The sequence below is a fragment of the Caretta caretta genome, chromosome 16 (assembly GCF_965140235.1).
Source record: "Caretta caretta isolate rCarCar2 chromosome 16, rCarCar1.hap1, whole genome shotgun sequence".
Taxonomy (NCBI): Eukaryota; Metazoa; Chordata; order Testudines; family Cheloniidae; genus Caretta; species Caretta caretta.
The window spans coordinates 23,119,800-23,191,888 of NC_134221.1; the positions used below are offsets into that span (position 1 = coordinate 23,119,800).

General features: G+C 40.5%; 1 protein-coding gene and 1 long non-coding RNA gene across 12 annotated transcripts; one reads left to right on the plus strand and one right to left on the minus strand.

Moving 5' to 3' along the window:
• The first annotated feature begins 19,865 nt into the window (after nt 1-19,865).
• On the plus strand, nt 19,866-57,841 carry LHX2 (LIM homeobox 2). Of its 7 annotated transcripts, none has more exons than XM_048823127.2 (6): nt 19,866-20,406; nt 20,517-20,690; nt 35,588-35,793; nt 37,024-37,406; nt 46,840-47,045; nt 54,629-57,841. In XM_048823127.2, the coding sequence occupies exons 3-6, from the start codon at nt 35,594-35,596 to the stop codon at nt 54,914-54,916; spliced, it is 1,077 nt and encodes a 358-aa protein (XP_048679084.1). In that variant the 5' UTR covers nt 19,866-20,406; nt 20,517-20,690; nt 35,588-35,593; the 3' UTR covers nt 54,917-57,841. The 7 variants fall into 7 exon arrangements, with proteins under 7 accessions (XP_048679084.1, XP_048679085.1, XP_048679083.1 ...); XM_048823128.2 differs by having other exon boundaries at nt 35,591-35,793; XM_048823130.2 differs by lacking the exons at nt 19,866-20,406; nt 20,517-20,690 and adding exons at nt 31,775-32,716; nt 35,397-35,501.
• LOC125623557 (uncharacterized) lies at nt 22,083-31,856 on the minus strand. Of its 5 annotated transcripts, none has more exons than XR_012665226.1 (3): nt 31,777-31,856; nt 28,952-31,436; nt 22,083-28,432 (listed from the first exon to the last, which is right to left on the minus strand). It is a non-coding gene; the product is annotated as an uncharacterized LOC125623557 (long non-coding RNA). The 5 variants fall into 5 exon arrangements; XR_007353045.2 differs by lacking the exon at nt 31,777-31,856 and having other exon boundaries at nt 28,952-29,277; nt 31,274-31,527; XR_007353047.2 differs by lacking the exon at nt 31,777-31,856 and having other exon boundaries at nt 28,952-29,277; nt 30,821-31,527.
• Nucleotides 57,842-72,089: the final 14,248 nt, after the last annotated feature.

Genomic DNA, 72,089 nt, shown 5'->3' on the forward strand with positions numbered 1-72,089 from the left:
GGATGGCTACCTTTAAATCTGCTATTGTGTGTCCAGCGAGGTTGAAGGTTTTTGTATATTGCCATTCCTATTATCTGATTTGTGTCCATTTATCCTTTTATGTAGGGATTGTTCAGTTTGGCCGATGTACATAGCAGAGGGGCATTGCTGGCACATGATGGCATATATTACGTTTGTGGACATGCAGGTGAATAAACCGGTGATGGTGTGGCTGATCTGGTTAGGTCCTGTGATGGTGTTGCTGGTGTAGATATGTGGGCAGAGTTGGCATCAAGGTTTGTTGCATGGATTGGTCTTGAGTTTGAGTTACTATGGTGAGGTGTGTAGTTGCTGGTGAGAATATGCTTCAGGTTGGCAGGTTGTCTGTGGGCGAGGACTGGCCTGCCTCCCAAGGCCAATCTTGCTGGACACACAATAGCAGATTTAAAGGTAGCCATCCTGCAGCAGAAAAACTTCAGGACCAAACTTCAAAGAGAAACTGCTGAGCTTCAGTTCATTTGCAAATTTGACATTATCAGCTCAGGATTAAACAAAGATTGTGAATGGCTTGCCAACTACAAAAGCAGTTTCTCCTCCTTTGGTGTTCACACCTCAACTGCTAGAAGAGTGCCTCATCCTCCCTGATTGAACTAACCTCGTAATCCATAGCCTGATTCTTGCTTGCATATTTATACCTGCCTCTGGATATTTTCACTACATGCATCCGACGAAGTGGGTATTCACCCATGAAAGCTCATGCTCCAGTACGTCTGTTAGTCTATAAGGTGCCACAGGACTCTTTGCCGCTCTTGAATAACTGTTGGTTCGGTAAATCCTTAGAAACCACCTAGTGAACAACTTTGGTGGCACAGTAATGAATGGCATGTTCTACTCTGAGATATTTCAGACATGAGGTTGATAGTATGTGATCTTGCCTATGACAAATCCTGAGCATATCAACCTTAAATTTGGCTAAAGAGTGAATTTATGTGGCCATTGGCTTATCAGGCAAGAAGTCCACCACAAAACTGTGGGTATACACTGTAGGACTGAGTAAAAGAAACAGTCCTGCACCTAACTAAGCAAGACCATTAGACTACAGAATATGCAAATGTGAAGTGTGGGATGCTGATGTGTGGGAATTGAAATGTCCTGGTCCAGTTACTGTTCATGGATTTTGTAATAAAGCTGAGAATATGAAATTGATTCCTCTTTGTTCCTCTGTGTGTGCATGCATGTCTCAAACAAGTTAAAATCAGACATTAAGGACCATCCTGTTTCAATTTCTGTACCTACTTAACTGATTTATATTTTGCAGGGTGCTATATTATTTTTATTCTATTGAATATTTCAGTATACAGCATCGTGCTCAGAGTGACTTAACAGTGGTATGTGGGAGGTAAGGAGAACTCTAATAAATAAAACTGCACTTATTAAATATTACTTTAAATGTATTATTCTAATTTTTTTAATACAAATAAATAAACCAGCATTACTGACTCCAGAACAAGCTGGTGGAACTTGCACGTGCACTCCTTCTGCAATTCCTTCCAGTTAGTCGCAACCCAGGGGCTTTGCTCTCAGTAGACAGGAGCACAAGCACATGCATGGCTTCTCAGATGGGTCGGAACCTATTCATGGCACGAATCATTGGGCCTGGGAGTAATCTGGAATCAACAGCACCACCATGTGGTGTAGGGCTAACAAGCAATGTCCTATACACCACAATATAGGAAAAACTCCACCTAAGAAGGCTGCCCCTTGAAGAGAAAATCCCGCCTGAGGTGGTCCAATCACACTAAGATATCTATTTATTAATTAGATTTTTAAAATACACATATCAAATATCTCTAAGTGCATAAAGTTAAAACACATTAATTCTATGTGAAATAACGAAGTGAGTCATGGTAAAACAGAAGAAGCAACGCAAAACCCAATTTTAAAGGCTTCAATCAAATCTCCCAAACAATATTCTCCTCCCATTCACTTCCCCAGATAAACACTTGGTGAGAATTTGCAGCATCTAAACTTCCAAGTGCTAAACCTATTACTAAATTTTACTAGTGCTGCTTTAAAAGTAAATTTTAATCTATTTCAGTATATTTTTATTAAGAACTTGTTAATATGTTTAAAATGTCTGAATGAAGAACCTAATTCACCACTCTACTACTTGAGTCTTACACCAGTGCAACTCCATTGAAATTGTGGTAACAAAGTGATGTACCAGGCCCTAAGAATTCAGCACCAAAATCTAATTTATGGACTTCAGATACTCAGTGTTCTTAGTTTATCAGCACAAATTGACAGCGTAGGATGTATATAATCCTGCCCTTAGGCTTCATGCTGCTCAGAGAGGAATGGTATCCATTTTCTTCAAATCATCAGTCTGACATATTAGAGTAAGAGAGACTGAGACTCCTTATCTCCTCTCTCCTTGAACAAACTCAGAAATCTCTCTGAACACATTTGGTAGCTTCTTTGGGAATGTCAGATTGCTGGGACCAGACAAACACGATGAGCAGAGTCTTCATGCCTGTACTCTAGATCACCTCAGGAGAGAGCTCATGACTGAGAAAGTGTTTTTCTCATTGTGAAGAGGGACGGAGGCATCTAGTAATATACTAGATGTATGTCAATAAAGTGTTAAGCTGTGTTGTATCCCTGCTTATTATTATTGCGTACCACCTAACCTGCACTGTGGTCAAAAGCCATGGTGGGGCTTGTCATGCCCATCAAATCCCACTCTAAGGAATGTTTTGTCTAGACCTTCAGAAATGCCAGACTCCTTTAGCTGCTCACTCTATCAACATCTCTTTCTTTCAATAGCTCAGGACTGTTCTTCCCTCTGGCACTGGAGCTCAACAACTTCTGAGCTCTCTAAAAGGAAAATCCTTGCAGCGGGTCAACTGCTATCAGGTTCCCTCTCTTTGCATATGATGCCTCTCTCATTTCAAACAACACCTCAGACACTTCCATTTTGCCCCCTAAACTAAAACACTGAAGTAGGTCCTACATCCCCTATCTTCATCTATTACGTGACCTCTGTAAGGAGTATATATTGCTTCTAATCAATATCCAAACCGAAGACTATATGTGGCCCTGCATCTTTTTCTTGTACAACGAAGGTGAATTAAATCAGCTTGGCCCGCTCTGCCTGCAATACAGACTCAACCACTGTTGGCAGGACTTTAACATGAGACTTCATACCTGTATGCAAGCTGAAAATGTCCCCTCCATATTTTCATCTCCAGATTTTCTCTTGAGCAATCTTAAAATTAATAGTGAGTTAAGAATCTATACAGCATAGTATAAGATCAACCTTCCTCTGCCACTGGCCTCTCTCTCATCAAACTCAATGTGGGTGTGCTTGCCACAGCTCCCCATAACTGGTCTGCCCGCATAGCCAAATTCTATGTGTTGCCTGCTCCCTGCGCTGAAGCCATTCTGGATTCAATTTCACCCACCAACACTAAAGTAATAGACCTGAGAAGCCGATGTCTACCCAGCTGGCACTGAAGGAGTTTAAGAGTGCTGGCTGTCTTGTACCATTAATGCTGTCCTACAAGTCAAACATCTGAAGCAAAATTGATGGTGCTGTGATTCCAACCGGACAACAAGAGGCTCAGTATGATGATGTGGGACCCCAGGAAATAGTTATTCACAGCTGTGATAGCCCTAGTAGTATGAAGAAAGAAATGAGACCATTGTTGTAGGTTCCGCTACTCCAAGAGACATAGAATAGGAGGAGGATCAAGACAGCTGCTGCAATCCCTGTAGGGTAATGGACTGACTGTACCATACTCTACATCTATCTCTAGCCCTTATTGCAGTACCCTATTCCAGCCTAATCTGATCCCCGTGGTCACTCTCAGATACCTTGATTAGATTAGATTAGATTAGATTAGATTAGATTAGATTAGATTAGATTAGATAGTTGGAAATAGGATTTCATAAAGTACACAGTATATATAGTTTGGTAATGAGTATAAAATAAATATATGATTTTATATTTTGTTGCTATTTATTTAATGCCAGAAATAAAAAGAATACAATCTTGGCATTAATTAATTGTTGGTCCTGTAATTTTTTAATTTTTTTCTATCTCATTGAGTTGGTGGAATCCCAATTCTGCTGCAAGTTTTTCCATCTTGAATTTTCAATAATAATTACTCCAACAACTTGTTTACACAACAACAAAACATTTTTGGAGCAAGACTTTAAATGTAATAGCAACAATCACTGTAACTCAAAAGACTATGAGCAATGAAAGTGTCTCTGTTCTTCTAAAGAGGCATTTATTTATCTTTTCTGCCATAGCACAAGGTGACATGATCATTATTGATAGTGCACTTCTTATTAAAATCAGACAAGATGTTGTCATACATTATTATTCGGAAATGGTTATTAGGAAGATGTCAGATATAGTTTTTGAGATGTAAACTGATTGTTATGGTAATGGGAAATATCAGATGCTTATAGCACAACTGGACTATATAATGGTTTAATTCAAGAGTTTATTTGATTAACTATTTTAGAAATTTTAAAGACTGGAAACATCAACTGAATAACGATATACAAATAGTTATGTGTCTGAAGCTGATCTCATTTATACTAATTTTACATCAATGTAACTCTACATAACTTCTGTGGTGTCACTTCTTATTCCCACTGGTATGACATAAGAATCCTTTATCTCATACTATTAGTTGATACGCTTAACCTGAAGAAGAGCTCTGTGTAAACTCCAAAGCTTGTCTTGCTCAGCAACAGAAGTTGGTCTAAAAAAAGATATTATGTCACCCGCCTTGTCACTCTTGACATTGTGTTTCTCAAATGTGGCCATCATAGCCCCATGCAGGGCTTTCCATGCAGCCACACCCTCCTGGGGGTGATGGGGGGGGGGCAAAGCAGTGTTCATAAACATAAAAATATCACTTTTCATAGAAACAGACTTACTAGCTAACGAGTCTAAAAAAAACCAACTAAAAAAGCAAAAGAAACAACAACAAAAAGATAAGAACGTGCAAAGCACATTAGTTGTTTCTATGCTGCTTAGGTCCAGTAAAGAATAGTGACAACTGTACATTATTTTTATTATTTAATCTGCGATAAAAATCTACCTAAATAAATTACAATGATTTGGACATGTATATGTGCATATTTATTTGTTTTTACTAAAGTTAATTAAGTATTAAGGAAAAATTGTCAGAGCAGCCACCAGCAAGAGTTCGTAGTTGCACTCTGAGGCCACTAAAAATTTTCTTGTGAGACCCCAATCTAGCACATATTACAGGCAACGACACCACTTTACCAGACTGATCTGGCATCTGTGCTGAGCATACACATATGAGTGGAAGTGATGGATCACAGAGTCCTCTTGCTGAGGCTTAGATGACATCAACAGAATTCCCCCCCAGATTTGCACTCGTGTAAATGAGTTCACAATCTATCCACATCTATTTACTCTTTGCCTTCACCTGAATGAAGATTTGTACAAGAGGTACCTCATATCCAAATACCTGGGTAGGAATGGAATTTATGGGGTCATTTAAACCATAGTGGTACTTGCTGGTCAATCTAGGGACTGTCTGCCTGCTGCCAGTTATTAGAGTTTGTTGTTTGTGTATGTTTGTAAAAAAAAAAATTAACTGCACTTAAGAGGTTATATGACGGATGGCTGTCTTAAAATGAAGTGACAGATAGGAGTACTATGCCACAGGGGCAACATCTTCCCAAAATTTTTGTACTGTTTAAGAAAAATACGGGTTCTGCTTTATATCTAGATGTTGCCTTGATGATTCCTGTGAAGTTACTGGTTCTATTCTATATTGGCAAAAAAGAAATCAAAGTGCAGTCGTCATATCATCGTCACTCATTTTATACTTCATAAAAAGTACATTTATTTATTTATTTATTTGCTGACTGACTGCAGCTGTACCACCTCAGGCTGTGATCAGGTAATATTTCATAAGCAAAGTTGGGGCTATTCAATATTTAAATGGGAGACTTCCAGCGGAAAACTAGGGTCTTGCAGGAGGCAGTATTTGCAACTCAGAGAGTAATGCCTTTTCATCTCAGTCAATGCTATACAGATGTCCCAGCATAGTACTGGCTACACTGACTGCCAAAAGTGATGTCTTTCAGATAAGATTTGAACCTGGGGTCCTGACTAAGCGCATGTTAAAGTTATTACATAACATTTATACTGCAGTAATTGTCAGGTACACTCTTACCATGGTAATGGCCATGTCAAGGTTCCTCCCCCACTTTGAACTCTAGGGTACAGATGTGGGGACCTGCATGAAAAACCTCCTAAGCTTATCTTTACCAGCTTAGGTCAAAACTTCCCCAAGGTACAAAATATTACACCCGTTATCCTTGGACTGGCCGCTACCACCACCAAACTAATACTCGTTACTGGGGAAGAGCTGTTTGGACGCGTCTTTCCCCCCAAAATACTTCCCAAAACCTTGCACCCCACTTCCTGGACAAGGTTTGGTAAAAAGCCTCACCAATTTGCCTAGGTGACTACAGACCCCGACCCTTGGATCTTAAGAACAATGAACAATCCTCCCAACACTTGCACCCCCCCTTTCCTGGGAAATGTTGGATAAAAAGCCTCACCAATTTGCATAGGTGACCACAGACCCAAACCCTTGGATCTGAGAACAATGAAAAAGCATTCAGTTTTTTACAAGAAGACTTTTAATAAAAAATAGAAGTAAATAGAAATAAAGAAATCCCCCCTGTAAAATCAGGATGGTAGATATCTTACAGGGTAATTAGATTCAAAAACATAGAGAACCCCTCTAGGCAAAACCTTAAGTTACAAAAAAGATACACAGACAGAAATAGTTATTCTATTCAGCACAATTCTTTTCTCAGCCATTTAAAGAAATCATAATCTAACACATACCTAGCTAGATTACTTACTAAAAGTTCTAAGACTCCATTCCTGTTCTGTCCCTGGCAAGCAGCATACAGACAGACACAGACCCTTTGTTTCTCTCCCTCCTCCCAGCTTTTGAAAGTATCTTGTCTCCTCATTGGTCATTTTGGTCAGGTGCCAGCGAGGTTACCTTTAGCTTCTTAACCCTTTACAGGTGAGAGGAGCTTTCCCCTGGCCAGGAGGGATTTCAAAGGGGTTTACCCTTCCCTTTATATTTATGACAGGCCATAATACCAAGACAGAAATGAGTATGGAAAAAATCAGCGTTAGGACTCTGCTGTGCTTGGCATATTGCATAGTAAGACACAGTCCCCACCTGCCACTGTTTACAAGCTAAAAAAAGTATAGGAAGTAAAACTTGAAAATATACTCTGTGGGTGTGGGTGTTTGCAAAATGCATATGCATGTGCGTGTGCTCGCATGTGCTAGACTACTTTTTGTTTCAGAAGGTGGAGGAAGTAACCAAAAGGGCCAGCCATTTTAGACTTAATTCTGACTAATAGGGAGGATTGGTTGTGAATCGCAGGCTGAAGACAATTTGGGTGAAAATTGTAATGAAATGATAGATTTCATGATTCTAAGGAAAGGAAGGAGTGACAGCATCAGAATATGGAAAATTGACATAAAAAACCCCAGACTTTAATAAACTCAGAGAAGACTAACCAGAGGCCAATAAGACTCCATCAGGAGCTCCTTAATGACCTTAAAATAAAAAAGAAAGCCTACAAAAAGTAGTCACATGGACAAGTTGATAAGGGTGAGTAAAAAGTATAGCACAAGCATGTAGGGATAAAATCAGAAAGGCTAAGGTTGAAAATGAGTTACACCTAGTAAGGGACATAAAAGGCACACTGGGAGCAAGAGAATGGGGAAGGAAAGTGTTGGTCCTCTAACTAAGTGGGGAAAGAGAGCTAATAACAGATGACATCAAGAAGGCTGAGGCGTTTAATGCCGATTTTGTTTCAGTCTTCACAAAAAAGGTTAATTGTAACCAGAGACATAACATAATTATTAATTACAAGAAGGGAAAAGGAACACAAGCCAAAACAGGGAAAGAACAGGTTAAAGAATATGTAAATAAATTAGATGTATTCAAGTAAGAAGGGCTTGATGAAATTCAACCGAGGGTATTTAAGGAACTAGCTGAAGCAATTTCAGACCTGTTAGCAATTAAGTTTGAAACTCGTGGAGGATGGGTGGGGCCCCAAAGGACTAAAGAAGGGCAACCATAGTACCTATCTTTTAAAAGGGGAACAAAGAGGACTCAGAGAATTGTAAACCAGTCAGCTGACCTCAAATTCTGGAAAGATACTGGAACAAATTATTAAACTATCAATTTGTAAGCATTTATAGGATAATAGGGTTATAAGGAATAGCCAGCATGGATTTGTCAAGAACAAATTATGCCAAACCAACATAATTTCCTTCTATGACTGGGTTACTGGTCGCACAGATAGGGAAGAAGTTACAGACATGATATATCCTGAAGTTAGTAAGGCTTTTGACACAATCCAATGTGACCATCTCATAAGCAAACTAGGAAAATGTGGTGTAGATGAAATTATTATAAGGCGGGTGAATAACTGGTTGAAAAACCATACTCAAAGAGTAGTTATAAATGGTTTGCTGTCAAATTGTGACAGTCTCTAGTAAGGTCCCACAGGGTCAATTCTGGGTCCGGTACTATTCAATATATTAATTAATGACTTGAATATATTGAATATGGAATGGAGAGTATGCTTATAAAATTTGCAGATGGCATCAAGCTGAGAGGGGTTGCAAATACTTTGGAGGACAGTATTAGAATTTAAAATGAGTTTGACAGAGAATTGGTCTGAAATTAACAAGATTAAATTTAATAAAGACAAGTGCAAAGTACTGCAGTTAGAAAGGAAAAATCAAATTCACAATTACAAAATGAGGAACAACTGGCTAGGTGGTAGTACAATTGAAAAGGATCTGGGAGTATAATGGATCACAAATTAAATAAGAGTCAACAAGGTGATGCAGTTGCAAAAAAGCTGATATCATTCTGGGGTGATTAATCATTCTGGCATGTTGTATGTAAAACACACGAGGTAATTGTCCTGCTCCATTCAACACTGGTGAGATCTCAGCTGGAGTACTGTGTCCAATTCTGGGCACCACTCTTTAGGAAAGATGTGGACAAATTGAAGATTGTCCAGAGGAGAGCAACAAAAGTGGAAAAAAGATTTAGAAAACCTGACCTGTGAGAACAGGTTAAAAAAACAGAGCGTAATTTATCTTGAGAAAAGAAAACTGAGGGGGGACCTGATAACAGTCTTCAAATATATTAAGGGCTGTGATAAAGAGGACAGTGATCAGTTGTTCTCAATGTCTCGTGTAGGACAAGAAGTAAGGCTTAATGTGCAGCAAGGGATATTTAAGTTAGATATTAGGAAAAACTTTTTAACTATAAGGGTAGTTAATCTCAGGAATATGCTTCCAAGGGAGATTGTGGAATCCGCATCACTGGAGGTTTTTAAGAACAGGTTAGATAAACACCTGTCAGGGATGGTCTAGGTTTACTTGGTTCTGCCTCAGTGCTAGGGGATGGACTAGATGACTTCTTCAGGTGCTTTCCAGCCTTACATTTCTATGATTCTATATATATATATACACATACACATTTGCATTTTATGAATAAAGAAAGAGTCAGTTATATCCCCAGCTGTCTCTCACCCATGCCATCATTAATTGGCTTATGTCTTATGAACTTGTGGTTAATGAAGATTATATGGCATTTCACACATGTATTGGGATGTTGGGTCTGGTGTTCTGACTATAATTCACTGTGGATAAGAGTATTCATTTCCCTACATTTCCCATTTAGTTTCACTGGGATATGGTGTTTTTCCATTTTTTGTCCTGAACTGTTTGTTGGTTAAATATGCATCGGGACACTTTTAAAAAGCAGTTTTTTAGCATCTTAATTGATTGTTTTTTGGAACAGTTCATTCTAGTGCCCACAGAGGAGAGGCTTTTCTTGACTTGGTCCTAAATAATGCACGAGAGTTAGTTTATGAAGTAACTAAAGTTAAGCCACTAAGTAATAGTGACCACAATATAATTAAGTTAAACATCCTCGGGGGAAGGATTGTATCAAAAATGAGGAAGCTAGTTAAAAAGACCCTAAAGTCAAAAGTGAGGAAATTAAAATCCTTGGGCTCAGCATGGTGGCTACTTAAGGAAACATAACAGAGTAACAGAAGGCACGTATAACCCTAAACAAAAAGGGAAGCAGAAATGCAAGAAATAAACAGTATGGTTCAATGGCAAGGTAAAGGGGCTAGAGGAACCAAACAGATATACTTCAGAATGTAGAAATCCAGCCCAAGTGAAGCCAATAAAAGGGACATAAACTACAGTAAGTAAAATGGAAATTAGGAGGACAAAGGGCGCTTAGAGGAGCAAATAACCAAAGACATAAAAATAAACAAGAAATCCTTTAAGTATTAAGAAGCCAGCAGAAAAATCGGTAGGTTCACTGGGCTACTTGGGAATAATGGGGGAAGTTAAAGAGAATAAAGAGGCACTGCAAAGAAAGTAAATGACTTCTTTGCATCAGTCTTTTGTACACATAATTTTGAGAAGATACCTATCCCACACCTCTTCTTCTCAGGTAATAAATATGAGGCTTTGTTAGAGACTGGGGCATCAACAGAGGAAGTGCTGGAACACATTTGCAAATTAAATAAAAACAGATCACCAGGACCAGAGGGTACATCCCTGAGTTCTGAAGGGATTTAAGAATGAAGTAGCTGGGCAACTAATAAAAATAAGTAATCTCATTAAAATGAGAAACTATACCAGAGGACTGGAGGGTTTTTATATTTTAAATAGCCAGTTGGGGTAATCCTAGTAATTTCAGAATAGTGAGCATTATTTCAGTATTAAGAAATAATTTAAGATAGAGTTACAAAACATGTAGATGAATATGACATGAGAGGAATTACTCAGCACAACCTCTGTGAAGGAATAACATCCCTCTCCAGTCTTCTAGACTATTTTGCAACTGTCAACTAAATCACAGGTAAAGGAAAACTGATTGAAATAACTTATGTGGATTTTCAAAAACCCATTTACAAATCCTTTGAAAGAGGCTATTAAAGAACCTGAGTAATTATGGGTTGAGAGATAAAGTACTCTCATGGAGTAGAAATAGATCTGATCAAAATTTTTCAAAATTGAACATTTCAACAAAATTTTTAATTTCAAAATTTCAAAATTAAAGAAATAACCAGGATATTTTGACACGATTTTCCTTATTTCCCCAATTTTTCACCAAATATAGAGCTGTTTAATTGTTTTTAAATTTAATTTAATTTCTAATTAAAAAATGGCTCACAGAAAGTAAATAGTAGGGATAAATGGTAAATTTTCAACATGGCAATATTTTAATAGCAGGGTACCTCAAGATGCACTACCAGCATTATGTTGTTTAATAAATTTATTAATGATCAGGAAAAGAGGATAAACACTAACATGACAAAATCTATACTACAGATGACAAAATTATTCGGGATAATCAAGACTAGAAAAGATGTAAAGAACTTCAGAGAGAACTAACAAAGCTAGATGAATGAGCAGCAAATTGGCAGATTAAATTCAGTATTGACAAATGCTAAGTAATATACATAGAAGGGATCATTTGAACTGCTCATACACATTTGTGGGCTACTAAATTCTCTACAGAAACTCAGGAAAAACATCCATGGGTCACTCAATGAACATCTCTGCTCAGTGTGAAGTAGTGGTAAAAGAAGCATAACTAATGGTAGTAGGTATAAACATGAGGTTGAAAATAATACTGAAAATATGATAATGATATTTTATAAGATGATGGTATGCCCTCCTCTTGAATATTGTATTCAGTTCTGGTTACCACATCCAAAAAAACATATAGCAGATATAGATATTCTATCAGATATTCCAGAGACAAGCATTTAAAATTGTTAGAGACATGGAAAGAATTCCATATAAGAGTGACTGAAAAGATTATAACTAATTTAAACAGAAGACAAATAAAAATGAACACCGTAAAGGTGTGTAAACTAATAATGATACAGCTAAAATTAATCAGTCACTCCTCATACTGCACGAACATTGGACATCCAATATAAATGAAAGGCAACATATTTAAATTTGTTAAAAAGAAATACTATTTTACACAATTTATAAATAATCCAAGGAATTTACTGCCATAAAATAAATTGAATCCAAGCATTTAGCAAGATTCAAGAAAGACTGGACATTTATATGCATAGTAAGAATATCTCCAGTTATATTAATTTGGATTAAAGATATAAGGGATATAAATTCTTCAGTGCATAAGCTAATCACTAACTGACAGGGGCTAGGAAGAAACTTCCTCTATGGGTAGGTTATTCCATAATTGTCCATCCTGAGAATTGTTGTACCTTCCTCAGAAGCAGCTGTTGCTCATCCCCTTTTCAAGAAAAGATAGTGAACTAGCTTAAACACTGGTCTGATCTAGTTTGCCATTTCCTATAGTCCTGTAATATTGCTATGTGCTGGTTAGAGATGCCTGTGTCTTGTGTTTTGGACATTTCTGTTATTTGTTCTAGTAATACAAATACACCTTCTTTTCCTGATTTCGTGGTCTATAGTAGACCCCCATCATGACATCACCTCTGCTTTTTCCCCTTCTGTCTTCACCCAGAGACTTTCAACTGGTCTGCCTTTCACCTCCTTCCTGAACTCAGAAGAAGTGTATATATTCTTGATGTATAATGCAAAAACTCCTCCCTTTTCCCCTGCCTGTTCTTCCTGAACAGCTGTACCTTTCTATTCCAATGTTCCAGGCATGAGATTTATCCCACCAAGTCTCTGTGATGCCAATTAAGTAATCATTTAGCTTATGTACTAATACTTCCAGTTCTTCCTGTTTATTTCCATACTCCTTGCATTTATGTACAGAAATCTAAGATGCTGAGCAGATTCCCCCACTGTTTTCCCTCTTGATGTGCCTATGACGCTATTGTAATTTTTCATTTCCCCCCAACATCTAGCCCTCTGTTAAGGTTAACTTTTTTATATACTTACTTGTGGACTATTGTGACCTGCCCCCTTTGAAGCTAGTTTAAAACCCTCCTCACTAGTTTGTCAAGTCAGTGCATGAAGATGTTCTTCCCCTTCTTGGGCAAGTGGACACCATCTCTTCCCCACAGTCCTTCCCAGAAGAGTGTCCCATGGTTGAGGAAGCCAAAACTCTTTTATCGACTCCATCTACACAGCCTTGCATTCATCTCAGGATGCGTGTGTCCCTGCCTGGGCCCTTACCCTCAACCAGGAGAATGGACGAAAACATCACCTGCATCCACGACTCCTTCACCCTCACTCCCAAAGCCCTGTAGTCACTGCTGATCTGCTTAAGGTCATATGTGGCAGTATCATTAATGCCTATTGGGATGACAGAATGGCGTAGTAGTCAGATGAAACAGACGAGCTTTGGCAACTGTTAGATAGTATGTCGTTTGCAGTCTCTAGACAGGCAGCACACTTTCTGGGATATCATGTTAGGATGGCAGATGGATACCTCCATCCCCCTGAGAAGGGAATCCCTGACCACTCAGACCGTATGCCTTCTCCTCTTGGGTGTGGTGGCCATGATTCTCCAAGCCCTGTGGTCAGGTGGATCCTCCTCCTCAGTCATTGGTGTCTGCTCCTCTCCTCCTATTGCCAGTACAGCATACCGGTTCTTGATCTTTGTGGGCTGGGAACCTGTATGGGAGATGGAGTACTGTCTACTGCCCAACATGCCCATCAGCCAATCTCCTCCCTGTGGAGCAGCCAGTTCTCCTTTCTCTTCTGGTGTCGCTGTAGTCATCTGTTGTTGGCTAGCATCCTCCATCCAAGACTTCTTGTTAAAGAAGGTCTCGTGTTTCCAAATGCTAGGCAGTCGAACCATCTCCTCTTGCAACTCTATTGCCTGCTTCCTGAGGGATTCCACCTGCAGACACCTCTCACACCAGGTGGTTCCCCCTGCCTGGCTTTCTTTGACAAGGACATGCAGACTGTATTTCCCAGCAATTCAAGATCAGGGTCTGGGTAGAAGGCTCCAAGGTCAGAATACCTGTCTGGTGGGGGCCCCAACAGGTGCAGGCAGAGGAAGAACTAGGAGTTGTGTTACTGACATGCCATTTTCTTCATCTTCTTTGTAGAGTGCCTGCAAGTTAAGAGGGGAAAAAACAAAACTACCTCCCTGTCTTTTTCCACTGGCAAACTCAACCGGATAACTCCCTTGCTCTCTCAGTTGCCTTTGTCTCACCACCCACATGTCATAAGGTACATGTCTCCACTTTTAAGGCCCTTCACCACCTATCCCCACCCTACCTATCGTCTCTTATTCACTATAAAGATATCAATTCCCACCTCCGATTGGCCAGTGATGCCAGCCTCCATTGCCTACTTGTTAAATTTTCAAAAAATCATCTTTGTGCTTTCTCCTGTCTGCCTCTCATGCTTGGGAGGAGCTTCCATAAACATCCACAAAGCTTGTACTCCCCCATCTATCTGTCTGTATTCATCTGTTGCCTCTTGTTTTATACTTAGATTATAAGCTCTTTAGGATAAGGACCATCTTTTTGTTCTGTGTGGATCACAGCACAATGTGAACCATGGCTGGGGCTCCTAAGTGCTACAATTGTAATAATAATAATAGTTTTTATTGTTTATTTATTTATTTATTTTCAGGCCTCCAGTAGGATAATTTTACTTTCTTGAACGCCTCTTTACTTATTTTTTCAGAATGTGTTTTTGTTTCAATAACCTTTACATTTTACTATTTTTTTAAACAGGAAACAAAATATTGGTTAAAATATAGAGCAGGTAAAAGCTGTTGTATTGACAAGCCTGAATACTGAAGTCTTCTATCTCCCGAAGAGGTAAAGCAAAGGTAGCAGCAATGTAACCTTCTTCTACACTAACTGATGTGCTTCAGCCCTGACCTGAACGGACCATATCTACATAGGAAAGGGAGTTCAGTTTAGGCCCATTCAATCCTGAGCCTCTCTGCTAAGGCTCCCAGCAAGGGGTCCAATTATTGCCATGTGTGTTGGTGGCTTTTTTGTGCTGTCGACACTTATTCAAAAGAACTGAAATGAGATTCTCAAATTAAATTTACACCGGCCACTGTACAACTATCAGGCCCAGTCTACAGTCCTTATTCAGGCTAGAGTCCTACTAAAGACAACAGGAGTTTTTGACTAAGTAAGGATAGCATGAACAGGTCTCATACATAGGCACTGACTCTGTGGGTGCTCCGGAGCTGGAGCACCCACGGGGAAAAATTGGTGGGTGCTGTGCACCCACCGGCTGCCAAGCTCTCTTCCCCACCCCCCCACCTCACCTCACCTCCACCTCCTCCCCTGAGTGTGCTGCATGTCCGCTTCTCCTCCCAGCGCTTGCCACCACAAAACAGCTGTTTTGCGATGTAACAAGCTCTGGGAGGGACTGGGGAGGAGCGGGAATGTGGCTTGCTCAGGGGAGGATGCAGGGAAGAGGCAGGGCCAGGCTGTGGATTGGAATAGGGGCAGGGAGGGGGCAGGGAGGGGCAGAGACTTTGGGGAAGGGGTTGGAATGGGGGTGGGGCAGGGGCGGGAGGGGGCAGGGCAGGGGTGGAGTCTGGGTGGTGCCGGGGACAGAGGGGGGTTGAGCACCCACTGGCACCAGCAGAAGTTGGCTCCTATGCTCTCATATGGTTAAAAACTTCTGATCATCACGCAAATTCTGTTTCTAGCTTTGACATTGGCCTGGTGGGTGACCTGGGGCAAGTCACTTCCCCTTGTTGTTTCCCCATCTGTGAAATGGAGATAATGATGCAGTCTCCTTTGTTCTATAAAGTGCTTTGAGTTCTACAGATGAAAAGTATGATATAACAGCTAGGTGTTAGTAATTATTACCAACCTGGCTTGGATTTGAACTAGCAAACCTAAGGTGAATAGTGCTATACCAGTGACTTGAACAATCTAGTAGACCCAGTTTCTGCTAGAATAACCCAACAGAAACTAAACACCTGTGCCATCAGGAAGAGATTTTCCCAAGGGAGGTTTATAAGCAGAAATCAAATCAAGTTAACATAAGAAAAAAGAATAACAGGAAACTTGCCCACAATCCTGGCCAGCTCCCAGTCCTGTGACGCCTGGATGTGGAGACCCATGGACATTCTCACTTCTGTGTCACCCAGCCAATTTTCAGACCTTCCCCTAAGTACCTATAAAAGGAAAGGAGAAAGATGAGTTGAAGCTAATCACTTGTCCACAAGTGATTATGTCAGCTTCTTCTACCTAGATAAACAGAAAATACACTGGAAAAGATGCTTAATTCTCTGATTTACCTAAGACAGAGCTTCACTGCTGTTAAATGATTGCTGTGTCCTTTGGACTGAATGCTCTTTAAAATTCAGGAGGAAGCACTAGCATCTTAAAATATTGACTGGTTTTTGTATGACTTCAGGTCTAAGGCAGACATCCCTGGGCTAATTAGAACTTTAGACTGAATTATATAGCTCAGAAAATCATCAGAGGCAAATAATGACATTTGTGAGTAAATGAAATCATTGGCATAAGGGAGAAAGGGATCATATAAAAATAAAAGCAGATTACCTGGAGTTTAGGAGTTGACAATTCTATTTATTTTAAAAGAATAATAATGCAGTGGGTCCTGTCTGGTTCTTGTCTCATCTCAGGTGAGGGGATAGCTCTAAAACCTTTATAGAAAAAAAGCCTCCTAGCCCACACAAATTCATATTCTGCTCATGCTCACCAGTGAAATATTCATTTTAGGAAAGATTGAAGTAAAAGAGGAAATTATTTAGAAGCTGAGGTGGAAAGTGACAAATACCTCAGTGCAGTCAACATGCTGCTGAGTGGGAGAGGGCTCCACCTTGCAGGTGTGCTCAGAAATACTTAGAGTTCCCATCTCAACCCTCCTGGTGGTCCCTCCAGGTCAGAGTTGATGCATGTTAGTGAGTTTGTGGGAGGCTTACATTACTGCTGCCTGTGCTGGACCTGCTCTGTGGATAAGCAAAGGACTCCAAGTAGTATCTTTCCCTAGCATTATATACAATTTAATAATCAAATCCAAAACCCACTCTGCAATGAAATGTTTATTTTTCTAACATTTCCAAGGAATTAATAAGCAATGTCCATCATGTCTCTGTCCTCCTTTTACCCTTCTTCTTGGTCTCTCTTTCTTTTTCTAATCTTTATCTGGCCAGTTCCTGAATAAAACACTGTGACTCTCACAGCATCCTCTGGACAGGGAAACACAGGGCATACTCTATACCTATGGTATTTGCATCTCCGCTAAGCCAACTTGCAGTCTATATCTGTATTTTAATTCTGGAAATGGTATATAATTTCCTTATCTTCCTGTCTCCCCACTCCCTCTCCTAATAGCGGAAAGGCACTGGAGGGTCGCATGGGGCTGTGTGTTACAGGCTGCCTGCAGGACCCTGGCGGACAAGGCTGTATTTAATGAGCACATCTTCACTGACAGATTCATTATTTGTGTTCGGTCGCTTCAAGTCAAAACTGATTAGTTACACTTACTGCAGCAAAGATTTAATGATTTTATTGTTTATCTTCAATTTATTTTGATTAACATCTCCGTTCTTTTCATTGCAAGTGCAATTAGGTGTAATATAACAGCGACTACTTTAATTTTGTTGAAATTAAGATGAATAAGTGACGGATTATGGCACTTTGTTTAACAAATAAATCATAGTTAAGAGGATTGTATTAGTAATAAATGAAAAAAGAGACAGTCTAATTAAAATGCATGGATCTGTTAGCTTCAAGTGTACCAAAAAACCCAGTGAATTTTCATTTTAAAAATCAACTAAATTTAGGGCTATAACCTGTTCAGTGACAATAAGAAAACAGAAAAGTGATGTATGTTTTTTAAATTATCTGCATTTCTTGTTGTGCGGTATGAGGTGGGAGGAAGTGGAGGCAGTGAAGTGAAGGCTTAAATTATAACCTTTAAGAGTTAGGATTATTGTGTCAGGAAACACCGCAATTAAAGCCTGGCTGAAATAAACAGGCTGAGAGACCAAAAGAAAAAAAATGTCTCATTAGCTCAATTCTCACACGTTCAAACTTCAGCATTTTCTGCAGATGAACACTCTCCAAGCTCCAGCCACAATTCTTCTTTAACTTCACAAGGTGCAATTTGCTGCCATGGCAGAAGTCTCAAGACACATAAAATGGGAGAGAGAGACAGAGCAAGGGAAATTGAACCAACAGTGAGTAAAACAAGATTTCTGTGCACAAGCATCCCCAAATCATAGGGTAGGTATCAGGGCAGCAGTCCTGGAGCCAGCTTAATGTGGGGGTCACATGGACTTTGGCTTCTGCTAGAGAAAAACCAAGTGGAAAACGAACTCTTTGGAATCAGAAACTTTATCCCTCTGATGTTAAAAAGACCTTGTATTTGACAGGACAGCTTTGAAGATAAGACAGAAGCACTCTCCAGCTACAGGCTGTTCAGCACCCTGAACTGCTATCTGCAATGCATTTCAGTTCAGTTTCACAGAGTTTGCTAGTATTAAAAGGAAGAGAAGGATGGGGTTGTCTTTTGTATATTGAATAGTTACTGTATTTTGAAAAATGCTGCTGAGTCTTGTCCTAGGAGAGTTCAGTCCCATTGGGCTCATCTTCATCATCCTTCCTTCTCTTTGCACTGTCAAACTGGCCAGTTGCTCACTGCTAGCCAACATGTAAATGGACTAAAAAAAATTTACATTCCCTTGACTACACATATGCGAGATCTCTAAACTAGAGTGTCTTGGAACTAAATCAGGAAAGGGTTGAGGAGGGACTTTTCTCCTATTCTTAACCTGCCAGAGACAAGGAAAAAATTTTCAGATTCTAACAGAAGATTTGGGGTTAGGGAGAATGAGAAAAACTGAATGCAAGTTCTGTGTGCCCCTTACTTTTACTCCCCATATGTGTTTAAGGGTCAGAAAGAAAGAAACAGAGTTAGAGAGTAACCCATAAGACTGCAAGACCTATAGGAGAGTCCTCGGCTCTTGTTTATGCCTCTTAAATTTTCTCTATGTGAGTATTTATCATTTTAACTGTTTTATAAAGTACTTTCAGATCCTCAGATGGAAGTCACTAATCAAAGAGCAAATTATTAATTAATTATTAATAATAATACACTAATTTAATTGTTTGTCATTGTAAAGAAATTCTATCTTGGTAAAAAATTGGGTTTGTCTGGCAAACCATAACCATCTGATCATACGGAACAGTTTGGGTCTCTGTGGTTTATTTTGTTTACACTGTACGTTTCTTGGAGAAGGGATTTCATCTTCCTTTTTTCATTAAAATATCTAGAAACATAGGAACTTAGAGGAGCTAAGCCAGTTTACACCAGCTGAGGATGTGTTCCATAAATGGAAATAGGCTCAAAAATTCCTCTTAGCAAATACCTACAAAAAATGATTGAGAGGAGAATCAGGACCATTATCTCTTACTTATACTGATGGAAGTCAGGAATAACTGAAGGCAGTGGACTTGTATCAGTGTAAACTGGTGTAAGTGGGTAATAAACTTCTGAGGCCTCTGGTCTTTGCTTCTGATTACAATATGCTGATTCACTAATCTATCGAAAAAAGTGAGTTTTCTAAAGTCAATAAAAATCTAACAAATCTGGATGCTTTTCACTCTGCAGTACTTAAATGTATTTACAAGTATTTCTCTGTGTGTTACAGCCACTCTTCTGGTATCAGCTTCCAGTATTTTGGTAAAGAAAATAGACTAAAGGTTCAGTCAGAGAGAAAGGGAGACGAGTAGAAGATGATGCTAATGACCAAATCAACCTGTAAAAAGCAGCCTTGCTCTGACTGGAGCCCCAGTCATCAGCTGAGTGTCATGCAGGAAAGCTGGGAAGAGCTGTGGGAGGTTGGGGAGAGGTTGGCGAGCTGAAGACTGGCAGCATCATTGGTTTGAACAGGCCGTGATTGATTTGTCACCAGAGGCCCATTTGACTGGGTGAAAATCCCTTCTGATCTCAATCTCTCTCTGCCTCCCTACCTTCTCTGTCCCTCTTTTCTCTCCACACTTTGGAGCTGGCACTTGCAGGCTGGGCAAGGGAGCTCGGGTTGAGGCTGACACAGAACTGAAGGGTCGGAGGTCACTGCTGCTGAAGCCCTATAACGAGACGAGGGAGATCCTGGCTCTTCGTACCTTTCACTTTCTCAGTGTCGCCTTTCAGAACCTTAGAGGTTTACAACCCCCCAAAACACACACACACAGATACACAAACACCCCACCACCACTACCACAGGCACAAAACTGCATCGCCCCTCTCTCTCTGTTTCTCACACACACACACACATTCTCTCCACTCCCCCTCCACCTTCCCATTATCTCTGGCTGAGAGAAACCTCTAGATCTACAACTATTAATTGCAAAAGACAACGAAAGGTAAGAAGGCATCAATTATCCAAAGGTGTTGTGATGTTATTTCAAGTCAATTGCAAATGTGTGAGAGGGGAAGATTTCGCCCCAGTGATTCCTGTCTGCTTGGCTGATAGGGACCGGAGCCGATTCCCTCCCAGAACTGCTGCAGCTATGCCTCAAACCACACACTTTCCTGAAGGAGCCACCAGCATGGGCCTTTCCGAAATCTCTCTTTATTTCATTCATTAAGGGCATTAGGCAAGTTGGAATTTGTATGAGGAGGATCCTATGGGAATACAGTCTCCGGGGTAGGTATTTTCATGACTTTCCACATCCTGAGGCTCTCTCTGTATCTCTTTCTTTCTCTCTTCCCGGTTAGATAGGGTTTTGGAGGGGACTGCACTCAGCTTCCAGCTAAATGAAATGAATTATTTGGAGCTGCAAATGTTGAGTGAGAAAATTTATTTCAGAGAAATGGCAATTACTCGCTAAGGAATTAACAGAACTTTCCGGCTACTTTTGTTAATGGACATGATTATTATTACTATTATTATTATTCCTACCTGGTTTAAGGTTCTTTCCCACACAAGTGTTTTTAATGACAATTGCATTCATTATTCAGGAAAAAGAGGTAGCAAACTGGGCAAGAGCAAAATAATATTAACCAAACAAAAGCATACTTATTAAGTGGGCTGTTGTATTTGTATAAAAGCAGGACAATCACAATACTCCAGCTCATTTCACTTGGCAAAGGGACATGGCACCAATTTTTTAACTTTAAAATAGTTTAATGAACATGAATGGAGAAATAATTTTTCTGTGTGTTTAGCAGTCTATAAAGAAGAGAGAAAGCTTTAACTTTGATCGCCACAATTAGTTCCCTGGGTATCTAGAGGGGAACAGGGCAACCCTGGGAGCCTCAGTTCTTTAGATACAAAAGCATTTAGATCGCTTTAGAGCAGTTAATCCTGAGACTGGCTAGGGTCCCTTTTGTTTTCTAACTCCATTGTGGGTTTTGTTCAGTTTTTTCTGTTCGCATGATTGACTGCCCAATGGATGCTAATTATCCAAATGTCGCTTCTGTCCTTTGAGTGACTTTCTATGTATTATGGGCAACTGTCATGCATTCTGTCATTCTATATCATATTACATGTATTATCATATGAAAATGGTGCTCTGCATAAAGAAAGGTGTCTGAACCAGCAGATGCTGCAGATATTTAGAGGACTTGCTTAATTTGTATGGATTTCTTTAGAAAAATCGGTCAGAAAGCATTTAGGGGAAATTCAGAAATGGAAAGTTTATCAGGTAATTATTTTTGTCCTTTTGCTGTTTACATGATCATGTGTAAAACATTTACTATCTCCGCTTTCTGAAATCTGCAACCACCTTCATGCTATTGAACCAGGCAACCCATCTGTATTTATTAGAGTATGACAGCTTAAGCTAATTAAACTGATATCTGTCTAAAATAATAAGCCCAGAAAGTTAGAATAAATATTATGATTATGAGTAAAAAAGGCAGCTATGTAGCACAAACGTTATTTTTTTAATGATAATCTGAAATTTCTGTATGAAAAACACTGGATGTTGAATTACAAACAGTAGATATTAGAATTGCACAGAAATGATAAATTTTCACAGAAAATATTTTTCTATAGAATTTTATCTCTACATGACAATTAAGCAGGATCACAGTCTTGAGCTTTCATATTCATTTATTTTATATGTATGTGAACATATATTTTTTAAAAGATAGCAAGGGAAAGGATTTTATGACAATATTTCCACTAAAATAAACACACCTCTGTGTAACATGCATGCCAACACTTAACAGGAATGCAAGATTTATAACGATAGGGCTTTTTACACATACACTCTGGGGTCCATTGAATCCATAGACACATCCACACTTTCCTCTCCTAAAATGTTAGAACAGTATTTTATGTTTGCTATTGATAAAAAATATTATGGATACATATATAGTATTGTAATTAATTATCTTGTGCATCAAATACATGAGCAATAAGTTTCCATCAATGATACAGTTAAATTATGGTGCATATAGTCTTTAAGAAACAAAAAAGATACTACAGAATGGCTTGCTCTGCTATACCAAGGTGCTTTGAATTTTTCCAATGATCAAATATACATGATCAAGCTGTGCTTGTTAGGGTACGAGGACCTCAAAACGGTCAATGGTTATTGATCAGACTGTTAAGTATTTGTGCACGATTCTTTATATCCCAAAAGATTCAGGGAAATGAACAGTAAGAAATTGCATTAGAGTCTACCTTTGTTTGACACAGATGTATGAAAATAGTGGATTCATTGCCAAACCGATTGGAAAATGTGTGCTGTATATTATTACACAAGAACACCAAATACTGAGGTTACAATTTCATCTTTTCTACTGTCATTGGTAAATTATAAACAGCAATTTCAAAATTTAGGACATAGTTTTTGTATAACATAAATGCTGAATAATTGATAAGAGCAGATTTACACAGGAAAAACAGAGATGCAATCATAGCTTATCTGATGGTCCTCACACCTTTCCTTGCATTTTGAATTATGCCACAATATATTTCTTTAACTGCACTTGCAATAATATTGGTGTAATAGAATAGATGATAACAGAATTCTTTATTTCTGTCACTACTATAGAATATCAAACCATAGACAAATCCAGCTATTTTCATTTGTTCTGGTAAAAACCAAAAAACAAAAAAATCCTGTTTAGGTTTTTTTTTATAAGAGGTTCTAATTACATACTTTTTGTTAGTAGATCTGTATATTTGGCAAGTAAACCAGAATATTTAAAGTTGTCCTTTTGTGTTTCTTAATAATTTATATTATGTCCAATAGATAGCTAAAATGTCTTCAAAATGTATAATTTTGTATCATTTTTTTGGTTTTGGTTTTTAATTTACTGTAGCTAAAAAATTTGTTTTGCAAACCAAATTATTCCACATGGTAAAAGAGAGAGCCTAATGTGTAATTCTTGTAAAATCATATAAGAGGTCTACTTTGAGTTTTATTATGCTGTAAATTAAGTAAATTGACAATCCCTATTCTGCATACAGAAATCTTGTAAGATAAAGTTATTATATATAAAGAAAACTAATGAACCTAAAAATAATGCTCACAAATATTCAGCTTTGAATAAGTCTCAGTATTTCTGTGTCTGTATATATAAACACGCACCTATTTTTTATAAATTTTTTATTTAACATAGAGATATGTTACGTATATGCACATATAAACACACAAATCTATAGCTACAGATTTATATATACAGAAACTGCAACTTATGGAAATATTAACAGTGTACACATTGAATATATCCCACATATTTTCAATCATTTTCATATTTGGTATATATAAACATATCTTAATATTTTCCCAAATTCAAATGACACAAAAAATAACCAGCCCCACTTGTACTTATATGAAAACTTCAGATAGCATAAACTTAGCAAAATGTCACTGATTGGTTGGAAATGGCCTTTCACCTTATTGTGTCTGAACTGCCACTTAATTAATCTGTGCTTGTTTGAGAGCTGACAATGTTCAAGATAAGCAGTATATTGAAGAAAGCACATAACATTTTAAAGGATGCACTATATTCATTTTTTTTAGTGACAGAACTTGAATGAATAATTTCTTTTTACTTAAATAAATATGTCAATAAGATGATCTCATTTTTTCAGTTTTCTCCTTAGTTCTCCATTATAATTTATTGCTATTGCACATATTTACTTACATATGATATCTGTATCAGCCTTTCCATTTGTACTTTTGTCCGCTCTAATCGCCCGCATTAGTTTTGTAAAGTTTGCATCTGGTTTCCCTACCTGCTTGCTGTATTTTGAAACTGTTTTTCTAAGACATATGGTGGGCATTTGGTTAGTCCAGATAAAGGTTTTTAGTGACAAAATATTGACTGGATTTGGTGTTCACTTATGAAGAATGACATTATTTCCACAGACATCTCAGCCATATACAGGGAATAGTTAATTAATTAAAGGACCTGCTAATTGCTACTTGAGTCACAGTGCAGAGCTGATGAAGAGCGCTTGGTACAAGGTTAGGTTCTCTGTTTTAAAGAACATTTTAAATTAAAAGATCTCTTTAAAGTACATCCTAAAATTTTTTACATTTTTCTTCTGGTTCCTATATCTGGTTCACACTCAAGTGTTCAATTGATCTTCAATTAATGATAATATATAGTCAGGATTCTTCAGCTGGGATAGATTGATGGGAAGCTTTGTTTCATTTGGTGCAGGTGGCACTGTTTAATAAGCACAAGAAAGGGTGAATAATGTAGTGTTTGCAAAGAGAAATAAATGCAAAATCTAGATTTGCAATTAGAGCAGTTCAGAGAAATAGAGAATAAATATTAAATGGCCAGATATCTTGCAAATTTCAAATGAAGTAGGAATCAGTATCTGATTGCAAACTGCCATTTTAATTTATGAATGTTTAAACGTACTGCTTTAAAGTAAATTTGGTGAGCAAGTGTGCTTGCATGAAGCCCACACATTTCATATCTGACATGCACCATAGCTCTCATTTTAAAACACATTGTATGAATTTTTTCTTTGATACTGAAATATAAATTAAGTTCTAAAATCTCAAGTATAAAATCAACACATACTCTAACAATTAGCTTCTGCATTATATTGTAAAGCATCTCAAGCTTTATTTTTATTTAGTCAGGTTAATTATTTATGAGAAAAATTATCCTACAGAAAATCAAAGTATGAAAACTTGCACACCATTGTTCATAATTTAATGGCAAGGGGCTTGCTAATGATTTTCACACATGCAAAAATAAAGTAAAATAAAGTTGCTGATATTTAGGGTTTTTTAAATTAATATAGTGACAAAAACCTGGCCAGGTAGAATCCTTGAAAATGAAAAGCTTGAAAGGACAGATATTGCACATCAAAAAATAAAAACAAGTAGATGTCATTGGAGATGACAAATGACAGAGAAAAGAGAAATGATGTTTGATTTTTAAAAACAGACAAACTTGATTTCCAATGTGTGTCTGCCAGGTAAGAGGATACTGTTATGAACTGATTAACGAAAGAATGTGAATGTTTTAGGCATTTCAGCAACATTTCTGCATCTAAAAATTTCAACTGTAGACAGATTTTCCCACAGACAATTCCCCCCTACTGCTAACCTCTCAAATACACCTATAAAATACAAAATGTTCCCAATCACAACCAATGAAGGAGACTTCCTTACATTAAATGAGTCTAATATTGTGTTAGGAATCTGAAGTACTTTCTGATGTGGTTAAATTTGGTTGTAAAACTGAAAGGAATATACTCAGCTCATCTCTCTAAATATTTGTAGCTGGATACAAGGTTTAGTTAGCAACTAAGTAAAATATGGACTGAGTCATATTCTTAGTCTCTGATTATTCCGAAGAGGCAGTGCTAGTGGAGTCTTTCACTACAAACCCTATTTTTGTTATGCAGCAGTGTTTACCAAATCCATAATACACCCAATCAGGGCAGCCCCCAAAACATCTAGGATTGGTTGATATGGAACTTGTAAAATGTTTATGAGAGAGTGTTTGCCTGGCAATGCAGCTCTTGGTGCCCTGCTGTCAGAGTAGAATTACTGATACTATTACATAGTGAAAAAGGGCAGTGGGGGAGGGCAGGAACTTTCCAATCTAAACTCTTTATGTGCATTTAGACACAAGAGTTTTCAGTGAGACAAAATACCTTCACCGCTTTGTTAAAACAAAATCTGTCTGTTTATGATAAGCAAGAAGTGTATGCCTATGAAGAATTTTACTGCAGTCATTTGAGCCTTAACTGTACAGTCTTATAAAGTAACCAGATTAGCAAAATGGCAATTAAAGAATTTAGAAGTATTCCGGACAAGATTTTAAATAGATTAACAGTAAGGAGCAGTTGCAGCAGAGACATCTTGTTGCAATATTTACTTTTATAACATACATGGACTCCCATATCCTCTGCATGATATTTAACTTGTATGATCTAGGAACTATGTATTTTGTTAAAATCATACTACTTCAAGTGTTATTTAATGACAGATGCATGATGATTCAGGATAGAAGATTTAAAGACATCAACAGAAAGCTATATTCCCTAAAATAATAATCCATTATTTATCTAAAATACATAACCATTGACCTACCCATTTGTATTTCCTTTACTGATTCACTGTAATAAAAATGAAGATTTTGTCATCACTTTGGGAAACTGTGCCAAACACCTTAAAACACCTGTCACATGCCAACTTCATTCCTCTCCTCAGGGAGTAGATACATCTGGAATCATAATCACAGATAAAGCCTTGACAAAATTGCACATGAGCCCAGCCCCTCTCCCTAACATCTACCTTTTCATCACATTTAATACAATATTAATATCGGTTACTAAAAAGGCTTACAACCTTTACATTTCTGACATATCATGTTCAAACCTATATTTCACACTTCTTGTTTCTGTTTTAAGTTCAGTACACTTAACAGGACTCTGGAGAGAAGATCATGTGGTTGAAGATTCCCCTCCCTCTCTGTATTTTCCACTGAACGCATCCGATGAAGTGAGCTGTAGCTCACAAAAACTTATGCTCAAATAAATTTGTTAGTCTCTAAGGTGCCACAAGTACTCCTTTTCTTTTTCTGAAAACAGACTTACACAGCTGCTACTCTGAAACCCTCCATCTCTGACACCTATAAAGGCGTTTTCAGAATTGTTCAAATACCTACGGTCCTATAAACTAAAAATCTAAGACTAAGTATATCTTATTTAGGTCTGAGATATGTGTGTGTATATGTACACACACACACACACAGTTACATGGTTGTATTTATTTCTGAAGCCAATTGCCTGTATCAATGACAAATCAATTTGTATATAACATCTGGGTAAATCATCCTCAATATTTTCCTTAGAAACATTGTTTATTCTTCTTGCAAATCAGGCAAATATAATTAGCTAATTTTATAGAGTAATAGTTATCTGATCTTATTTATCAATGATTGACAGTTTTCCAAATCAGAATAAAACACATTCTTTGCTGATCATCTTCTGGAAAGTGGGCTGCTTGCATGGTCTTAAACTAGGTGTATTGCTGAGACACAGCAAGGGAGCTCATTCAGATTGGAGCAAATGGTGAGATTATAAATCCAAGAAATGCTACCCTGCCCCAAAGATGCTGGGTTTAGATCATATTTAGTTGCTGAGTTCCTGGAATGGTATTTTTTGCCACGTGCTAATATAAAACATTGATCCACTGGGGTTACAAACAAATGCAATTGGAGAGGTTTGTAGAATTTTCATTTATTACTATGCTTGTAATTAATACCATGCTGAAATATCTCAGGCAGCTCACTGTATTGCTTTGTTCATGTTAGACTGGTGACAGCAATACATTTCGATACATAATTAACAGTTTAGAAAGGCAATAAAATTTTAAAAAATCTCCAGCAAATGTAATAGACATCTCTTAAGCAAAGGGCATTTAAATAGGTTGCCAGTTATTCTCTCAACATCTTTATGAGTGAAAAAAATATACACTCTGAAATATTCCTGAGACAAACCACTTTAATAAGCAAGAAATATAATTTCCTATGACTCATACACCAGGCTGCACTAGCTGGATAAGGATAGTGATGGTGTAGCAAAGAAACAGCAACATAAAATGTGCTTCACTCTGGAAAGTTAAAACACCTTTACAAATACATTCATTTACAGTTTAGGGTGATGTTAATATCTGTCCTATTTTTAAATAGTCTGATGTCTTTAATAGGATTATACCACTATTCTCTTTTCCTTTAAAATGACCCACAGTGTCTCACTTGTTACACAATAAGAATAAAACGTGATAGATGAATGGAGTAATCATTTCATTGAATCATTTCAAGTCTGTCTGGAAAGCAACTGAATCTGAAGCATGTTAGTCTTTCTCCAGTGACTGAGGGAGATGCAGAGCTGGGCTCCACTTGCTGTCAAGAAGAAAACTGTCTCACATTTTAGGAGAACAGCATCATTGCCTATAAAAATGAAGAAGAGACAAAATAAATAAAACCAGTTAATGTTGTAGTTAACTTGCAAATCAAGTAAATCTGTTGGTACAGTATTTTAGAAATAAACGATAACAGCATCACACCAAACACACATTTCTGAACATATAAGACTTTTCATTTTGATTTAATGGTATATCAGCGTCAACTATTGCCTTCTTTGCTGGTACACACTTCCTGATGCCTACTGTGAATGGTGCCCATATTTACAACTGAGTAAGATGATTAATTACACCTTGTCAATCACGGTGCATGAAGACATAACACCACAGCAGACAATGAAGAAGATGCCTGAAGCTGCAATTACGTTTTAATTCATAGTTTATTGTATGTCCCGTATATTGCAGTCTAATAACCGTATGGGGCATCAAAAACATATGAGATATCAATCACTCTGCCCCCTGCTCTCTCATGTTTATATTATTCTACAGCCTTTAATTTGCCATAAATAGTTAGTTGTTTTCTGAGCTTTCTTCTATTTTTTCTTACCTTCAGTTTCCATTTATCTTTTATTCGCATTATCTTTATCCAACAGCTATTAAGTATGGATGCAAGTTTGCAGCTCACTTAAATTCTGTAACAGACAACCTGAAACCCAGCAATTAGCAAAGACAGCTTAGACTTGTGTCCCTTTGTTGAAGGAGGCGTTGAGTTCTTTTGTTCTGATTTAGTCACGGTAGCTGGGTAGAAGCTGGTACCTCATTATGTGGTTGGTCTGTTTAGCTGGTAGGTAGCAGATGGTACTGGAGATGACGTTACCAGAGAGAGGCAGGGTAGAGAAACTCAAGACCTGTGATTTGTTCACCTGTCACCTACTACAAAATACAGGTTAAGGGACTTTATTATTAGCTTCACTTTTTTTTAAAATGAATAATTTCCCATTTCAAAAGAGACCCTATTTGATTTTAAAAGATGATTTGTATTACAGTGATTTTTCCTCTGTTCATTATTCGAGAATATCCTGCTTTTTATTCTGAACAATGTAAATGTCATTCATATGTCAGTATGTACACTAGCAGCTTTGTGTTTACAATCTATTACTTTCCTTGTTGTATTCTAGTAGCAAGGGTTGGATGCCTTCTTGTGTTTGTATATCACTTAAGAAGATAATCAGAGATAGTAGCCTATGAACTGGATGTCACTGCCATACCTTTTCAATCATATCACTTCTGTTATTGTTTCCAGCCGCTAATTCAATATAATTATATGAAATATAATCTTTTAGAGATAATTAGCAATGTCTGAAGCCTGGCATTAAGTAGAAGAGGCTATGACCTGTTTCAGCTATAAATATATTTAGAACATGTGCAATAACTTCTGTATTATAGAATTAAACTTGTAGGAAGAAATCTAAGGAAAATACAGTATATAGATACAGAACACATACAGCAAGCTACCTATGTAAAAGTAATGCAGTTGTGTTCCGTGACAAGACATAGTATTATGCAAACAGTACTGTGTGTAACTTTTCACCTGAGTTGTTTTCCCCCTGTACACTATTAAATGGAGGCAAACCACCCATCATAGAGAATACTAGTGAGGTCTTGCATGTTGATTAGTTGAGAAGGGATAAATAAAGTGTGGAAAAGAGAAAAAGCCACACAGCCTGTTACTATCAACATGTATGGTGATTCGTCTGTCCATATACATTATAATAAAAATAATAATACATATATATATATATATATATAATGGAGTGAAAGAAACAACAGGAGTATGAAAACACAAAATAAACTACAGATTGTCAAGAGAAATACTGTACAAATCTGATCATTCTGTTTCATTTTCTAATCAGAATTAAAATACCAGTTTCCGTTGTTTCCAAGCACTGATAACTTTGGCACATTCTCTGGATATATCCCACAGATGCCAGATTAGCCTGCGTTCTGCACGACTCCTCAAGGGCTCTTGAGGTTTTTCTATATAAATCTCTGTGAGGCATAATATGCTGACAACACCTTGTTCCTCACTCTGAGGTGAAAATGTATTTAACCAGTTGAAACTATTCAAAGGGAAAGGTAGCAGTGAGTAAAGTGTATTATAAAGATGTCAAGAAATACATAAAATCAAGAAAGAAATAAAAGGAATAATTCCAACTGTAGCTAAATGTAGCCTTCTTCACTTTATTACACCTGTAAGAGGCAGACCACTACTATTGCTAACAATAATAATGAAAGAATAAATAGTAGTAATAATTTTACTCCATCTGTAAGATGCCAACCACTACTGCTAATAATAAAAACATGTAATAAGTTTTACTCATAGGTCCCAAGTAAATTCTGGGATCTCATAAATAAATTAAGATTTACTTTCCAACCTAATCCCTTTGTTAACATAATTAAAACACTGATATTTGACCTCAGAACATTAAACCTTCCATGCTATCCATCTTCTTGGAGAATATTTAGAAATCTTGAAAGGTTTCCTGTTGCATTTCCTTCGTTTTTTTCTGGGGGATTCCTTGATGTCTTTGACTTAAATTGGGAAGAGGCTTCTCTGGCCTAGTTTTCTTAAAGTTAGCTTGGAAGTAAGAGAAGTGAGAAGGATCAGTTTGTGAGAGACTCCTTGAAGTTTAATGGCACCAATGACAATAGTCTAGCTATGACTATGTTTAAGAAGCAGGGTGAATAATGTTGGTTGCATTCAATGAATTTTAAATATTTCAGATCAGATGATCTGAGTGTAAACCGTTCCTTGGCCTCCTGAGCCTCCTGCCTTGGAGCAGTTCACTCTGATATATCCCGCTTGCAGCAGCCAGTGTAACAGATAAATCATTTAGTGTTGCCAGTTAGTTAATGTGAGTCTTCTTACCGATGCTGATCTGAGTTTGAGTGGCTGCTGTTTCTCTGCTCCAAGCACTCTCTCTTCTGGGTGCGCCGGGCAAGGCAGCACTGGATCTGCAGCAAAGAATAGGATCCCTGCCCGGTATCTGGGCCCCCACGTGCTCAGATGTTAGTGACCTAGAGGGACGGGTCTGAAGAGGATGGGAAGCATTATTTTTCTTTTTTTTTGCAAAAGTGGGAAAATAGCAGCAAAGCCTCAACAGCATGAAAACTCCAGCTCTCTCCCCCCCCCCCCGCACCCCACCCTGGCCATGCCTCTCCCGTCTCCACTCCGCGCCTCCATCCCGAGCACACGCGGCCTGGGCCAGGAGCTTTGCAGCCAATGAGGGCGGGCCAGGACATGATGTCAGAGGGGCTGTAGAAAAGGCGCGGAGCCTTGCGCTGGGCTGGGACTGCAGAAGCGCCTCTCGCACTTCAAGGGATTGCGCCGAGCGGCAGCAGCTTCCCCCCCCCCCCGCCCCAATTACTCACGCGGCGCCGCCACAAACTTATGTTCCTGGGAACAGCAGGGCGCCACAGCCGCTCCTGGGGTGCACGGGCCAGGGGGCTGTGGGGAGACGGGGGCTGCAGAGCGCCCATCCCCACTGGGGGCCGTCCCACTCTTCACACCCCCCTCCCCCGGGTTTCCCTTTCCCAATGAGATCCAGGGGGTTGGGGGAGGAGCGGGGAAAGGAGCAAACCTTGCCCCGGAGCTGCCCCTGCTGCTAGCCCTCTGGACTGTGAGTGCCCAGCCTTGGCATCTGCCCCAGCTCCCCGCGGCAGCAGCCTGCTCCTCTCCGGCTGCTGCTCCCCTGCCCCCGGCGCTCTCCTCGTTGGCTCTGCACGGTGCAATGTAGGGGGTTGTCGTTATTTTTTCATTTATTTTGCACAGAAGATGGCTTAATTGTTTGTATTAAACCCCCAACCTGCCCAGCCTTCTGCCAGCTGGGCCAGCGCTGAGTGCCTGGGACTGCTCCGGGGGCGATGAGCCCTGCTCTGAAGAAGCCTCCTAGAGGGATGTGACGGGGCCACGCAACGGACTAGATCCAAGCCCTGAAGCCTGCAACACCAACAACCCTCCTGCCCCCTCCCCCCAACCGTCCCTGCCCCCTCACCCCCCTGAAGTCCTCGGATCGGAGCCTGCGCTGAGCTCCGGAGAGCTTGGCTGGGTGGCAAGTCCGGAGCCCGACGAGAGACGGGGCGGCCGTGCTAGATGCATGGGGGAGGGCTCCGGTTAATGCAAGTGCTGGGCTCCTGCAGGGACCCCGACAATTGTCAGCTGCAGCCGCAACTCGGGGCCTCCTCCTCCGCGATGCTTTTCCACAGCCTGTCCGGCTCAGAGATGCACGGGGTCATCGATGAGATGGACCGGAGAGCCAAGAGCGAAGCGCCAGCCATCAGCTCGGCTATAGACAGGGGAGAGACCGAAACGGTAGGAGGCGAGAGAGCGGGCGAGATACCCCCTCGACTCCCTAAAAATAACGAACCCCATAACGCCTTCCCTGAACAATAATAAATAGGGGGAAACGTAGGCAAGAATAATAACTAAGACGCCTAAATAGGAACAAAAAATAAGCATAAACGCACCTAAAAACTGTGAAATAAAATCGAGGGGCTATGCATGTATCCGATCATAATGGTTAATAATAACAATGACAGTATTGGAGGGATGAACTGAAAGGCACTGTCCTTGCGAGAACAGGAATAAAGCAGCCGCAGCCTTTTGGAAGAGCCCAGGAATTCCTCCTCCCTCCCTGCCCACAGCCTGTCTGGCCTTCTCCGAAAGTTTTTGGGAAGAGGGCGACATGTAGTTAACGTTTTGGTGAAGCCAGATTTAGGGAGAAGGGAAAGCACCCTGTCTGCAAAAGGAAAACCACAAGCACCAAAGGATCTCTGTCTCTCTTTTTCCCAGATGGGATGAATTCATTGAGACAGTCACTACTGCGCGTCTAGTTGCAATGTTACAATCCGTTATTATTGCTACTACCGCCACTGCTATCCTAATAATAACAAATATAATCTGGTCTCGCTACATTGCGACAAACATAGAAGACGAATTTTAATTATTACGAACGAAGACACAAATTTTTCCCTTCTAAAATATTTTTCAAGGGCTCATTTTGTATCTGGTGATTTATAATATTTATGTATTCTTACGTTTATGTAGTGGAATAGTTACTGCTAAATAAAATAATGTATTCCTTCTAAATGACGTTAACTAACTTAAAATCAAACGAAGAGATTTTCAATTCCTTCAACATTTGGAGGTCTCCTCTTTTTTTTTATTAAATAGGAATGAGAATCTTGCTCGACAAAAAGATCCGTATTTAGGTCAAATACCCCTCTTCCTATAGAGCTGATATGGCCATGTGCACGAGAAAAGCCTTCCGAATTTGTTTTTAAGTTTCTCCATGTTGTATTATTTTTGTCAGCATTGTGTAGAAAATAACTGCCAATTAGTGTGGTTAAGGCTGAAATAACGGCTATAAAGAGAGCCTTCGTACCTGGTTTCTGCCCTAAATATTTTTAGTTTTCTTTTGAAAAGTTTGATTTCTTTTTCCCCTGCAGGTAAACAGTGTTTGAATTAGACAATTGGTTTCTCTTGGCATAATTGTTATGACATTTATATATGTAAGCCACCGTGTGTGTGTGTGTGTATGTAAAAGTAAAATATTATAAACAGTGGCTTAGACTATTAACTTCTTAAGCACCATTCTTGGGTCCCCAAATATTCATGTCACTGGAAGGACAAAGCAGAAAAATACTGTTTTATTTAAACTGGCTTTACAGGAAGCTGCTTTTGCTTATAAAACGATCACTAATCAGGGTTCGGTTAACTCTTTAAAGACATAAACAGTGGAGCTGTGTGGACAGCAGACCATACATTGCTATACTTTCATATAAATCTAAATTCAGAGACTGGAGTCATTGAAATATAGGCATTTGGGCTATTCACAAAGGATTTATGTGGCTTGTACAAGTGTAGTTGGGCTACTGGATAGTTCTAGTATATTTTGAGACATTCTCTTCATTATCTCTCTATTCTCTTGTTCCCCTTTTAGCTGTCTTCTTTCTTTTTGCATTGCGCACCAGTTTAAGGTGCTGAAGGGGGAAAATTATATCCGTCAGATCTGTTTTTTTTCCACAATAAGTAAATGTCTAGGGAGGTTTAGGTGCCATGTGCATAGCAAAAGAAGAGGGAAATGTACAAAAGCCAGTTGCAAGGTCGGCCATAAATAGTGCTTCGCATTTTATCTTTCCACTTGAATATTATTTTAGGATCCAGGATAAAACAAATAAGGATGTTTTCCTATTGGTTTCAATGGTTTCCACCATTATTTTCTCACTGCTTAGTGGAAGTTGGTTAGTTGCTTTTTTTTTAAGGAAGTTTCGATTTGGGTTGTGATCTGATACTAAACTATTAAATTATATAGGGGGTTACATTTCGTTTATTGCTTCCAGCTTTATCCTGGTATAACGTAAAATGCTAAAATAACCTAAAATGCTCTGCTCCGGGTTCTTTCCCCTGTTTTCTGGATTGCACATTTCAGACGATGTGGTGGTTTGGATAAAGCGTTCTACGCTTTGAATTTAGTAATGTTCCTCTCCTCCGCAGCTCTGTTGACTCATCTGTATAGTGCTTTGGGCTGGAATGCATTTTGTTTGGAATCAATTTGCAGAGAGCTCTTTCCATAACTCTGTAAGTGCCAGGATCTGTAATTCATCATATATATATACACACAGAGATATATACACACACACACATATATATATATACACACTCAGCCTTTACTATACACTCTCCGTGTCGCCACTATGTAAATATTCAGGTATAGATATCTCAAATTAACTGTCTGCAATCTGCCCTGCTGTATGATTATTGTGACTGTTAGTTTGCACTGCAGCACCCTTTTCGTTTGCTCTGGGGCTGGCCGATCCAGTCCATATAGACCATTTATTAGATTTAACCCGGATGGCCTTCCCCCTCACCCTGTAATATGTCCTTCTCGCATCCTATCCCCTCTGCCAACAACCATGTCCCTTCGCTTGGGATAGGGGGCAGATATTTTAAGCCTTGGAAATCTTAAGGAAACTTCACTTTCCCAGGGCAGGAGAAGCAGGTCAGGATGGCAGGGGCTGGACTCCTCGGAGCCCCCTTTTCCCTGGTCTCTCTATTAAGCCCCCTGGAGTGGAAGAGGAGAAGCCCAGCCCTGATGGTAACTGGGCTAGGGGGAGGGGGGGTTAGTGGTGCAGGAGGGTTTCTCCCTCTGTCACTAACTGTCTGCAATTGTTTTCCCCCCAGCAGACCATGCCTTCCATCAGCAGTGACCGGGCTGCCCTGTGCGCTGGCTGCGGGGGAAAGATCTCCGACCGTTATTACCTCCTGGCAGTGGATAAACAGTGGCACATGCGCTGCCTGAAGTGCTGTGAATGTAAACTCAACCTGGAGTCCGAGCTCACATGCTTCAGTAAGGACGGCAGCATCTACTGCAAGGAGGATTATTACAGGTAAGGACTGCCCCTCCCCCAGTGCAGGGAGCGGGGGAGGGCCCTGATACCCCCCCCCCACCAAATCCAACCCCACTGCAAACTGCAGAAGAGGGGTACTGGGCAGACCCTCCCGGCGGGGCAGGCTATGGGCTCCCTGAGCGTCTCCATCCAGAGGGGGGGTAATGAGGTAGGCAAGACAGGCTGCAGGCTTCGGGGGGAATGGGCCAATATCTGGGCACGAAACCCACGCAGCGAAGCTGCCAGCAAGGCGGGCTGGGGACACGTGCCCCCTCCCTCGGTGCCCTGCACGCTTTGCGGCAAAACGAAACAACTGAGGAGAAATACAGCTTCGCTTTCTTCTCAACCCTTGGCAATTAATATTAAGATAATAGTAATCATGACAATGAATTAACGCACCTCCAGTATGACTTTAAATGCACACAGGGCCCCCCCTCCCCCAGGTAAAGGGGGTATGGCATTGAGCCCCAGCTGCAGGGAGCCAGCCTTGGAGAAGGGTCTAAGGAGCGTCGCCAGCCAGGGTGGACGGAGTGGCAGGCTCTGGGGATAACTTGGTTCCGTTTTCAAAGAAGGGCGGGAAATGTTAGTTGCGAGGATATTTCTCCATTTAGTACGCGGGGTTTCCGTGAAGAAGCTGTGATGGTGCCGGGCGATTCGAGCTGGAAAATGCCGAATTTCTCCCCTGGCACCCAAGCTGAGGGTCAGACCCAGTTCCCGTCCTGTTGGCTCGGGTCTCCCGAGCAGCCCCAGCAGAAGAGGTTCCCTGTTGCCCCACGGCCCGGGGGGCGAGCGGGGTTCGCTGCATTGTCTCTGCAGAAGTGAGGCGGGGTGGCAGGCTGAGTGTAAAGTACGGTTGTTGCTCGATGGGGAGCAGAAATGGATGCCCAGCGAACCAGAGCCCTCATGAGCCAGGCAGAGGTGCCCCCCGGGACTGGCCTGGCAGAGCCATAGCTGGTTTTACGGCTTTCCACGGCTTGAATGTCTTAAGAGTTTAGGGCACTGGAAGACAAAGGCCACGTTGCAAACTTTACTGCCTTGTTCACCGATCCTTGCTCATCCAGGGGTCGGGGTCTGGAGCCCAGCCTGCTCTGAATAAAGCCTTCTGGCCGGAGAAGAGAAACATCTTTAAGCTTTTACCGGCGAATGGCAGAGGGGGGTAGTGAGGAGATCCATGATTAAAAAGGGGAAATGCGGTTCTCATTTGTTTCCTGTCGCGGTTCTGTTTTGCAGGAGGTTTTCGGTGCAGCGATGTGCGAGGTGTCACTTGGGGATCTCCGCCTCCGAAATGGTCATGAGGGCCAGGGATTTGGTATATCACTTAAACTGCTTTACTTGCACCACCTGCAACAAGATGCTGACCACCGGCGACCACTTTGGCATGAAGGACAATCTGGTGTACTGCCGCCTCCACTTCGAGACTCTCATCCAGGGGGAGTACCAGGTGCATTTCAATCACTCGGATGTAGCCGCTGGGAAGGGCCCAGCCCTGGGAGCGGGCTCTGCCAATACTTTGGGACTGCCTTATTACAACGGCGTGGGGACTGTCCAGAAGGGGCGACCCAGGAAAAGGAAGAGCCCAGGGCCTGGGGCAGATTTGGCAGCTTACAATGCAGGTAAGAGACCCCTCCCCGCCAAGAATAATGCTGATGGTTTGTTTCTGTTCCCCTTTAAGGGGGTTTCTCGTTATTTTAGCTTAAATTGGTAATAATAGTTTAGCTGCAGCATAATTATTGAGATCAAGTGCTGTCAAACTGCAATTACAGAAGCTATGTTAGCATTTTTCACTTCAGTTGGAAATAAAATGTTTTGAAGCAAGGTCATCTGGTTAAGGGGGGGGGGGGAAAGGGAGACGAGTGTAGCTTGAAATAAAATCTGGAAACCAGATATTGTAAATTAGCACTTCAGAGAGCTGTGAATTTCCTTTAGTAGTTAGTTCTTAAAGGCTGCTGTTGGGTGAATTATTCTGCCACTGCTGAGTTCTTGCACCAAAGACTTTGGTAAAGAGGAGGGTAAAAAACAAAACAAAACAAAACACATCAACATGGTGATGTCACTGAGAACTGAACAGGAAGGAAGATGGGGCTGTGCTGGAACTCTGGTGTGGGGGTACAGCGTTTTTATGTTTAGGCACATGCGTAGCGCAATCTGGTGGTCTGAGGAATTGTCTTTAGAAAGCAGGTGTTTGCAGGCAAGCCCTGGACTGTTTGCCCGGTGACCAGTTTGACTGGAGTTTTGTTCATCAACTGTGAATTATAGAAGTCTCAAAGAACTAAAAAATCACTATTCTGACCATGTACTAGCCTCAAGTTACAACTCCCCTACTCCAAATTTGAGATCAGCAGCAAGGACAAGGGGTCGCAGGAACAGACCTGGGTCCCGGGACAAGCTTGTGTCTTTGCAAAAACCCCTGGCTCTCCAGTTCTTTAAATTTCAATAGCTAATATCCCAGATTGTTTCCCTTCACCTCAGTGTTGTAATTTTACAGGAAGAGGCATTCTAATTGGCTGCCCAACCTATCAAAGAAAATTCTTTCTTTCCTTTACTCTTCCTATAATGTATATTTGTGGCCTGTATATAACAGAAATGTTAGAATTATTTTATCTTCCTGTTTTTGTGGATCCAGGATGAGATAGAAAAGGGTTTGTGCAGAGGAAAAGATTTAGATCTCAGTTCTATTAGAAGTGTTTCCAGCAGATGTGTTGGGAACAAGGTTTTCTCTGGACACAAATCTCTGGAAACTCTGAGATCAAGTGTCCAACAGATGTTTGTAAAACAGGGGAGACACTGAAGAAGAGTCAGCATTTGCCAGTTTTTTCAGTAGTGCTGCCCCTCTTTCGCAGCCCTTGAATCCTTCAGTCCTGCTTGGCAGACTGTAATTCTGTCTGGTCTGACTTTCATACATGACCTGGGAGTGGGGGTGTGTTGCAGTTTTGCCTTGAACTTTTTGGGGAGATGGGACCCTCAGGCAAACGTACGGGTTGCTGCTGTTTGTTGCAAACTCCCTCTCTCGTAAATCTCTGGAATATGCTGCTCTGGGCAGCGCTTTACTTTCTACTACTCAATATTAGAAAAATAGAAGAAATAAATCAAGAAAAACTTGTGTATGGCAGCGCAGTGTATGGCTTTGTGAAAATCTCATCTGCTAGAGATCTCGCAGCCCTGTAGATTGTGCGCTTTTTGAAAATCGGGGGCAGGGGGAGTGGAGGATGCGGCTAAGGCTGCGCCTATTTTGCGCGCAACTTGGATGGGAACAATGGGGATGGATGTGCAAAAATTACTTGTTTGGCCTGAAAATAACGAGGAGGAAAGGCGCAACTTTAACTGGCAAACAGGTTTCAGGAACTGTTTGCCACTTGGAATTTGTTTAACCGATTGCTGTATAATTTGGAAAATGTACACAAGTCAATGAATGGGAGTGCCATTGGAGAGATTTGGGAAGGAAAAGTCCTTCTATGCTTTGAAAAGTGTATATGGCGTTTTCCTCAGATTCATTCCGAGCTTTAAAATATATAGAAAACACGAGTTTCACGTTTAAAATGGTATCCTTTTAGGAGGTATTAGCCTAAATTGTCCTTCCGCTGTCTCCCTATGTAGGGCAGATATTCAGATTCAGAGGACCAGTAAACCGAACCGTCAGCATCTGTCCTGGATAGGTGCGCAGCCTGAAAAAGCATTATAGCTCCTTGGCTTCTTAAACTCACCACTTTTATTTGCAATTATTTTTTATTCCTTTTCAAATAATTACTCTCCGGTTTTTATTTTATTTTTTATTTCTGCATTGATTGTGAAACTGCAGATTAAACAACCTTCCCTGGGAAGGCTTTATCTTCTTTTGCTAAACCATTTTATGATTAAAACAAAATCTCTTAACTGAAGTGACTATAAAGGAAGTAGATTCTGGAAATCTACCCATTTTGTCCTTTGCTTTAAAATGAAACAAGTAACGGATTGCAAAGTGTACGACTTCGCAAGTTTTAAAAGAAAACGTGTTTTAACGTGTGTGTGTGACTGCTTTCCACTTTGAGAGATGCACTAGAAATGAACAATATTTGTCATCCCCTCTTTCTTTTTCTTGCCAATTGGGTTTGTGTATACTACATCGCATTCTTTTAAAAATAAAACCACACACATGAATTTGGGGAGGAGAGGGGAGAGACACCTAAAACCTGATCGCAGTTTAGAAATAAACTATTTGGTAAACTGCAGTTATTTCATCTGTAGCATAAATTGGATTGACTCTTTTTTCCACTCAAACAAGACCCAGTTTGCAGGGGGGGTGGAATGGTTGAAGGATTTTAGATGTGGATAGAGCCTGACAAGTGGAAAATAGCTTAGAAGGAAGCCGGAACTTCAAAAAGATTTTTTTTCCCTTTCTTTTTCTTCTTCTTCTTCTCCTTTTTTTTTCCTGGTAAGTGGTAAGAGTTGCTCCTATGATCATAATTTTTTCTATCACTTGTTGGAATGGAGTTTGAGAGGGTTTTTAGGTCAGTAAATCAATGGTTGAAAGCTTGCTGAACCCAGGAGCACCTGTAAAGAATTCTGAATAAAATACTCCCTTTGTGAATTGGACCCCGAACCTCCCACAGCCTGGAATATTTTATTCATTCATATCTAGTCTCCCTTTAACGTGAAGACACTGAAATATCCCTAGAAATGATAGATGTACTGTGCATACCAAGGGCCCCACAGACTGATAAAATGCACAATCTTTGCGAAGAGCAGAGTCCCACATTAAGAAATATTTTCTTCCTTTACTAGCTGGACTCTGGAGGATATAAAGTCTATCAATAGGAAGGTGGTTAAATATATAGCGCAGACATAAATCTCGGGTTGGGGAAACAATGGGAGAGGACAGCTATTCCTGAGAAAGGTGTGCACATGTGAAATTTTTTTTTCTTTTCTGTTTGTTTTGTTAGTAATGTAAAACGGAAAAGGCTTTTGAGCTAGGTTAAAGCGGTAACTGTTATCCCTAGATTCGCTTTGGTTGGACTTCCGCAGCGCTAGAGTTCGTTTATTTCCTTTCACTATCGAACAAGCATTAAAATAATAAATGTAGAGATTGCGAGGTGTTTTGATGAATCCAGGCAACAACGAAAGAGTCTTTTGCTCTTACCTCCCTGTCCCCCCTACCTCAATCCCCAACAAGATTCGGGGGAGTTAGGAGTGTCTCTGGCGCTGGCTCTCTCTGTTATCAACCAAAAGTTTCACTGGAAAGACAAATAAACCAGCAAACAAATAAAATAAAAAGCATGTAAAGTTTTTGAATAATTTGTTCGATCTCTTTTATTCTAATTTCTCCCATCGCTTTTCTTCCCTCTGCACAAAAATCAAACCACAAATGACAAATTAAAGAAAGATTTCTCCCAGCCACTGAAATGACAAAGCCTGACAAACTGGAGATTCTCAAGCGCGAACGTTTTCCAGGAGGTTAGTGAGAAAAAACACACTCTCCTCCCCGGCGGATGGGCTTCGTACGCTCAGGCTTGGCTTGGGGTTATTTTTAAAGTATTTTGTTTATTGTATTTAGTCCGAAAAAAGTCCGTCAAATACGTAACTGCAGGTACAACTTTGGGGAGCCTGCGTTGCTGGGGCTAGCACCTGGGACACGATCCCTGAAGCGGGCCCTTCCAACGGGAGATTACAGCTACGGACGAGGAATCTCCCCCAGGGACCCCAAAGGGGGCTGGGGACCTGCTGCGCGCTTCCTGGAGAGCCAGGGCGCGGCTTGCGCGCCCGGCTCCCGCTGAATTGCGCCTATTTCCCAAGGAGGCCTCTTAGGAGTGGAACGGGACCAAACCCAATGTGGTCCCAGCAAAGAGGGAACTAATGGGGATTTCCCTCCTGCGCTGCTACCCAGGGACCTGGGGAAGGCTGGGCGGCCCGGCCGGAGGCTGCTTGTGCGCACTCCGGGGCCAGGGCTAGATGGGAGGAGAGTGTGAGGGGATAGATGGGGACAGAGGGAGGTCAGCGCTGGAAGGGGAGGGGAGACGCTGCAGGGACTCTGCTTTGCTTCCAGCCCATGACCCCGGCCCGGGCAGCCCCAGCCTGGCCCTAAGCGGGCGGCGCGGCGCTGGACTTGGAGGGAGGCTGGCCGCGGTAATCACCAGCGCAGGGAATTACTGAGCGCTCGCACCAGCAATTTAGCTTCATTCAGTTGGCTTAATTGAGAGGAAAAACCCTTCCCGAGCCAGCCCCTCCAGGAGGCGGGCCCGGACACCGCCCCAGCCGCAGCCCCCACAGGGGGCTCAAATCCCCCTTTCCTCCCTGCTGGGGCACCCCTTGCACACACGTACACCGGGGGCCCTGATCAACCCCTCACTCCCTCCTCTTGCAGACATGGCCCCTCTCCCAGAGAAACTTCCCCCGCTGTAGGCCTGTCCCTTCTGGGCCCTCCTCCGGACCCCTTTGTTCTCTCCTCTCCCCCCATTTTAGGCCTGTCCCCTCTGCTCCTCCCTCTCTTTCCCCCAACATACAGCTAGTCCGGCAGCTACTCCGATTTTGAGCCTCTTTCTCCCCCTAGAGGAGTCACACAGGTTGCAATTCACTGGGGTTTGCACCGAGACCTCACGAGGTGCCCTTTGGTTCTGGTAAGAGGAGAGATAAGATCCCTTCCCTGCTCTTGCATCTGCCACTGTCGTGTTCACAGCTCTGCTTCTGAGGTCTAGGGAGGGATCCTGGGATTGTTTCGCTAAGTGAGACTGTGAAGGAATGTGAACCAGACAGAGCCCTGAGCTTTCTTTCTAGCTGGCAGGTTGCGGGAGGGATACAAAGTTCGCTCCACTCTTTGTAATCTCCCCCGCCCCCAAGACAGTCCCTGTCTCCTGTGTTCCCAAAACTCTGCTTGAGATTTCAAGGCTGAGGAAGAAGCTCCTGGGTCCCCTACTCTGAAACCTCACAGATGTGGTCTCCCCCTACTCCGTGCACACAGACGTGGGGAGGGACACACACTCCCTGTGCCAAGTGCCCCAGATTCCTCCTCCCGAGCACAGAAGTTGGATCCAAATCCCCCTTTTTTGTTCCAGTTGCTATTAAGGACCCAAGAGTCCGTCCCCCACTCTGGCGTAGGTGAGAGATCCAACCCACTCCATGTCCCAGGTGATATGAGTCAGTGGAGGATTCTCATCTTTTTACCCCCCACAAGGATACAAAACCCTTCCACAGACCTACCTGAGACAACAAACAGTGCGGCTGCTGCTCTCCCTTCCTGGTCTTCCAGGTGGGAAAAGCGGCAGGTCACTGAGCCACTGAGAGGGGAGAGCTGATGCCTCCACCACATGTCTCTTATCTCATCATTCTCTTGACGCCAAGATTTGGTTTGCTTTTTCCTTTTGGTGTTTAACGTGTCAAACATTACCTGCAAAAGTAAAGAGGAAATTTCGTCAAGGGAAGTGCTTCTGCCCCTTGCATCCAGCAGCACATTGAACATTAGTGCAAGGTTTGTTTTGAACCCCAGCTGGTGGGATCTAAGGACCAGGGTGGCATAGGAAAGATCTTTCTGTGTTTCCTTCTTCAAATATAGTTTATAATAACAATACCTTCTTTCTTTGTTCCCTGTCATCCTTGTACCAGGCAGTTTGCTGCATTAATATGTGGAGTACATTCTGTTCCTTAGCACCAAATTCCAATGTTTTTGGCATAGATCATCAGGCTCAAATAGCTGGCAAAACTGCCTGAGCTGGTTTAATGGGGGGAGTGTAGGACTAGTCATTACTCAGAGTGGCCAGCCAGGGATTCATAGGGAGGGGGATATGATGGCCAGCATGAATGTGGTTCGGTGGCTGGTGGAGGCTCTGAGAGGGAGGGCACAGTGGATAGCTTGGGCTAAGTGTGCATTCTGGGAGCTAAAAAGGGACTCAGTGCCCATCTGGGTTTCTTTGATCCCCAAAGTGGGAACCAAGCACTAGTCTCATTCATTTAAGGCTTTCCCATTTGACTGGCATTTCACTGATTTCCATTTCTGAACTTGTCTCATGGCAGGAAGCCCTCAGCTTGCAGTTGAGAGGAAACCTGGAATTTGGATTGTCTAACAAATCCTCTGTGAGATACACAGGGAGGGCACACAAAGAACAGGAGCAAAAGTGTCTGAAAAGGAGAGGGGGTGCATAGGGAGTATCTACAGGATTATTTCTTTGCACTGAGGTATTCTATAGGAGACCCCCTACTCTCCCCATCCCCATGAAAATTCCCCTCTGCCCACTGAGTATCTTTTTACCCACACCCTGGGAGGGAATCCAGATTCTGGGCCCACTGAGTATCTTTTTACCCACACCCTGGGAGGGAATCCAGATTCTGGGAGAGTCATGTATAATTTTTGGCCGAATACAATAGACTGATTTAAAGATGGAATCCTAAGTACCACACCCCAATATGAATGGCTATTGGCACTAATCAGAAATGTCTATCTCAGGCTAAGCATCACGAGGGGTATCCATCCAGCTGGCATAACAAGAGTAAGCAACAGCCACCCCCATGCACTTCTAACTTCTGTTGTGCCATTTCCTTTTTTTTTAAAGGAGACAATAGTTCTGCAGGTCCCAAATGGGACATTTTTGTTTTTATTTTGTTTGGGGACTGGGTGAGTAGGGAGAAGAGGTAGGGAAGTAAATGATGAGAAACAAGTTATAATACACATGGGATATTTTCAAAGAGCAAATGATTCAGTGTCTAACTGAGGCTTGAAGGCAAGCTGGGATTTTGTTCTGAGAGGATTTAGAATTGCTATTATTTATATTGGACCACAAACATACATAGCTTTTTACAGAACATGTTAAAAAACAGGGTCCTCAGTCTCACGCTGTCTGCAATCCTGGGGTTTGCTCCACTGGAGAGTGCAGAGCCCATATCATGCAATGAAAGGAAAACAGGTTTTGGTTCTTCAGAAAATAATTTGATGTTTTTCATAATCAATCACTGACTTGTCACCTCTGGGAGATTAGAAAAGATTTAAGATGATGCTCATGGGTCTTTTCCATCTCTAATTTCTGTGAGTGAATTTCTACAATTCTGTGAGTGAATATCTTTAAACAACAATAATAAATAATGTATTATGTTACCTTTTTTTCATAACACCCATTTCCCTGAGCAATATAATTTTAAATAATCTTCTTCCCACCATTATTTGAGGAGGAGAATGTAACTATGAGGGAGACTGAAGTACAAAGGGTGACTCCATGTTTGGCAACCAGACTTCAGTACCCAACGAAGCCAGAAGAAGATTCTAAAGTGTTCCATTCAGCTTAATAAGTGCAGCATTCTGCTGTCTCCTTTTGTGTCTCCTTTTCCCTCAAATTCAGGTGCTGTCAGTTTTTCCATGAGAAAATCAAATTTAAAACTCAGCAGAAAAAATGCCCCTCATTGCTGAAACTTGGCATGAGGTTAGCCTGGAAAGGATTTATATATATGGCTAGTTATTTAAATTATAGGAGTCTAAAAAACACTGAGAGAAGTTTTGAGGTTTCGGATGCTTTTTACATGTCTGTGAGACAAACCTGCCTTTGTTTTTCAAACTGAAATTTTTCAAGCCTTATTCCATAATGTGTCCTGGGCTTTAAAAGTCTGAAATGCTGAAGTTTTCAAAGCAATCACTGTACCTGCTATACCTGCTGACTAATTGTACCTGCTGACTAATTGCTTTCTATAATGTTTGAATATATTTATTATTATTGGTACAAAAGACACACATGCATATTATGAACATTTTGTTAAATTTGTTTCCACACCTGATTTTTAAAGTTTGTATTTATTCTATGGAACTGAACAGCTCCAATTTGATAAATAAACTGTATTTGAAATAAGGCCATAGCTATCTGCTACATTACATTGTATTGGATCAGTAATGATGGACAATTTTAAAAACCTGTGTGTAGATGTTTGGACAGCTGGATCAATAATTCACATTTTATGGCTCCCAAGATACATATTTATCTGGTTTTTTTGAGCCATTTTGGTAGAGTGGATGAATAATTATCAAGGGAGAGTATAAAATGAAGATTACAGGGATTTTTTCCCTGTTTTAACACAAAACTTTTTAAAAAAACTGAAAAAGGGGATTGCGGGTACCTGAGCACAGAGGGGTGAATTAATGACAAAATGTCAGAACAGATTTCCAGGCGTATCACTGAATTTTCTTGTGGGTTTAGTCTTGATCCTTAATGTTATTTTAAGAGGATTTTTTGTGGTTTACTGTATGCATGTATAAAATCAAAATAATACCTTTGGCTTATGAGAATATTTTGCTTGGCGTGCAACTTTTAGTGCTATTTGGTAATTATCGTAATGTTCCTTTGCTCCTAAACATGCTTTGCAAGACTTGTTACTGATTTTTCCAGATCTATCCGGCAGCCTTGTTAAATGATCTCAAATGGATACGTGGAAAATTGATTCTTTGAACCACTATTTTTAAAGAGATTTTGTTTTTAATGAAATATAAATATACAGAGAATAGTTTTTAAAATGTATATTTTTGATTTGGCGCACTACTGACATATTTTAACAGGCTTATTTCTTTAACTAGTCAAATTATAGTTGTAATTTTCTGTCTGTACACACAAACTTTACTCCTTTAACAGTGTTTTATTTAATGGTCTCTCTTGTATTCTACAGGGTTTAGCTTGATGGAGGAAATAATTATAATTTTAACTAGTCTGTTCCATCAAGATTTAAGTGGACTCTATTTAGCAGCTGTCTGTGTACAGTACAATGCAATTTATCGTGATACAAAGTGCATTAAAACACTTTACAGAGTTGAGGACAGCTACTGTCCTACAGACAGAAAGTCATGGAATGGATGTGTGGAGATGGAGAAAAGAAAAAAGGAAAGAGACCTGACATTTTAAAAGCAGTAAAGATGCAGGTGAGGATTCTTGCAGATTAGTTATTGTAAGGGAAGAATAGAAGGATGCAGGAATGGAGGGGAAGGCAAGTAGGGTTTCTATCATTACAACACATGCCATAGTATGTTCTTTTAATTGCTGCACTCAGATGATTTGCAAACAATGCTGGTCACAGAGTGATGGATTTACACAACCATTTCCTTCTTGTCTTTAGCTTTAAGTTGCAATGAGAACGATGGTGACCACCTGGATAGAGACCAGCAATACCCCAGTAATCAAAAAACAAAGCGCATGAGGACATCATTCAAACACCACCAGTTGCGGACAATGAAGTCTTATTTTGCTATTAACCACAATCCTGATGCCAAGGACTTGAAACAGCTAGCTCAGAAAACTGGCCTAACCAAAAGAGTTCTTCAGGTAAGAAGAGCAAAGGCTTCTGCCTTTAGCAGTAAATAAAATATCAATCTCAGGTTTGACAAGCCTTAGTTGAAACACCGTGGATAATACCTCCACATATTGCTAATGTCCAATTTTTTCTTATTTGTTAGTACCCTCTGTGATGCGTAAAGTAATCCCAGAGAGTATAAGAAAAGCCATTTCTTTACAGCCTAGCAGAGGAATATATCTTGGGCTCTAATTTTTAGAGCACAGTTGTGTAAATTAGGTGCCTTGCTTATTTTTATCAAACAGTTAGTTACATCTGCCAGGCATTTTTCCTGCAGTATTCTTTTAAGGAGAGGTGAATGATTTTAGCTATCATATTTCTTTTCTAGGTAAATAACAGTATAGGAGTTTAGAAGTCACTATGAATGAATAATTGCATAAAAAATTAAACAGAAATATTGATCTATTTTGTCAGTCAGGACAGATCGGACATCTTGGCTTTGTAGCTGAAGTGAATAATAGATAGATTTTTCAAAGATTAAAACACGTTAATTTCTCATTCATTTTTAAAGACATTTTTCCATTGAATGCTGGATTTTTCTTGGCCCAAAGGCACTTGTTCCCTCTGAATATTTATGGGACGCAAAAGGTGGGAAAGTTGGATCCTTCAGCTCCATCTAAATCTATACTCTGTGCTACACCAAATTGGATTTAGTGGGCTCTTCTCCAAAATGACTTTTGAGCCAGAGGTAAATTTGGGAATTCAGGAGCTCTAGATCCTCCTTCTGAAATAGTGTAAACAAAAGCCTGTGTGGAGTTTGTGGGGAAATGGGTCGGAGCCTTTCTCGGAACCAAATGAGGCACAGTGACAAAACCTGGCAGGGAACGATGGGGAAACGCTAGCACCTTGGCAAGTTCACAGTGAAATGGGGAAGGGGTGGAGAAAGCAGTGCTAAGAGAAAAGATAAGTTCGCTGGAGTCAGCCTCGATCTTGTGGTGATAGGTGGATAGAAAGAAAAAGGAGTGGAGGTTGGGGTTCCTCTGGAAAAAAACTGTAATGACAAAATTACCGTGACTCCTTCCCTTGCACATCTTTCCTGCTGTTTGACATTGCTTGTTTTTATGGCCCTACCTCAGCGCAGTGGGACAGATACCTACTCTGCTAGTGTTTGCACTTATTAATGCCTGAATCGGTGCCTCTTGCAGCAGCTGCTCCCATATGTGCCTGACAAGAAAGGATTTTCTGCATGTTTCCATGTTCCTTCTGCTACTTCCTCTCTTCCATTTTCTTCCTGTTTCTCTGGCTTCTCTTTTCCTTTTCTCTTTTCTTCTTCCCCCCCCCCACACTTTGATTCACTTTAATCATCTCCTCTCTATTCCTTGTACTTCACCTATCACAGAGCTCTCTGAATGCCTTCCCATAGTGCATCTAGCAACGTGAGTCACATATGCCATTCTTGTCTCTTTCTCTCACCATCTTTCTGTTCTCTCATCCCATCCCTGCTGAATCAACCTTAGCATTCATCCCTCTCCATTGTTTTCTCTACTCATGCTCTGCCCTTCAATTTTTTCCCACTTTATTCTTCCCATTCCTTCCTTCCCTTTTACACCCTAGTTCTCTCACTCCAATGCTCTTACGCTGTGAATGCCACCACTTCAACATCCCTCTGTCATTGGTTCTTTGCCCTTGCTCTATTCTTTCCACCCCTGTCTTGCACACTTAACCACTGAAATTTCTGGGTGCTGAATGCTTGCCCTTCTTTTCATCCTGTCCAGCCCCCTGCAGTTCCACTCAGCTTCTTTATGAGCTTGCTAATGTTATTGGAGAATCAGTCATCTTGCTCCCACAGTGGCATAGGTGGTTTGCTTTGCTGGCAGCACTGTGGGAGGTGGACAATAAGGAGGAGAGGACTGGATCTGTAGGACCACGGGAAATAGTGGAGTAGTGTTTCAAGAAAGGGATTCAGAGTGACACTTTGCCTAATACAGCCATGCTTATGGCCTCTTCTGCCAGTGGTGGAATTGCTCTAATCCACCTTTCCAAGCTATATGTTGGAAATGAATGTGGGCTATGATGTGGGCACTTTCTTTTTGGCTTGCATAGATCAGAGTTTTAGAGCTTCTGTGTCCAATTTGCACTTTAACTGACCAGTGAGAGGAAGCAAGCTAGATTTCTGTGGCCATGGAGATGATTTTCAAACTTGAAAGTTTACTTACAGTAATTGCAAGGTGGCTCCTTGCTCGGGAAGTCTCGTCATGCTTGTTAGCTCCTGGCACAGTGCTGTTCATTAATTCTTTTAAATTGAAGAGTTTGATATCCAGTCCATGTCATTTATTGAACTCAAAGCCATTCATTAATACTACTGAGCTATACCATGCAACATCAGATTTCATCGATCTTCCGTACCGAAGACACACAGACTCTCAGACATACATGGACATGTTCCAGTAGTATTAAATTCCAAACATTGCCCGTGTTATTGCCAGGCATGTCTGTAAACTTACCTTCTTTTCTGAAAGATTAGGTCTATGCTGATTTGGCCAGGGACAATGTTTTTGCCTTCAACATCTTTCTCTTTCTTTATACGTAATTTTTAATAGAAACTCTATATAAGCCTGCATACAGTTGATGAACAGAGAAGTAGCTGTCTCTAAACCTTGTGGCACTTGTAATGAAACTGGTGAGCTTCCTAAGCATACACAGGTTAGTTTCCAGTGTACCAGGAGTTGGCCATAGTCCTTTTACTGTATGGACATCAGTCCCATGACTACATATCATGGGTGGGTATGCTGATCGACAAGTGGAATATTTGGCCAGATTCTTCAGGGTCTGTGATGTCACACTTGGAAGACCTGACTTTGAGCTTGGCTCAGTCTGTAGTGAGTCATCAATCATCCATGGCCAGCAGTAGTGGGTAGGGGTATGTGTATATACTACTCTCTAAATGATTGTTCCTGATGCACAGACTATTTCCCAGAAGTATCTAAATCAGAATTATGTTAAACTTTTTTCCATAAATTTCCGCTATTTCTGTTTGTTTTTATTTATTTTTTAACCTTTTGATCTACAAGTTCATTCACATACCTAATGCATGTCACAGTGAGAACATGTGAACGAGTTGATTGGAATTCAACAACTTTTCTTTAGGTTCATTCCCCAGCAAACGAGAAGAGGGAGGAAAACCCCACAGCTCTTTGCATCTAACACCTTCTGCAGGTGGTATGAGGAAAGGGGGCTCTCAGGAGGAAATTTTGATAAATGGCACAATATGTTCCTTTTTAGGGCCTAGATTCTGACCTTTGTTGCATAGTGCAGAAGGGGAAGGGGAGAAGATAGAAAAGGATTCTTTCCTCCCTGCAAGTAGCAGGGTAAGATCCTTCATAGAGACTAAAGAGTGCTAGAGGAGGACTGGCAAATGAGCTGGCCCATGCCATCTATAACCTCAAGGAGATGTAATCTGCTTGGTAGAGGTCTGTCCAGATACCTCCTCTCTTCCCAATAGCTTAGAATGCATGCTATTCTGAGGAGCAGCAAGCAACTTGTTGCAGTAGCCCACCCTGTTCTATGCTGCTGTCCCAGGTAAGAACAGGATTTTGCCCTTAATATTCAGGATCTCTTTAACACACCGTCAAGATGATATGACAAAGAAAGTGATATGGAAATGTATGCAGAGAGGCTAAGTGACTTGTTCAAGGAAATCTGTGGAAAGCAGGGACTTAAACGTAGGTCTCCCTAGCCTAGTGCCCCAACCACTGGACAATCCTGCCTAGCTGTCCATCCATAGCTATTCAATACCATTAACTCAAATATAGAAGTATTATTTGTGGTTAAGCGTATAGCTGGTTCTATTTTTCAGTGGTAGTTTTAGTTCATGTAGTTCAGACCTTTAATTATGCATTTGAACAAAGAGACATTAAACATTTCCCACATTGTTGTGATTTCATTTATTTATTTATTTATTCCTAAATACTGAAGACCAGATTCCTGATTATCTAACTGGTGTGAGATGAGCCCTTCTGGAACTGTTATGTGCAGTTGTGTTATTGTTTCCTTGTGTTAATGTAGCCCTGTTATTGGTACAGGGCCTGAACCTGCAAAGTGGGCTTAAAACAGTACCACCGCTGTGCTGAGTGGAGAATTCTGCCTTGGTAGCCTTTTTACATCCTATCTGCAGAGATATAAATGATGACACATAGTGCAAGGCAAGCCCACATTACCAACAGCTCACACAAACAATAGTTTTGCTTCTCTCAATTTCCTTGAATAAAAACGTTGGCTGAAAATATTTCACATCGTAAATCTACTCCACAGACTTGGATACAATTTGTTGGGGGTAGCTGTTTGAGGCTATTCTTTTCTGACACAAGGCTAAATATTTTTCAGAATCTCAGTACAGTCAACATCTAGAAGCTTTTTAAGTAGCAATATTAGTACTCGTCATTGTGCATCCCTAATGCATATTATAAGCATTAACCAGTTAACCCTACAACACCCTGGAGAGGGAGGGAGTTAGGAATTATCCCCGTTTTTAGACAGCACCTGTAAGATGTTGGGGTATATTTTACCCATAATGCTAATAGGAATGAATCATAATAAAGGGAAAATGCACCCTGTCAAAATCTTTCCATGTATGCAGCTCCCATTGGTAGCATTCCCAGGTAGTTGCATGAGCAGCTGAAGGTAGGATTTGATTAAGAGTGTTTCATGACTTTGGAAGATGGAAGGAAATACATACAAACTAAGAGGCTTGACCCTCTCTCTTTTCCAAATCACTAACTTATATACAAAATTAGACATTTAGAGACACTAGTGGGTTTTTTAGCAGCATCATCCATTGGGCTTTAGGAGTAGGGTGGAAGATCAAAGTAGTTCTAATGTCTTTAGAAATGTTATCATTTGTTTTAACCAGCACATTACTTCATGTTTAGAAACTGAAATTTTGCTAGCATGAGGGGCTTGGCCCTCTTCTGTATGTGCAAGTATGTCTCTCGCAAATATCAGGATGAAGTCAGGGGATGATGTGCACTTGATCGGAACTAGTGAAATGGTGACTTTGGCTGTTTTATTTTCATTATAAAATGGCTGAGTTATTCAGCCTTGACAGGGCTATTCTTTAAACTTTTGATTACCTTTGTTTCCTGCTGTTAAAGGGACATTGTCAGATTACATATATTTGAAAATAAAAATTCCCATACTGGTACTACAAATAATGTATATTATTTAAAATGAAAAAACCCATACAAATTTAAAAATTCCCAGTGTACTTTTCATCATTTCTGATGGCTGTTTTTTACATACTCTCAGCTTGAATAATCAAAATAGACTAATCTGTTTCACCTTTATTCTTTGCACACATGGTTCATGGTCCTTCAGCTGGAATCACTCAGACAGACCCTTGCACTCTTTACAGAGCCCTACAGCTCTGCCTGCATGGATCTAATTGCAGAATCAGGGCCTGGGAACGGCAGACATTGCAGGTGAAGGTTTAAGCCAAAACCCTCTTTCCATTGTTTTTGCCCAGTACTGAACACATCACTGGCACTTAACAACTAAATAATAATAATACATCTGACATCTTTAAGGAACCCTAAAAAAGTTAATGCTAATAATAATTTTTTGGGATAGTTTTTTTTTCTGATTATAATATACCAAACCTATGCATGGAGCCTAAACTACTTGACAGTGTCCCTTTAAATAAGGGGAATGCCAACATTAAATATTAAAAACACTAAGATGGACCATAGACTACCCTTGGTTGGTCTAGAAAACATTAGTAGGAGTTGCACATGAGGATAAAGGGAATTTTTTCATGTTCAAGCTGCCCGTCTGTTCTTAACCCCACTCCTTGGAGTTCAAACCTAAACCCCTCTTCACATGGATTTCCCCCTCTTTCCCTGAAGAACGGAGAGTCTGCATCAGCACCCCCTCTTTCCCTGGGCCCCACAGAGGGTGTTTGGTTCTGGGGATCCATACGTGGGAAATAGATTGGCCAGGGGAGGGAATGGAAGGCTGGGGCACATGCATCATCCCAGGAGTGTGTTATCTTTACACCTCACTCTCCTCCTCTGTGTGGTGGGGATTCCACTCAAAGGGGATTCCCAGGGTTGCCCAAGTTGCAGCAGGACCATACTGTTAGGGAGTTGCGGGGACACATAAGACTTCTGTGTGGATGGCTCTGTCTTCCTTCTGGACCCCTGGGCTCTGCACACCCCCTCTTTCACAACAGACCATCTTGCAGAAAGTTGTGATAGGACACCCTTACCGATATCTCCTCTCTCTTAGCCCCCTTCTGTGAGACTTCCTGCAGAAAGAACGATAAGGCCCTCTGCACCTAGACTGACAGGGACTGATGCTGCTCACTTTGAAATAAGTCAGTGTGAGCTCAGTGAGAGCAAGACAGAGTCAGTTAAAGGTGATAAAACACAATGACTTGAGACCCTGTGGTACCTAAATAGTCGGGCTTCACTTTGTAAGATCAGAGCCAGGCGATATATTATCCCAGTAATGTCTGAGTGTCTGGTATTAAAAGGTCGGTATCTGCCTGCATCAGCGTGAGCACAGGACTTTTAATGCCATTTTAAAATTTAATAGAGATATGTCTCTGTACCTGGATTTGATAGAAATATTCTTGGGGTTTAATATATTTGTACTGATATTTAATTTGAGATAAACTAGCAGAGTATTTTATTTTAAAACTAACCCTTTAGGAATGGGACAGACACTATTACCTTTGGAGAGAAGCCTCAGCAATTTAGCCTTAGGAAATGAACTTTGCCGCTTTTGTCTCTCAGTCATCGACAGAAAGATAGTAGCTAGACAATACAGGAGATAAATATAGTTCTAGCTACATACAGATAAATACACTTTTTGCACATTGATTTTGTTGCTTCTAAAATTATGTTTTAGTACAATACAGATTGTTTTGTATACCTTCATAACAAGAATGAGAAAACACCTTACAGAGAGGCTGGGGCGGGGAGTGAATCCAAAACACTTTTGGGGTGGAGAGAGGAAGGCTTCATGGAGAAAGAGTGGCAAATCTTTTAGAGCGAGGGGAAAGTTCTGCTACCTCTGGAGCTGTAGAGGAGCTGTTTGGGGCGAGGGGAAGGGCAGGATGCCATGCACAGGCTCTACATCCTTTGCAGTGCACGATGGGAGGAGGGATGGAGGACCAAAAAATGGCTGGCACTGCTGGATCTAAGATTATACACATTGTCTCATCAGTTCCGCTCCAATCCTGACAAATACTTCTCAGGAGCTGGGGGTAGGTGCAAGAACCACAGCGGCTACTGAAGCCCTAAGACGGTTTTCTCCATTGCCTGGAAAGCAAGATTCCTCTCCTCCATCCCCAGTCCTCTTCATATCCCAGTGCACAGTCTGTTTACTTAGAGAAATGTGGGAAAGCCAGACAGAAATGCTTTACATGCTAAGCAGAGAATACTTCACACAACTGGACACACAACCTGTGGAGTTACTGTAGCAAAGTGAGCTGTTCCACTGATATGCAGTCAATAAAAGAATACACCTAATTGAGACTGTATTGAATTTGTGTCTTTTGCTTTTTTAAAAAAATGCTGTTTTTTAAATGCTACCCTATTATATTAAATTATTTCAGGTTTGGTTTCAAAACGCCCGAGCCAAATTCAGACGGAACCTCTTACGTCAAGAAAACACAGGGGTGGATAAGACTTCAGATTCCACACTCCAAGCAGGAACTCCATCAGGACCCGCCTCAGAAATATCCAACGCCTCCATGAGTCCATCCAGCACTCCCACTACCTTAACAGACTTGACTAACCCTACCATGCCTACTGTGACATCTGTCTTGACGTCAGTACCCGGAAGTCTTGAGGTTCATGAATCTCGAAGTCCTTCACAGACAACTCTCACAAATCTTTTCTGATGACTCTTTCTCAATAATTTCTTTAAAAAAGAAATTATTCTTAGTTAAATTCCAAGAGTATTTTAATAGAGGCTTTGAGCAACTGACTAACCACACTTAGGATCTCTCCTGAAAACAGAAGGAAATGTATTGTTCTGATATTACAGATTATGGACTGAGGAATAACTTGGAAGATCTATCTGCAACACAACATTTGTGTAACTGTACAGTTTTGTGGACTGAGTAAGGGAAACAGCAATTAATTTAAGTTGGCTAAAGCTTCTGTAATTTTCAAAGACTGCCATGTGCCTTATATACTGTTTTATCTACGTACTTTGGATTACATGTCCATTTTTCTCTTTTTCTCTCTGTATATTTATAACAAGGGCAAAAATGTTACAAGAGTTTGTTACTTTGAATAGTCCTATGCCCTTCATTGGTTGCTTTGTTGTTTTAGAATTTTAAGGTGAAAGTCTGTTTGAATATCAGAATTTGTAAAATCTAACCAGTAATAAAACCACTTGTGGAAACTACTTGGTAACAGCTGCAGTTACATTTAGCATTAATTTCACAGTGCAGGTAGGCTGACTGTATTTAAATTGATTAGAAAATTGCACATCAAATACAGTATCTGCTTAGAGTAAACTCTAAATACGATACACATCTGCCTCCTGATTCCTAAATATATAGGTGAAAAATCAAATTTGTATAACAGGGTCTAGATATTTTCGTTATAGAGAAATAAATAATTGTTAGTTGAAACTAAAATTGTTATTGAATGTTAAAATTTACACAAACATACTGCTTAATTTTGTTGCTGAAACTCAATTTAACTTCAGTTAACATTGAAAAGGAAACAAATACTGCTTTTATGCAACCAAAGGCGTCTGTCCTATTTTATGGAGAGGGCAAGCCAGGCATTTGAAAGCAGTGTGGCCATGATCAACCTATTTCTGAGACAGACACAGGGTAATGTTGTCCCCTAAAAACAAAGAAAAAGTATTTGTTAGATTAATTTAAAACATTGGCAGATAACATTGAGACAAAACTATGTTTCACAAACATATATGGCCTTTTTTAATGGTTTGAAGGTATAAAAAAGCAGGTAAGAATATATTGTTATGGATACTAATAAAAATGGCTATTCCTTAAACCATAATGGACCTGTTCAATTTAATTTAATTCCTTCTCCAGTTGTGAGATCTGTGCTCTTCTGAATATCATTTGTGCTGTGAGCTCTTTCTCCCTTTTTTTTGAAAGATAGTCTTTCATTCTTTAAGGAAAAAATAAGTATACCTCAGCAAGGTTTACATTTGAGTTAGAATGCTGTATGCTATTTTCCCAATGGTTTATTTAATGCAGACTTTGAGCTGTATGTACCATATATAAGGTTGTTTCTTTTCAATCTTGTTGCAAGGTTTTTCAGTCAGATGTGTTAGGTTGTATGTGGCTGACTTAGTAAAAACTGCTCTGTTGCTCCCATAGGATTGAAATCAGCAAAAGATTATTCTGAACTAGCAGCAAGATAGGTGCTAAGATTCGTGTTCTTTGCTCCTCTCAGTGTACTGAAGATGATTCATTAGGCCAGGGTTCCGTGCAAACAGTGTTTTGGTTTTTGAAATGCTATATTTATAAAGCTTTCTCAGCTGAAAGCTTGCAGACCTTGTGCATGCCAAATTTCCATTGAGGTCAGTGAGAGATCTGGGTGCACAAGGACTGTGAGACTGGGACCCTGACGTATTCAAAATATTTATTAACCTTTCTTGCTCTTCAGTTCTGGTAAATAAAGATGAATAATCTGAGAAACAAGGAAGTCCCCATAGGAAATCATGACTGGATAAGATTTGTGAAGGGGGATGTATTTCCATCCCTAAAAGACAAACAGTTTAACATAGTTCATTAAATTTGTACACACTTACAAATACATGTTTTTTTTTTAAAAAACCTGCAGGTTGAATTAGCAAACTTTACTAGATACCCCATAGCAAAGATGTCTAAAAAGGAAATAATATTGGTTAGTGGATTGTTAAAGAGTATGTTTCTACCTTTTGAAAAGGGTGTTCACACACAGATATTCTGCTGTATGTGGTGTTTTGTTTATTGTCAATTACCTTGGGAATTTTATTTTTGTTAAATGCTTTAGTTGGATCTTTTCTTGATTTAAAAGGCAATGTTGGTCCAATATGAAATGGATACAGGCCATAAATAAAAACCTGTGTATTCCTATATAAACAAAATGGTTTTCAAAAACTTACTATTAAATTCAATAGTAATGCAGCAAAATGTAGTTGTTAACAATTTGAAGAGAGGTGCTGGTTGTGGTTGGTATTTTATTTTTTTGATATTTTGTTTTAACTACCTGAATCCACATCTTTGAAATCAGTTCTCAATATTGCCTTTTCAATAACTGAGATTTATGGAGGGGAATAATCTCATGTTTCTATTATCTAAAACCTAAAACAGGCAATTAAATCAATTGTCTGGTTTAATCAAATCAGGGATTTTGCATATAAGTAAGATACAATATTCTATATAGGGCCTTTATGTAGGGACATTCGGATTCATTCACTGTCTCCAATGACCTATGTTGTCCCCATGATTGTTTCAATCCTGTGGTATTGTTCAGTTGTTTAGAGCTTGTTGGTTTTGAATGCTGTACATTTTTTTACTACTGCAATCCTAATGTTTCTTCACATACTTGTACAGTTCCACATTTGATGTACTAGTCTGAAATTCTGTTAAAAACATGAACAAAAATGGAAATGATATTTCTTTGGAAGTGTATTTTTACTGTATATCTAATTTGAACTAGTTGAACATACTTCTTTACATCTTGCATGATAGGTGTGTAGTTCATTTTTTAAATATGAAAGAGACTTGAGAGTAACAGATCAAAAATATAATGAAAACTATACAAATATGGAAAATACATACATTGATTTGCTACTTTTTGACTCAAGATACTTTTTGAAATACATTTTCTCTAGATTATTTAAGATAATGCAAGTATTTTGTCTTTTAATTCATATCTAATACAAAACAGTAAAATGGATTACACATCAGAGAGTTTTTGAAGCCAGCATGTGATTCACTGAAACACTTGATTGCTCCCTTAGTCAAATAGAGGGAAAGAATATTTGATCTTAAGAATGATGACCAAATCTATCTGTATTTAAGGTAAAGTTCCTTAGCGATTGCTCTTATGAAATATTATCACAATTTAAAATATGTTGATACAGTTAACTTTTACATTTCAGAAACTTCATTCTCTACTCAAAGATTACGTATTGTATGTTTAGGGGATACATTATATTCTTCATATATAACAAAGAGTTTGAATCCCTGCTTTAAGAGCAAAAGTCAACGCAACCTTAAATGTTATGGGTGCCAACAGTGCCTCCATAATAAAACATACTGTTTTGGAAGCCAGGCCTGTAGGTATTTGAAAAGTGCATATTTAAGTATACTTTCTGACAAATAGGTTTGGTATTTTGGGTGCTTTGCAAGATCAATATGTCATATGTTTAAACAAGAAAATAGAAAACAGAATATTAAAAATATTAAAGAAAGGGAGAGAAATAAGAAAGAAAAATAAAAGTGAGTCTTAGGGTACAGGAAATGCTGCTGATAGAGGACTTAGAACCAGTTCAGCTACAGATGCTTCAGTGTAACACCAAGTGCCCGGACACTACAGTCACAGGGTTTTTAGTAATGCTTAGAGAGAGAGATCTTTAATGAACGCACGTGAATTGAGTTAGTTAATTTGTTACTTTATGACGTTGTATAAAACTCGCATGAACTCCATATGACCATTACTGTTTTCCAAATGCAGTTGGTTTAAAGTTACTCTGTATGGAAAATCCAGTATGCACAGAAGGAAGAGCCAGAATGTCAACATTCAGTACATTGTGAAGAGACTAGCATTGGCATTGTGAATAAGGATATTTTCTTCTGTCCCCATCCACCTTTCTCTTAATCTCAATCCTGGGTACTGTCTCCCACAGTAAGACCCATGGAGAATTGCAGGTAATGGACCTAGTTTACTATTTCATGAGGGCAGAAAGACCGTTGAGTTTCAGTGACTGATACCCCATTTCTCTGCTTAACCTCCTGCTCATGGGCCTCCTTCACATTCAGACTTGTAAACACTCTTCTCTTTGCATTGATTATTTTGGCTGTATCCACAGCTCTTGGAGTTATTCACTAGGAGTTGAGTGCACTGACTAGCTTTGGAATGTCACAAAATGTCAGTCAAGCTGACTTGGGAAATGTCCATAGTTGGTGAAAGCAAAGTTCAAACTACTGTATAGGTTTGGATAAAAGAACTAAGAGATCTGGTTCCATTTGGTTCCAGCATCCGATATGGAGTCTTCAGCAATAACAACCAATTGGTCAAAAGTTTTCCTTTACCTTGTATGAGGAGATGTGTATTGCAGCAGCAAATGGGATAAGGAATGTCCTGGCCATTTATGACACTGAATGGATGATAGAGAGCAAAGAAGGCCAGTTACGTGTTTTTACCAGTGTTGCATTTCCAAGATAAGGAGTACTTGTGGCACCTTAGAGACTAACCAATTTATTTGAGCATAAGCTTTCGTGAGCTACAGCTCACTTCATCGGATGCATACTGTGGAAAGTGTAGAAGATCTTTTTATACACACAAAGCATGAAAAAATACCTCCCCCCACCCCACTGGTAATAGCCCAACTTGATTATCATACACATTGTAAGGAGAGTGATCACTTTAGATAAGCTATTACCAGCAGGAGAGTGGGGTGGAGGGAGGTATTTTTTCATGCTTTGTGTGTATAAAAAGATCTTCTACACTTTCCACAGTATGCATCCGATGAAGTGAGCTGTAGCTCACGAAAGCTTATGCTCAAATAAATTGGTTAGTCTCTAAGGTGCCACAAGTCCTCCTTTTCTTTTTGCGAATACAGATATAACACGGCTGTTACTGTGAAACATTTCCAAGATAGTTCAGACCAACAGTTTAAGGAGCAGCTTGACTGGGGAACGTTAGGGGTTTTGCCCATACACAAGTATAATCAATCTCAGACAACATTATTTACTTTTTAATGTGCAAAAAATCCCCTTTGGGGGTCATGTTCTACTCACAGTTACACTGGGGTGCATGCATGAGTATAACTAAGCAGATATTAGCCTTTTATCTTCTAACATATACTTGACTAGGAGAGTGTAGGTATATTCAGTGTCTGAACTGAAGAAGGGATATTGATGTGTGTGTGTGTGTGTGTGTGTGTGAGAAAGGGACAAGGAGGGGTCGGATTTCCCTGCCTCTGGAGGAGTTTATTCCTCTCTGGATATAGCTAAACCATTTCTGCTGGAGATGATTTTTATCCTTAGCTAATAACAATACTTGTGAACAAAGCAACCTTTTTTCCACCTCCCCTCTTCTTCTAAAATGCACCAAGTGGCCTCTGTATTTTCAAAGCATTCAAACCCAGATTTTTAAAGTGTAGGAGTATGTGTGCAAAATACCCAATGCACATCAGAAGTGAGGTTTGCATGAGTGCAAATCCTAGTTTCACATCTAGTTTTGGTGTATGCAACTTATGCTAGCACCAAAGTGCACATATGTTTTTGCTTTCAAAGTTTAAAACATAGCTTCCTTCTCGGACCCTTCAAGGCCTTTCTCCTCTCCGCTGCAGATGAACTCTGCCTTGATTGAACTCTGCCTTGTCCCATATTTGAGGTCATTTTCTTAGTCTCCAGTATCTTGGTTTAACTGAGTAAATACATCAAAGCACAACATATACACACAGCAGTTTCATACACATTTAAGCATGGTCAAAAACCTAAGATACTTACTAGGGTACATCAGTATTGGGATAGATAATACTGGTTCCGAGAACTGGTGTCTGCTTTTTTTTTCACATATGAAGAAAAGAAACAAGTATTAGACTCTTCATCTAATTGTAATGAAAAAGTGCTTAAGACAGTATCTCAGGGATGGTTAGTCTATTTCAGAAAGGGGATACAAAGGAGAGATTTTTGACACACAGGCAATTAGAGGGATTACCATGAAGAACAGAAATAATGAGGCAGATGGACTCTGAGCACTCATGCTTTCACCTCCACAAATGGAGAGATGGTTTTTAATTTTTTGTGGGGTTTTGCTGTTTAAAAACTATTATTTTGATTTTGAGTTAAAAGCAGAGAAACAAGTTTGTCACTATCGTAACAATCAATGAGTTATCAACAATCTGAGATGTTAATATGCAGAGATGGCCCTACTATAACACGAGAGTATAATTTTTGCAAGCAAACATGGTACTTAATGGTGCCAGTGAAGCATTCCTCTTCTGTCTTGCTATGTGAGACAGTCCTGCTAGTCCCATATACCTGATATCTCCTTGCCTGCCAATACTTGAGCACTGTCTGAATCACTAAGGAGGTTATGCTACATAAGGAGATTTAGATTAATCATGTAGATTTTTAATTAACTTCAATGTTGTATTTTGCTAGTTTGTCCCATATTTAGCCTTTTAGTATTCCTAATGTCACAGTATCATTTCCAGATTTTGTCATTGCAACTGACTTTGGCCTCATGCCAGGGAGGCAACCAAACGTAAAGATACTGGGGCATGTAACTGAGCAGATTCCAGTTAAGGCTGAGTGTACATTATTCATTACACTTTAGTCTCCATTTTTATCTAAAAGTCAATGTCAGAAATGTCAGTTATAGAAAAGCCTAAAACTTCAAATGCCTTGGGCTGTATTTCTGCTACATTTAGTTGCCCTTTAGTGAGTTTTCACACTATACCTTAAGGGAAGTGTAGTCAACTTAGTGGGTAGGAAAGCCAAAAGAATTATTCCCAATTGCAGCAACAAGTTGAGTTTGTTGACTGAGAGAGAACTCACAATATTTAAAAAAAAAAATCCACCAAAAAACAAGTACAGATAGTTCTACTAGAAGGGAATTTGTATTGTCCCCATCTTTACTACAGATTTTCCCTTTTTTCTCTAATCTTTACCACTTGTACTAATTAAACAAATGTTTGTTCTCATGTAACAGCCCCGTCGTACTGATTCCTGTCAAACACTGTTTTTCTGTAAGATGGCATTTACCAAATGGTCAATTCTAGCATTCAGTGAAAACACCAAAAGTACATTGGTGCTTTAATAAAGTTCTGATTAGATTAATTCAAGGTTGGCAGCTGTTTCTGGGCCCACAGCCTAGATCAGGGGTTCTCAAACTGGGGGTCATGACCCTTCATGGGGTCGCAAGGTTATTGCATGGGGGGTTCCTGAGTGGTCAGATTCCACCCCCAAGTCCCGCACCGCCTCCAGCATTTATAATAATGTTAAATATAAAGAAAGTGTTTTTAATTTATAAAAGTGTCACACTCAGAGGCTTGCTGTGTAAAAAGGGGTCACGAGTACAAAAGTTTGAGAACCACTGGCCTAGATTTTTCACCAGTTTAGAGATGTCAGACTCAGTAAGTCTAGTTTGTGATTTGTTTAATCCATTTTAGCAAAGCATAGTATTTTATTAGAATGCATTTGAACCTGCTTATAGTAAATTCTGGTATACTGAAGTTATTTAGTGAGTGTCAGTGCATTGCAGTATGCAAATTGTAATGTTTCCTAAAGGATTCCACTTTGACAGGAAAGACTTCATTGTAAGAGGCTCTTTTCTGGAGTTTTTTGTTTGCATTGTATTGTAGGTATATTCGTTTATCAGCCAACCTTTAAAGAAAATTTACGTTTTTGCAACAGCTGGAGGGAGTGTGAGAAAATTCATCTATCAGTTCCACTGGTGTAAGTCCAGAGTAACCTACTGGAGAATTTGGCCCAGTATTTACAAAAATTATGAGGACAAAATAACTGGTAACAGTTACAGCTAGAGGGACAAAAATAGCAGGACCCTGCTGTTACATCCTATGGTAACTCTGTCTAACTGATAAATACCAGCAGTGACTGTTTACAGGCGCATACTGATCACTATATAATTACAATTTGTGAAGTCACAATAGATTCTCATACTAATCAGCACTTTGAACACAGAAATAACTATGTACTTTTCCCATAATGACACAGAACTAACCATGCTGTTACCCTGCCACTGCATGGTAATTACCATGTAATTCAATGTTCCTCAGTTACTATTAGAGAATGGTGAGAAGATATTTATGCCCCAGTAATTTGAAGTGTCACTAAGAAAGGCTGCTTGAATTTCCATGAGCATATGTCCCTGATAGAGACGAACATGGATAATAAGCTTCAACCTAAGTAATCACTAGTGCAGGCTGAAACCTTTATTAGAGAATTCAGAACCACTTTCTCCATCCCATTTTATATTGCCTGATACAGTATGGAAGTCACATGCTTTGTGTTGATAAATTTTGCAAGTGCCATATGAAATTGATCAATGCAATGAGAGGACAGCACCAGAGGTGTTTAAACCTCCTGCTGTTTACATTCATGTTTAATACACAAACAACAGAAGAAAGTTCATGGAAAGTGAATGTGTGTTGCATGCTGGTTTGCTGCCATGAGCTGGTAAGTGATATGAGTTAACAGAGGCTTTCCTAGTGGAAAACAAGTGCATGTCACTTTATGCTACAGGGTAAGGATAAAGTGAATTGTCATATTTCTGGCCTCTGGAAATTCTGAGGTCAATTTAAGGAAGGGATGCTGTCATTAAGCCTGGAGAACACATAGCTATCAGCAGTTCCATTCCAGCAAAGTCCATAGTTGGCCTCATAGTTCTAGGTATTATACTTTCTCTCTCTTCCATCCCCTTGAAATGGGTAGGGGTTTTCCTTTTATTTTTATCCTATTAAAATATTTTAAAAAAATATTGGTTGTATTGCATGGCAAATTTTACCAAGATCCATAAAACAGGCAAAGAATCATCACCAACCACTATGTAGAACTAGCTCCTTCCATCCAATTTCCAATGCATAGCTTAAACGGCAAATTCTGCCCTCAGCTACCCATGTGTAGTCCCCGGTGAATTTAATAGTCATCCTTCATCAGAGTAGAGAGATGGACCAAAGGGACATATTTACTTTACTTACATATTTACTTAAACAGCTTTGCTGTTGAAAAACCTGCCAGATGTATTTGGCAGATGTTGAATGTCCTGCTTGGCTGAATGCACCTGGCCCGTCCAGTAGCAGGATGCCTCCGGTGCCAGCACACACCCCAGGTGTTAATAATACTCAGCACTTAGACAGCATGTCACATCTTCAAAGTGCTGTACATAGTAGCTAGCTGCACCACTACCTAATTAATATCCCGTAGTCCCACATGCTCTATTGATTTAACTCTCGCAGGACAGAAGAGCTGGTGTGACACAAGCAAGGAAAGGTTGTGAGCCGTGCTCTTGACTACAAGCACCTATCCTCCAGAACAACTTTGCCAGTGACTGTTTCATGATCCTCCCTTCATCGTTCCCCTCTGCTTGATGTCACATTTTTTGCTGCCTCTATTCTGGGAATTAGAACAAAGGGCTATACTGTAACTTAGTTCTGCACACTGAACGGGGACGTAATCAGGCATGAGGCGCACCCCTTCTTTCAGAGCCATAAAAAGGGGAGAGTGGGTTCTGCAAGGCCACTGCTGCTGCCCACAAGGTGGTGGGTAGGGGAAGGGAGTTGGTGGAGCCCTGACTCCAGGCTCCCAGTGCGTTGACCTGCAGAGCTGAGCTGGCATGGGTGCCTACCCACCTCCAGAGCTCCTGTGAGGGTTTGTTGGTGTTCACACTGCACTTTGACAGTGCAAAAATGCTAGGTTGTGCCACCCTTGTTATACTGCAATAAGTCTTGTTCTAGATTAATCTCTCCTTCTCGTGGTGTATATTTTCAATTTTCTTGGCTACGCCTGCAGATATGTGCAAGTCACCCAGGGGCTCAAGAGACAGTAAAGTGGTGCCATATTTCATGCACATGAGCCAGCACTGCTCTTCATAAAGAGCTCTAGCAGACCATCTGCAGTGCTCCCTTTTATCCAGGCAGGATTTTTTAGGATTCTGGAAATGTGCTACCCCATTGCAGAGCTGCTGAGTTCCTTATTGAGATGACATTACACGTAAGGAAATAAAATCTGCCATGGGTGTTCCCATCATCTCTTTCAACCAGCCCTAATTAATCCAGATCTAAATTTATCTCCATCCTACACACACCTGGCATCAACTCTCTCTTAGTATAGATTCCAACATGCTGAAGGATGGCACAAGTTACGCTGCAGCAAATGTTATTTATGGTAGAGCAATGAACCTCACATCATTTAATTTTTATTTATTTTGTGGGGTTCTATTTTTTAGTGTAGCCCCTTTTGGGCCCTCATTTACCTTTATGTCTCTTCTAATTGTATCCTGTTGTGCCTATAGAATTCAGGAGTCCATTCTGGATTAATATAAAAGTCATACAAAGTTCTTTTCTATGATGCTTTATCTTTCAGCTACCCAAGTGCAGACTATGTTTCTTGTAATGTTTTGCGCGCTCGCTCTTTCCCTCCCTCTCGCTCTCTCGGTTGTGTCCCGCGGTTATAGCTTGCACACACCAACACCCACTAGCACTGACAGGATTCTCTACAGTCCCCTCTGGCAATTCCAACACAAAGGAGAAGTCGCTGAAAAGACATTTGCTGCTATTTGTAAAATGATATTCTCTCCTCAAAACATCTCCAACTCCTAAGGATCCCTGTTCAGAGAGCTGTACATTTTGCTGCCATTCACGTGCAGATAACATCATTATTAACTGGATAAGAAGAGAATGCAAAATGCAAACCACATTTTTATTAACATATAACAAAGGATTTCATGAAAACATTAATAATTTTAATTAATTAAATTTGGAGGTGGTGAGTATTCGAAGGATGTGTGGTGATGTCAGGGGGGTTAGAAAACAGGGTGCATTTCTGACAGGGATCAAAAGCTTTCTGTTCCTCTTTCTGTTTCTCTTCCTAGTGGTTAGAGCAGGGGCTGTGAAACAGGACTTCCAGATGCTAATTCCAGCTCTGCCTCTGAGTCACCAGGTGCCTGCCTCAGGTAGAATGTTAGGAAGCTTAGCTAATTGAGATTTATGAAGCACTTTGAAGTCCTCAGATGAAAGGTGCTAGAGAAGTGCAAAATGTAATGATGAATTGTTAATTACTATTATATACCATACAAACAGCCACAGGAAAAATGCAAACTGATGTTTTCAAGTCCAGGAGGCTCTCCAGTCACATCTGCCAAGGCCTGACTACTGCTGGGCATAGCTACCCTGAAGACAGGAGAGGGTGGTTCTGGAAGAAGCCAGCAGAAAGCCACACTGGATCCATTTAGTGATCCCGAGGGTGAATGGGAAATTCACAAACCTATTACACAATAAATGCAGATACATCTATATTGGATGGCACTGGATTTCAGGGCAGCCTGAAGGAGCCCTTTCTACTTTATAACAAGAGATTAGAAGAGAGAGCAGCACTTTACCCTTAGTTACCCTGCAACTAAGAAAAGATGGCCCCATAAAACAGGGGCTGTGGAAAACTAAACATGGGCTAAGTGTACAAGGTTGAGTGCACAAGCACACCATCCTTTCTCCTTCCTTGAGACACAATGAAAGTTCTAGGGCTTCACAACAGAAAGCTTAAGATCTATCATGTATATAAAAATCACCAGCACAATGTTCTGCAAGACCATTGGGCCTAATGGTCAGGAGTGCAGGATATTTAGAGATAAAGAAAAGGTAGAATCTAGAGTCTACTCCATCTCTGGTCATTGGTAAGGTTTTTGTTTTATGAGGAGTTTCTGACTCTAGGTTTGTAGGTTGGAGGAGAAAAAAAGATAAGTGATCATCTAAATTTTATGCAGCTCTGATTATCTGCACACTCACTAATCTCCCAAAGTCCTGTCCCAGCAGGCACTGAACTTAATGTAAAATTTGGAGTGGGTTCTTTGCAGGTTCATTTTTTTTCTTTGGTTTTTCCCAGCTCCTAGTTAGGTGGTGTTATGAAGGATTTGGTCCCAGGATATTACAGATGCTGTCCTTCTAGCCAAAGCTTTTTTTTCACTCTAAGATGGCTCTGTGCATTAAAAATATATACATAGCAGTAGGTTTGGGCATGGTGGTGCATGCCTGGGAGGCTCCTTAGGAGGCTGAAGCTGGCAGATTGCTCGGGGGTTCTGGGCTGCAGTGTACTATGCCAGTGAGGTGTCCAGTGCCCCTGACAGCCTGGCCAGCAGGTGGCTGAAGGACTGACTAGAACAACACAAATGATCTGTTCTGATCCGTGCTCTCTCTGTGAGGGCTGATGGACTGATTGATCAAGGTGACATAGCAGTAGCTCTATTGTTATTTATGAATAATTTTGGTGCAAAAATGTCATAGATGTCACTTACTGCACTAGCACTGTACATTTATGGCACTGTCAGAATTTCAGGTTCAACAATAGCCTATAAAAGGCACACTTGTTATCTTTACTTCATGCCTCATTCCAGAGTCTAAACTTGGTTGTGTTTTGGAGTTTTTAAATGTTTTACTTAGTTGGTGAAAGTGAGAATAACAAATACCATCAGACACAGGAAAAGTGCAGCTGGATTGAAACTTGAGCATGAGAAAAGAATGTAGAACCTTGCTGGACCCCTAACTCTGCATGGGACACCCCCCCCCCCCCGCAACCCCCCCCACAGACACTCTGAGGGCACCAAGGCCTAGGTCATGCCTCTCTTCCCCAACTCGCATCTCATGTGGCCTTGCAGAAAACTGCAGAGAGGAGCCCCCCAGAGACTGCAGCCGGGGGCCAGAGCAGCCAAAGCCGGCACCTCCGGACATTCCGAAAACTCTCCACAGCTTCTCCTCCCGGTGCTGATTGGCTATTTGCGCCAACCCTCCCCCACCTCTGTCTCTTCCCCTCAGCTCACCTCAGGAGCCGTAAAAGGTTGCAGTAGAAAGAAGCCCAGGGAAGAAGAGGCAGACTTCATTCGCCAGCTGCAAGGACCTAGGCTGGACCCAGGATAGAGAGAGTGGTTGGGCTCCCCTATGGGCCAAGGAAAGACCTGGGGAAGGCCCCAGGGAAGGGCGTAAGGATTAGCGGGCTGGAGATCTGGCACAAGGCTGCTGGACTGTTATTGCACTTGACTCCGATTGACACTGAAAGAGGTGAGTCAAAAACATGACTGGCCGGGGAGCCAAGTCACAAGATAAAAGGCGCCAGCAGACCTGAATGGACGGTTGCCGGGGGTATGGAGGGGAAAACCCTACCCAGCCACAAGGTGGCGCACTGGCTGGTGAGTGACTTCATCGCAATACCTCTGACATAAAAGACACATAGATTCCAATAAAGGAGACTGTTGACCCTTACACCAGGTTTGGCAGGACAGTAGAACAACAGGGAAACTTTGGTGCTTCAGCATAGAGAAGAAAATATTACTTATATAGAACCTGCTTGTGTTGGGGCAGACAGGCCCCACGCAGGCAAGGAGAGGGTTAATGAGGCTCTGTGGACCCAGTTAAGGACACCCACAGCTGATATCAGGCATGGAGAGGGGAGTTAAAAGGAGGAGACCTAGCCTACTTTCAGGATGACCAGGAAGAAGAGCAGAGCTCCACTTCTCGTGGGAGAGAAGCCAGGCTGCAGCCTGAGACTGAGGCAGCTTGTTGGTCAGACAAGTCCTCTTGTGGAAGGGATGACCGGACCCTGGGAGACCAGCCAAAATACTGACTGAAGACAAGCCCTGAGGGAAAAGGTGGGCTCCCACTGAGGGTTCACCAGATGACCCCGTTTTTGAGCTGGAGAGAGCGACCTACCTGTGGAAACTGGCAGGTGGGTGAGTCATGCCTTGATGGGCCACCAGGGGGTACCACAGAAACAAATTGTATATTTTTTACTAGCCCCCTTCTCCAATATTTATCTCTTGGACTAGTGCAGACAGAACAGGTGTGCAGGTATTTAGCAGTCATGTGCATTTTTTTTTTAAAATAGGGCTCTGTGTTCATAATGAGTAACCTCCCTCGCTGTTTGTATAACTGAACACTGCCAATGGTCCAGTGATGGCTGGTCCACGATTTGTTAGTGATGTAATCGAAATGATACTATCTGTGCTCCGGAATAGGGGTCTGTGTGGGTTTTTCTAGCAGATGCATTTGTCTTTTGTAGGCTTGTCTTCTTTTATGAGGCAATGAAACAATGAGATATCAGTTGTTCTCATGGAATTTTCGTATCTGGAATGTGAGAATGCTCTAAACAGACCAGACCTTGCTTAATTTTTGCCCTTAGAAAGGGCTCACTGAGCCAAAAAAGCCCATAAAAAGTTAAAAACAATTATCAAGGTATTAGTCTTATTTGGGTTTCTGCAGAGCCCTATTCAGAAGAAAGATGATTGGCATGACCACTGCAAGGCATGCATCCAACTGTACACTAATGTCAGGGAGAAGGGCGGAGGGAGTATGTGTTCTGGCCTCATTTTAGCCAACGAGGCTGAAAAGCCTAATTTTAATCCTCCCGAGACTGAAAAGCTGATGTAACAAAGTTACCAAGTGTCCTCATCTCTTGGAGAAGGCTGAGGTATGGAAAAGACCCTGAAAGCGGACTGTACTGTACTGTGGTAATATTAGAGGAGGAAGGGTCTTAAATACAAGTGAAGGTACCGTTATTGGATGATGAAAAGATAATACCTGATCTGAGACTGAAGATCAGTGCAGGCAACTCCAAGTAGGAGGCACTGAAAATTTCTACCCTCAGGTAAATGAAACACTTGAGAGCTGTGTCTGATGAGGAAAATCAGCCAATCCTTTCTGAGAAAGTGCACAGAGAACCATCCATCAAACTGTTGCTGCAAAGGCCTAAAACTTAGGGACAAATACCTTTCTCCTCTTCCCCCCTCACCCCACCTGAGAATCTGGTATTATCCTTTCCTATCCTCCTGTCATATTCTCCTTATTATCTTCACATCTTACCTCTGTTTCTCTCAGTCTTCTATACTTTGCTGTCTCACTTTCACCCCCTCTCTTTAGTGCCACCTGCTCTCCTCTTACCACTAATTTCCTTTGTTTCCTTTCCTTCTCTTTCTCTCTCCCTCCCCTCTGGAGGAACAGCGCTAGAATGACTTTGTCACAGGCTGCTTCCCACCAGGGTTTACCCAGCCTGCCTATTGTTGCAACAGCAGTCGTTCCTTGCATCACCAGGACCACTGGCACTGCACCATATGCCTCCCTGACAAAAACAACAGCCAGAAACCAAGGGGAAGCTGGAAAAGCATGGAGCCACAGCAGGCATAATTCCAGCACAGCAACAGCAGCAGAGATGCAAAGAGGAATGCCAAGGCGGAGAAAGTGGGCTGGAAGATTGGAGGAGTACTAAAGAGTAGAAAGAGTGTGAAACTGGAAGCTGTAGCAGGAAATTACAAAAGAGGAGACAAAAGACATTTCTTTTTTTTTATACCAAAATATGTAGCGTGACTTTAAATTACATGAGCAGCTCTATCCTCATCTGTAAAAACAGGATAATATTGCTCCCTTTCTCCTAGCCTCTGTCTGTTTAGACTAAGCTTTTCAGGGCAGGGATTCTCTTATTATGTGTATGGACAGCACCTAGTACAATGGGGCCCCAATCTGAAATGTGGCTTCTGAAATACAAATTATTATTAACAATAACCAGACACACCAATCTCTGGGCAACCCAGGAAATGGGAATTGCATTCCCAGGGACCGTGAATTACAAACTCCAGTCATGGCACGCACCAGGGATAGAGTACCACAATTCCTTTCATATTCCACAAGGAAATACTACTTTGCTGGAGTGTAAATTTGACCTGTGGAACACACTGCTATATCAGATCACTAGGGCAAATACTGCATCTGGATTTGATTAGGAGTGGATAATTGTATGACCGGTAACAACAATGGTCACTATGTGAGCTAAGATAAGAGTAATCGATTCTTATGCTTCAGGTAAGTAAACTGAACACCTGTGTTGCAATCAGGAAGAATTTGGTTTTTTCCGCTACAAGCTGTGTACAATTTAAATGAAGTATAAGGTAAGTGGTTCTGGTTACGATGGGCTACAGATCTGGTCCAGTATGTCAGCTTTTACGTTACTAAAATATATTTATAAAACTACATCAAACAGCAAGATAATATACATTTTCCTTGACATACTCCTGTACTTAGCACAGAACTAACTAAATCTCCAAAGAACTTGTATGTACTAAAATAACACAGCATACCTTCTTTAGGCCTCCTACCCCATTCCTTCCCCATATTCCCTAAGTGGTTTTTCCCTCTGGTACCAAGTGCCCCTTTCTTTGTTTAATACAGTTGCACAGTCATGTGTAGTACTTCTCAACAGACCAGAATAATCTAGTGTTTTAAAAAAATGTGAGTTGCAGAATAATTATTGTTAAAGACAACTGAAGTCATAAGAACAGACCCCTTTCCTTTGCAGTCTGTTCTGATTACATGAAGTTGATCTTGCTTGGTCTTAATTCTGATATCAGAGCCATTTGGGTTGTAAGTGTCTGAGGCAGGAAAGCAGGCTCTCTGGCAGGACACTGCCTTCAGCTCCCTCAGATTCTATTTCCTGGGGGTGGCGCTGTGGGCCCTTCCATTGATTCTTTCAAACCAAAAAATCAGTAAATACTTCTGATCAGTTTAGGGATTTTAGAAATGCTGAAAGTTAATCAAAGGACTGGAGTTAAGGTCAGAATAGCCCACATGTGAGAGACACTTTGAAGAGGGAGAAAAGTTTCAAAGGCAGGCAGCTTTATGGAAGGACCTTCACTCTTTCATCCAGGATTAAAGAACTCTGTATTCCTTTCTGTATTTCATAAGGAATCTCATGGAGTCCAAAATGCCTCTATTTTTCTAAAAATAGCTTGGCTGGGAGTTGCTGCTCTCTGAATTACAGAAGCTTGTACAGTCTCATTGCATAAAGTCTGTGTGGAAAAAAAATAAGAAGGAAAGTTCTGAATGCATGAAGTTAATAAACAGGATTCTAGGAATGGCTCTGGCCAGCTTCTCTAGGTTATACAAATATGCAATAAGTTATTCAGCAGCACAAACCTGGGCCCACAGTCAGTGTCCCATAAACCTTCAATAAATAAATGAAAATAACTCAATTCATTAATCCATATTAATACAAACACATCATAAATATTTAAAACCCTGAGCAGCAATAATTTGTTACCCAAATCCCCAGAGAATAAATAGTGTAATGAATTCTGTGCAGGGCCCAGCACCTA

Bases quoted from the DNA above. Each gene is read 5' to 3' on its own strand.
- LHX2 (XM_048823130.2), top strand. From the start codon at position 32,498: ATGCATGGGGGAGGGCTCCGGTTAATGCAAGTGCTGGGCTCCTGCAGG. The intron at 35,502-35,587 runs GTAACTGGGCTA...TTTTCCCCCCAG, and splicing joins GGAGAAGCCCAGCCCTGATG to CAGACCATGCCTTCCATCAG. The intron at 37,407-46,839 runs GTAAGAGACCCC...TCTTGTCTTTAG, and splicing joins TTTGGCAGCTTACAATGCAG to CTTTAAGTTGCAATGAGAAC.